The 72,089-nt window shown below is 42.8% G+C and overlaps 1 protein-coding gene across 1 annotated transcript; it reads left to right on the top strand.

Moving 5' to 3' along the window:
- The first annotated feature begins 13,208 nt into the window (after positions 1 to 13,208).
- On the top strand, positions 13,209 to 61,331 carry igsf10 (immunoglobulin superfamily, member 10). The gene is made up of 7 exons (XM_072572058.1): positions 13,209 to 13,495; positions 15,579 to 15,877; positions 16,117 to 16,246; positions 19,278 to 19,668; positions 29,769 to 34,169; positions 38,350 to 39,253; positions 58,022 to 61,331. Exons 2-7 carry the CDS (start codon positions 15,666 to 15,668, stop codon positions 59,928 to 59,930), a joined length of 7,947 nt encoding a protein of 2,648 aa, XP_072428159.1. The 5' UTR covers positions 13,209 to 13,495; positions 15,579 to 15,665; the 3' UTR covers positions 59,931 to 61,331.
- The last annotated feature ends 10,758 nt before the right edge of the window (positions 61,332 to 72,089 follow it).

The raw sequence follows: 72,089 nt of genomic DNA, 5'->3' as shown, positions 1-72,089 counted from the left end.
ATAAGTAGCCTTCATTGTTCTCTAAGGTACATAATTCCAGAACTAATAAATCTTTGAGAGAAGAAATTCATCCTAGATCTCTCATATGTCTGATTTCAAAGCTATTGTCCCTCCAATTTTAATTTCTCCCACGAAGGGAAAAATCTCTCATTGTCAACATTATCAAACCCTTCCCACCAACCCAGACATTCCCCTTCAATAATAATTTTCTCATTCCTGTAAACACAAATGAGTATAGACTAGATAATTAAAACTGAAACTGTTATGGACCAGGCCAGGCCCCCTCAAAACATTTCAAGAAAGTAGCCCAGACCCTAACTTTTCTAGTTGTTTTAAGCAGGTGTAGGTTGATATTCCAGGAGAGATGCAGCTGGTCAATCTACTTGGTTTTAAACAAAACAGAATTTATTTACAAGATCACCAAATGAAACAGAAACAAAAGAGGACAGAAAACAGAATAACTTATCCAAAAACCCAACAGATTATCCGAACTTAATGATGCTGTTCCAAATATTTGCAACAATCCCCTTAAACACCTTTTGGCACAAAAGGTAAACTCAAACACAGGGTCTTACAAGAGAGAGAGGGATGGAAGTATGGAACACCATCTCCCATGTAGCTGTGTCGTAGCTCAGCTGCCTCAAACTGCCTGACTGCTTTTAGTGAATAGCCAAACTGCCAAAAATATCAAATCAAACCAGAGAAAAACTGCACTGAGAGAACTGGCCACTCCCCTTTCGTTGTGCAAGTTTTTTTTTACACTTAAAAGCCTTTTGCCTAAGACAATATCTGTTAGCTATAATCAAATTAGCCCTAAAACCCATCCAAGCCAGACTTTTTGTAATCGGTGCTTTTACAACCTCTCTGAAAATAAAGTCAAGGACAACATAACCATGTTAAAGGAGCAGCATCGTCACATGGAGAAAATTCTGGAGACCATTCTTTGGAAGTGAAGTCATGAGGTTTGAAATGTCAGCTCTATTTTTCACTGCACAGATGGTGAGTTTCTCTGAGACTTTCTGTTTCTATTTCAGATTTCCAGTGTCTGTGTATTTTGCTTTCATTTGGGTAAGGAGTAAAATTGCTTAACTTTTCTCATAAGACAATCACTTCATTGCAAAATCAACTAAGTGAGCCTTGTCTGCAAACATATTCCTTCTTTAATACAGAAATAAAAATGGTACACAGTATCCAAATGTTCTTTCTCCAATCAATCCACTTGCAATAAAGACTAAGGTCCAATTTGATATTTGATATTCAATTGATAGTTATTTGCTGCATATATACAAGTCATTTTGCTATAATGTGCATTTCATTAACACAAATTCACTGCCATGTGATTGATGAGTTGGGGATGCTGTTTCTGAGATGTGATCTTTTCTATCAGGTGTTGGCTATAACATGATTACATCACCAACACTTTAAGCAATGTTTCTAAAGTGTGATTTTTCTATAATGCAGGTTGCACAAGAATGCAACTGTCACGTTGTAGAAGAACTACCTGCATACATTACTAACTTCTTGTCATTCTTGTACAAGAATGCCCAGACCCCTCTGCACTACTACATTTTGTAGTTGTCAATTTGATTTGATTTATTATTGCTACATGTACCCAGATACAGTTGTTTTGCTTGCTTTCCAGGCAAATCATACCTTATGTAAGTACATTAGGATAACCAAAGAGATTGCAGAATATAATGTTACAGCTACAGAGAAAGTGCAGAGAAAGATTAACTTTAATATATGAGAGGTCTGTTCATAAAGCTGAGAAGAGCAGGGAAGAAGCTGCTCTTAAATCTGTTGGTAAGTGTTTTTAAACTATTGCATCTTCTGCCTGATGGAAGAGGGTGAAAGAGATTATAACCAGGGTGAGAAGGGTCTTTGATTATGTTGGATACTGCCTGAACTGCTGTGCTCTTCCAGCACCACTAATCCAATATTTGGTTTTCAGCATCTGCAGTCATTGTTTTTACCTCTTTGATTATGTTGGCAGCTTTCCCGAGACAGAGGGAAGTATAGATGGAGTCAAGGGAAGGAAAGCTGGTTTTTGTGATGGACTGGCTTGCTTTCACAACTGTCTGTAATTTTGATATTCTATTCTTCCCACCACTACATTGTACTCAGCTGCCAGAATTGTGCTCACTTTTGTCATCTATCTGTATCCCTTTGTAGGCTCTTGGGCTCGTTTTAATACAAAGGAGAACACTTGATGAGTATCCACAGCAGAACCGACAAAGATGCCCAGCCAATTCTCTGACTGGTGGGCCAGACCCCATTGGATGAAATAAGCTGAAATAAGTGTCTTCACCAGGTTTAGTGAGAATAGACTCAACCTCTTCATCCAGATATTATTACAGACTGCAAGTAGTTGGGAGCCCAGCCATTGTCCTTCCAACATACTAATAATTACAGCTTGCCACCAGGAATATGACCCATACATCTCCTATTTCTGAGACAGTTCTTTATCCCTGCTAATAAATCACCTTCAACGCAGTGGGCTCTTACCTTGTGTGCAGTGTCCTTACATGGCACCTTAGCAAATGCCTTTTTGAAATCCAAATCCAATATTATCTACAGGTTCCTGTTATTCTGCCCTGCTTACATTCCTATCCATATACTCTCATTCTTCCCAGCTGTTAAACCCAAGTCACCATCTTTCCTATTCTTTTATTGCTTCCCGGTTCTAACCAAATGAATTCTTTTGTGTTCCATATTAATGATATCCTATAACCTCCTTATTTGCTTTACATATCACCAATTTGTAATCTAAGGATTGTTTTGCTGGCTTCTCCATTTCCGACATTTATTTTTTGATGTTTCTCCAGCTTTCTCACTGAGGTTAACAGCTTGGCCTTTTAAGAAGACATTCATAAGTTGGTGTTGGTATTGAGTTAATGTTTCAACGTATCGTATATAATCATGTGGTTCCTGGTATCATAAAAATAAATCTTTCACTAACTGCTTGTGTCATAGGATAAGATATATTTTAAAACTCTTGATATAATGTACTACCTTCCTTCATCATAATGCAAAATACTCTCATCAGTAACTTTTGAAGTACATAATCTAATGATATTTGCTCCTACAGTCAGACAGTTATACAACAGGGAAACAGACCCTTGCATCCAACTCGTTCATGCTGATCAGATATCCTAAATTATTCTAGTCCCATTTGCCAGCACTCTAAACCCTTCCTATTCATATACCCATCCAGATGACTTTTAAAATGTTGCAATTGTACCCATCCTCACAACTTCCTCTGGCAGCTCATTCCATACACGCACCACTCTCAATGTGAAAATGTTGCCCCTTAGGTCCCTTTTAAATCTTTCACCTCTTCACCTTAAACCTATGCCCTCTCGTTTTGGACTCCCCTGCTCTGGGGAAATGACCTTGGCTATTTACCCTATCCATGCCCCTAATGATTTTGTAAACCTCTATAAGGTCACCCCTCAATCTCCGACACTCCAGGGAAAACAGCCCCAGCCGATTCAACCTCTCCCTATAGCTCAAACCCTCCAACCCTGGCAACACCCTTGCAAAACTTTTCTGAACCCTTTCAAGTTTGACAACATCTTTCTCATAGGAGGGAAACCAGCATTGCATAATATTCCAAAAGTATCTGAATCAATGTCCTGTACACCACTGGCCTAGTGATATTATCAGGACAAAGTGAGGACTGCAGATGCTGGAGATCAGAGCTGAAAATGTGTTGCTGGAAAAGCGCAGCAGGTCAGGCAGCATCCAAGGAACAGAATTCCTGAAGAAGGGTTCATGCCCGAAATGTCGATTCTCCTGCTCCTTGGATGCTGCCTGACCTGCTGCACTTTTCCAGCAGCACATTTTCAGTAGTGATATTATCACTAGACTCTTAGTCCAGTTGACCCTGCAATGATCTGGGGACCTGGGCTTGACAAAGGTGGAATTTGAATTCAATAAGAGTCTGGAATTAAGATGCTTGATCATGAAACCATTGTCAGGAAAATCCCATTAATACCTTTCGGAAAGGAAACTGTTAGATTAGATGAGATTCCCAACTCCTATACTTGATGCACTGACCAATAAAGGAAAGCATACCAAATGCCTTTTCACCATCCTATCTACTTGCGACTCCACTTCCAAGGAACTATGAACCTGCACTCTCATTAAAGGAGTTATAAAATACATGGGAGCAAATGTCAGATATCAAAGTAAACTAGTTCTCTGATTAGGAGGAAAAGGATATCGGGCTGAAGCATCTTAAAAGGGGGAGAATTTCATCACAAACTGAAAAATGGCAATTTTTTACCGTGCACTTAAGTGGCATTTTTTAAAAATTCATTCACAGAATGTGGGCATCTCTAGCCAGGCCATCATTTATTGCCCATTCTTAATCAGTTAAGAGTCAATCCATTGCTGTGGATCTGGAGTCACATGTGGGCCAGACCAGGTAAGGATAACATGGGCAGCACGGTGGTTCAGTGGTTAGCACTGCTGCCTCACAGCACCAGGATCCCAGGTTTAATTCCAGCCTCAGGTGACTGCCTGTATTGAGTTTGTACATTCTCCCCGTGTCTGAGGGGATTTCCTCCGGGTGCTCTGGTTTCCTCCCATAATCCACAGATGTGCAGGTCAGATGAATTGGCCATGCTAAGTTGCCCATTGTGTTAGGTCAGAGGGAAACGGGTCTGGGTCAGTTACTCTTTGGAGGGTCGGTGTGGACTGGTTGGGCTGAAGGGCTTGTTTCCACACTGTAGGGAATCTAATCTAATCTAACAGTTTCCTTTCCGAAAGGTATTAATGGGATTTTCCTGACAATGGTTTCATGATCAAGCATCTTAATTCCAGACTCTTATTGAATTCAAATTCCACCTTTGCCAAGCCCAGGTCCCCAGATCATTGCAGGGTCAACTGGACTAAGAGTCTAGTGATAATATCACTAGGCCATTGCTACCTTTAGCACCACTGCAAGTTGTGTATCAGACACTTACACTGTCTGAATGACAAGGTATTTGCAGCAGAAAGACTAAGTCATACCTAAATCAAGATGCATGTATTAACACAAGCTGCGCAGTGCAGTTTCTTTATAAAATACATTTGAACAACTCTGAACTACATGAATAGATTTTCAACGTGCCACCCAGGGATAAAACCTGTACTTATGGACAACAACTCTCCATTCGAGATATGGGGCCAGTACGTAACACCAGTTTTACGGTAAGGCAGCAAATTGAAAATCTATCTCCATGTGTTCCAGTTTGCAATCCTGCATTATGCACTGTTTCAATTTATTAAATACACACATTCGGAATCATTACTATACAGTAGCAGGCTCAACAATTTCAAAGGAGTTTACAAGTCTACAACCACACATAAATGACTAAAGTTCCTAATATGAACCTCATTTGAAGATTCTAAAGCTTTGTACATCGCATAATGGATACCAGGCGTGTTCACTAAGTTCGAAGCTGGAAGGAGTTCAGGTGATTTCATATAAATCAATGGATACTCAGGATTGATGATATAAAGCATTCAACTCTCTCAGCAAAAAACCACAGGTCACGATCAGCAATAAGCGGCTCACAAACTAATGAAATTCTTCCAGATATTCCCTGCCAAAGCTTTTTGGAGGCTCATTAATTGGCAATATTTAGCAGTGGTAATAAGGCTTGCAACCTAATTAAAAACACTACAGGTAAGTGATTAAACACACCTGGAGAAACTGTCTGCTGTCTGTATGAACCACCTCCAACAAGGTTTGCTTTGAAGGCCTGCGTCTCTCTCCAAGAAGCCCAGAGATCAAATTTCAGAGAGTTCACAGAGAGCTATCAAATTTATGAGAACAATCAAAGTGACAGAAGGGAACTGTGCTGAAAACTTCAGATTTAATTGTGATTACTTACAAGATTGGCTATTCACAGAATGTGGCAGGCCCTTATGTTACAATATTGACATCAAGACCCAGCTTCACTGTCTGATTTTAAACTTGAGGCCTCAGGGACTGCAGTGATTTTTCAACAGGGTAAATATTGACCTGAATTGGCTGCTGTGATCACCTGGTCCCAGACTGAGGCAAAGCCGGTGAACCGAAATAGAATACAATGAGTGAGTTGCACTGAAAGTAACATATCATCCTAAAACAGTGAAACCAGACAACAAAGGCAAGATCAAGAAATTCACATCTATATTGGGCAATGAGCCTGCGAAGTATTCAGCTTGGAAAGATATTGGAGTTACACTCAGGAGTACACAAATTATTCTGAAGCAGCATGATTGGCACAGCAGAGTGAGAAAGCAAAATAGATTAATACCAATTTGGAAGATTTGCTTTCTCGCTCTTGCTCTCTCTCCTTACATCTTATCACCTTTCAAAAGAATCACTCGATGAAAGAGAAACTTATGAAAATAACTATTGTAGAAAACACAAGGAGCCTACAAATTTGACCACAGCTAAGGAACCAGAACAGCTAAATAGCCATGGACTCAGCTTCCATTCTCACAGCATCTCACAACTGAGAACTTTAAATTTTATACCTATCATTTACCCCTTATGCCCTCCCCCCATGCTCTCTTCTGCATATAAACCAGAATTTTCCTAGCTACCATTAGTTCTGAGGAAGGGTCACCGGACCCAAAACGTTAATTTTGATTTCTCTGCACAGATGCTGCCAGACGTGCTGAGCTTTCTCAGCAACATTTTCGGTTTTTGTTTCTGATTTACAACATCCACAGTTCTTACAGTTTTTACTTTAACTTGCATCTTCTGTTATCTTCGTGTTCCTTCCAAACACCCCTGCCCCCTCTTTTTACACCTATTACCTGTGTTTCAGTAAGTTTTGGAAGTAGTGGGGTTTATTTATCCCCCTGCGATGAGTAAATAATTTTTAAATTCTTTTTTACCTCAAGAAAATTTTTGATCTAGTTAACTAAGTTTTAACTGAAGTGAGAAAGCTACGTGCTAAGAATACATTTGTTGCAACTGACATAGAGGGGGTTAAAAAGTGAGGCAGTTCTCCCTCCACACCTGGTCATAATACCTGTCATTTTTAAACATTATGAACTCTTGTATAGTTAATATTGGAAAATATTGGAAATACAAAGCCAGAAAGTCAAGCTTTGAAGATCTGTTGAACAACACATCTCCATGTAAAATGAATATCTTTCGAGGTAATACCTGATTGTAAAAGTTATACTGGGCTTGTTTTCTTTAGGAAGAGACAGTTGAGAGAAGATTTGATATTGAAACTCCTGAGCAGTCCAAACAGGCCAAACAGTGAGAACCTATATTTTGCTTGTGGAACAATTAAGAGGCAGAGGGCATAGATTTAAGAGACTTGGCAAAAGAAGCCATGGTGACATAAGCATAAGCTCATTCATATAGCGAGTGGTTAGGATCAAAATACACTGCATAATAGTGGGGTGGGAAAGAATCAATTTAGGTTTTCAAAAGGGAAGCAGAACAAACAACAATCCGCTTTATTTTTACAATGTTAGAACAGTTATACAACCTGCAATATACAACTGATACTCGGATACCCAGAACTAGCCTGAGGCAAATATGGTTAACAGACACAAAAATTAATAGAGTATATTAATTAGCAAATGCAGTTAACACAGATCATATGGACTTCTCAGCAATGCACACCCCACCTCCACCCCCAGATGTCAATAGCACTGTTGGTCATCAAATACCATTAACACTTCACAAGGCATTACAATTCTTTACTTTTGATGATGTGGCCTTGAAACTCCTTCAATGGTCATATCATCATGGACTGCTCACATTCTGGTTGGTCACACTGCACTCCTGGGTCCATGCAGTACCTTGGATTCTGCAAACTGCACTCCAGCACTTATTCACAGTCACACTTCAGTTTCACACCAGCAGCTCAAATCACCAAGCTTATACTGCCCCTGGGTTTTTCCCTGAGCTCTAATCTTGCTCAGCTGCATTAAATAGCTCTTACAACTCCTTCCTGAGTTCTAATCATTTAAAACTACCCAACTATTCTTGAAACCTCTTCCTGAACCCCAAGACGTAGAACCAATATACTTTAGCTGCCTTTTCTGCAGTTTAGCCAAATAGGGCTGTTTACCATCTAACCTGAATCTCTCTATCTCTCTCACATAAGACATACTTCTTCATTCTCTATCAACCCTGTCACCCTTGAACTATTCTTCAGTGACCCCTAAACAGCTTTTAGTGAATAAAGAAAACCTCACAACAAGACCTGGGCAGCATGGTGGCTCAGTGGTTAGAACTACTTTCTCATTGTGCTAGGGACCTGAGTTTGATTCTAGCTTCGGGTGACTGTCTGTCTGGAGTTTGCACGTTCTCCCAGTGTCTGCATGGGTTTCCTTTGGGTGCTCTGGTTCCCTCCCACATCCAAAGATGTGCAGGTTTAGTGGATTGGCCATGAGAAATTGCCTGTAGAGCTCAGAGACATGCAGGCCAGGTGGATTTGACATGGGGAATACAGGATTTACAGGGATGGGGAAGGCCACTATGGACTTGATGGGCCGAATAGCCAGCTTCACCACTGTAGGAATTCTATGATCTAGTGGTAAAAAGAAATTTTGGGACCCAATAATCAAATATAATAAAAAGGACACCTTGGAAATCTTTGTTTCTGAAAGTCACCATTCACAGATTTCTGACTCCTGGACAGAACAAATAGATAGAACAAAAGAAAACTAATTCATTACAAAGGGTACTATATAAATGCAAATCTTTATTTTGAAAGTTACTATTTCACAATGCCCTAAGTGAGGGAATTCCAAGATTTTGACCCAGTTACAGTGAAGGAATAGCAATATATTTCCAAATCAGGATGACGAGAGGCATGGAGAGGAACTTATAGGTATTATAGGCTCTTTCAGGCATGGATATATTAACCAACATAGCAATGTTATATCTACACCTATCCTCAAATTCTGCCAGAATCATTGATTTCATTCACATTTTAAACCAAAAGCCCCAATGGACCACACATGTTTTATATTTGTTAAGTATTTTAAATGTTGATTGTGGTCTGCTCATTATTGAAATGACTATTGAAATCTATGTTTACAATATAAAACTGTTCTGCAGCACTCTTTCTACCAGACACTCACGTTAGTACAGTGACATTAAAGAACCATTGAGCCTTGCTATTAGCTCTGCCTCTTGAAGTAATCATTTCCAGATGTTTTATACGACCTCTGTGGTGCTGTCCTTGGCAGTGATGTTATAAGGAGCAAAACACATAATAAATTCAGTGTCACATCTTTACACGTTGCAATGTTGGAGAATTCCTCTCTACAATAGTGGGACTATAGTGCAGTCTGAACCATGCTAGTGGCATCAGTTTTCACTGAAAGATGGTCATTTGTTGAGACTGTGAATCATGAAACATGGGTAAAAATCCCATTAAATAGAAAAAGAGCAGCTTAGTCACAAAGTCACATTTGAAACTGAGATCACCCCTTGAAACCTAAGACCCAAAATGTGAAATCTGGTGCAAATGAAGATCACATACTTGGTCACGATAACTTGATTATAAGTGGGTATATATTTTTTAATTCATTCATGGGATATGGGCATCACTGGCTAGTTCAGCATTTATCTCCCGTCCCTAGTTACTCTTGAGAAGTGGGGGTGAGCTAACTTCTTGGACTGCTGCAGTCCATATGCTGTAGGTAGACTCACAATGCCCTAAGGGAGGGAATTCCAAGATTTTGACCCAGTTACAGTGAAGGAATAGCAATATATTTCCAAATCAGGATGACGAGAGGCAAGGAGAGGAACTTATAGGTATCCTATGCACCTGCCAACTTTTAGATGGAAGCAGTTGTGGGCTTGGAATGTGCTTTCCAAGGAGCCTTGGTGAATTTCTCTAGTACATCTTGTAGGTAGTATGCACTGCTGCTACTGAAAGTCAGTAGTGGAGGGAGTGCTTTCTTCTGGATGTAATACCTCTCAAGTAGGCTGTTTTGTTCAAGGATGATGTCAAGCTGTTTGAGTGTTCAAAGTTAAAAATCACACAACACCAGGTTATAGTCCAATAGGTTTATTTGGAAGCACCAGCTTTTGGAGCACTGCTCCTTCGTCACGTGGTTGTCAGGTGTTGAAGAAACAGCGCTTTGAAAGCTAGTGCTTCCAAATAAACTTATCAGACTATAATCTGGTGTTGCGTGATTTTTACCTTTATCCAGCCCAGCCAATACTGGCTCCTACAATTCTTGAGTGTTGTTGGAGTTGCCCTTTTTCAGGTAATGCCAATTAGGTGCAAATTTCCAAAATGCCAATTAAAACAAAATCTGCGCAACTAAACTGGTCTTTCACTTGTTTGGCGAAAGTGAGGACTGCATATGCTGGAGATTAGAGTTAAGAATGTGATGCTGGAAAAGCACAGCAGGTCAGGCAGCATCCGAGGAGCAGGAGAGTCGATGTTTCAGGCATAAGCCCTGGTCATAGTCAATTAGTAGCCATGTGGTTAGTGAATAGTAAGGGCAAATATAAACAGAGTATCATTGCCAGGGACTGGCATTTGGGGATAAAGGAGTGTAAAAGTGGGAAGAGAAAAATTGTTTTATTTCGATCAACAATGTGACAGTGAAATGTCAGCGTCTGTATCAGTGTGAGCGTGAAAGAGAAAGACTTGCATTTAGATAGCACCTACAGCAAACTCAGGATGTTACAAAGTGCTTTACAGACAATGAAATGTTTTAATGTGCAGTCATTTGTACTTGGTCTTAATCATTCGTGGAATGTGGGCATTGCTGGCTGAGTAATGTTGGCCCTGGGAATTGTGTTGGTGAGCCAACATGTTAAACTGCTGTAATCCATGGCACACAGGGGTGGTAGTTATGCACAAAATACTGTAACAAAACAGTGTTCACTTTGCCCACAAGCGATAAGACAATGACCAGATAATCTGTCTTCAGTGATCCTGTCTCTGGGACAAATAATGGTCAGGTTTTCAGGGATAACTCCCCCGCTGTCTATTGTACTAATTCCTTTGAGGTTAGCACATACAAAGATGAAGGGAAAACAGAAAAAGAGGGCTGACTCATGCAGTGTTGCAGCAATATGTAATGATACATGTTAACAACATCTATTCAAATTATTACATATTTAACATACTAAAAAATGCACAATTACAGCAATTTTCTTTATACAGTGCCATAGGATCTTTTGCACCTATCCAGTAGAGTAGACAGGGTCTTGGTTCAATATTTCATGCAACGGTTAGCAGTTCTGATAGTGCAGTACTCCTTCAGAGATGCTGTGGTCTCTCAGGATAGCCGCTTGAACCCAAATGTCCGTAGTGGGAATTGAACCCACAATCTTCTAACTGTGGTGGTAAGTGTGACATGGCATGGGGTTGAGACATTAAGTTGGAGTAATGTCATACGGATTCATTATCAGGGAGGCTAGACTGATTCTGTATGGGATATGGGCTCCGTTCACACTGGGGTAATTAGATTAAATGAATCAATTAGCAGTTGAAAGCTCATCTCAGTGACAGTGGTCATTAAACTATAACTGAAAGCAAACATCTGGCTCACCCACATCCTTTAGGGAAGGAAATGGGACCATAAGAAATAGGAACAGGAGTCTACCATTCAGCCCCTTAACCCTGCTCTGCCATTTAATCTGCTCTCCTTGGAGGAGAAAGTGAGGACTGCAGATGCTGGAGATCAGAGCTGAAAATGTGTTGCTGGAAAAGCGCAGCAGGTCAGGCAGCATCCAAGGAGCAGGAGAATCGACATTCCTGAAGAAGGGCTCATGCCCAAAACATCGATTCTCCTGCTCCTTGGATGCTGCCCGACCTGCTGTGCTTTTCCAGCAACACATTTTCAATCTGCTCTCCTTATTTGGTCTGGCCTACCAGAGGGAAAATACAATAATACTTGAAAATGAACATATTGGAACACCAGAAACAAAAGCAGAAAATGCTGGAAGAACTTGACAGGACTGATAGCACCAGTGCAGACAAAGTGGTATTATCTAATGTATAGTGGTATTACTGCAAGACTATTAATCTAGCGACCCAGGTAATGTTCTGGGGTCCTGGGTTCAGATACCGTCATGACAGATGGTGAAATTTCAATTAAATAAATATCTGGAATTAAGATTAGAATAGATTCACTACAGTGTGGAAACAGGCCCTTCGGCCCAACAAGTCCACACCAACCCTCCGAAGAACAACCCACCCAGACCCATTCACCCCTGGCTAATACACCTAACACTACGGGCAATTTAGCAAGGCCAATTCACCTAACCTGCACATCTTTGGACTGTGGGAGGAAACCCACGCAGACACAGGGAGAATGTGCAAACTCCATACACACAGTTGCCCGAGGCAGGAATTGAACCCAGATCCCTGACCCTGTGAGGCAGCAGTGCTAGCCACTGAGCCATTGTGTCACCCAGAATGTAATGATGATCATGAAACCATTGCTGATTGTCAGGGGGGAAAAAAAATCTGGTTCAGTAATATCCTTTAGGAAGGAAACTGCCATCCTTAACTGATCTGGTGTACATGTGACTCCAGACCCACAGCAATGTGGTTGACTTTTAACTGCCCTCTGGGCAATAAATGCTGGCCCAGCCAGTGACACCCTCACCTTGTGAATGAAAAGCAAAAAGCAAAGTTAGTGTTTCAGGTACAGGGTAAACCTTTTTCAGTAGTGGACCTGAAATGTTAATTCTGCTTTCTCTTTTTTTGATTTTACACTTTGAGGTGTAAAAAAATGACATAATTATGCATAATTTGCAAATGTTACTGCTTTTTTCCTGCTAGACCTTATATGACTCCATTTCTACAGACCCTCTGAAATGGCCTAAGCAAGAGCTATGGCACTTAGAGATGGGCAACAAATACTGATGACATTTTGTAGTGACCCTCAATGACTGAATAAAAGAAGGGAAAGGAAGTGTGTTTGTGTATGAGGGAAGGAGGGATTTCTCTGGAAAAAGCATGAATGAGCTCAGCGGCTAAAAGTAGGGATAAGTTACAGGTTGGCAATATCTCATCTGAGAAACTGGGCGGGAAGAAGTAATAACAGCGCTCTCTCTCTCTGAGACAATTACATTCTAACTTCAGACACTTGCAAGTTTCTGGGGGAAGTGAGCGCAATGAACCGGGCTGGTTCAGGGATAGGGCTAGAGAGAAAGGTTTGGTACTTATAAAGGCCATTGTTGGGCTGGAGTGCGGCGTCTGTGGAACATCCTGCCCTCTCTTTCTCCCATACTCTGTACATTCAGAGCTGGGTTAGGGGCGGGACCTGGCCGCTGTCTGTAAAACTGCGCAGCTCCAGACTTGTCTAAACAAACTTCAGGCTGAATCAAACCTCCTGACTGCATCCTTTCTTTTTTTGTTCACTACCAGAGGAAGGAGGATTGGGGCAACAGGTGAATCTCTGTAATCCGGGTTTGAATTGTTTCTGGACTGGACAACGTTAGAGCTACCTCATTGATTTGAATCCTAAGGTGGTCCAGCTGCAGTTAAACCTTCGTTGCTGCTGACCGGTGAGTGTTTTTTTTGTACTTTTCTTTGGAGGGGGGCTTTGTATTTTATCACGTTCTGTGGAACACAGTAACTGCAAGGTGACAGTGCTTATACCCCCACCCACCCACCCACCCATGTGTGAATGTATGCTCCCCGCGTAAATTCAGTTGTTGTCAAAACAAAAAGTCATATAAGCTGAATATCTGCATATCTTTACTGGGGTGGGTGGAGAGGTGATGCTAGATTTCAGATGGATCGACTAGATAGTTGAAAAGGAATCCCCTTACACTTGGGAGGGCCAGCACATACTCAATGGGCCGAACGTCCGGCTTTTGCACTGTAATTTTGTACTGCACTGTGATTGGACTGGGCTAGCAGGGGGAACGAGTCTGACCCAGTGTGTCCTTAATGCACACTTTCAATCTCCCAGCACTGTCTTAAACTGCCCTCCACAGCCACCTCGGAAAGACACAGTCCCCGTGCATTGATCTCTCTTTCTCTCTCTTTCGCTTTCTATATATAAAACTCTGCCCAATTTTCAACCCCTACCTAGTCCTGATTGTAAACGCGCAGCTCCTGATTCTCATTCCCTTCCTTATCAAACCATTAGACCGTTATTTTATACATGATCTGTTGGTCTGGAGTGGACAAGTTCAGAAGTCACACACCAGGTTATAGTGAAACAAGTCTATTTAAAATCACAAGCTTTCAGAGCTCTTTCAGATAAATCTGTTGGACTATGCTGAGATTTTCCAGCATTTTCTCTGTTGGACTATAACCTGGTGTCGTGTGACTTTTTTGTCCTTATTTTATACATGATTATAATTCTCGTTTTTGGGGAGGGGTGAGTTGGACACCATTTCTGAAAATTTTAAGAAACAGCTTCCTAAATGTGTGAGAACGAAGTGGGTGATGATGAAGCAACGGTTTTGGAAGGTTCACTGCGTTGGTGGTGGTGAGGGAGTTGGGGAGACGGAATTGGAATGAGCCGTTAATTGCAAGTTTCCATCCAGTTTTCTCATGAAACTGTGTTTGGGCTGAGTCTCAGACTTGAGCGTTGTGCGCCGAGTGTGCCAGTGTTGAGCTGGACTGGGAAGAGAGAGAGAGAGAGAGAGAGACGTGTGTGTGTGCTGGTCTGGAGGGATGGTGAACCCAGTCAGCAAAGCCAGGCGTGTGCTCGCCCTGCATTATCAGCGCGTTCCCAGTTACAATTCCACCCCGACTAAGACTAAAAGGGAGGAGTCACTGTCTGATCTGAAGGATCCGGACTCGTTTTTGAGCCTGCTCGGGGCTTCCCATCTCCCAGAGCATTAATTCTACGACTGAACCACAAACCATTTATATTTTCCGTGATATTTCACAGAATTGTTGTGGAACAGAAGGAAGCCATTCGGCCCATTGCGAGGCAAACGTTCTGTTATCAGTGCCAGTCTCCTGCCTTTCCCCCAGATCCTCGCACACCGTTTCTTTCCATATTATCATCCAATTGAATCTCCTACCACATTTCCAAGTGCATCCCACACCGAACCACTGGCTGAATGATTTCAAGGTAACCTATCACACAATGGAAACATAGAAAATCAGAACTAGAGTAGGCCATTCTGCCCTTCGGGAATGCTCTGCTATTCGACATGGTCGTGGCGGTTTGGACACAATTCCTGCAAATCTCAAGAAACCTCTTCATAGATGGACCAGCTCCCACCTCTGTGTGGGAATGAGGTGGGTGAATGATGGAGTTAGCAGTTATTGGAATTGTTCACTGCATTGGTGCTGGTGAGGGGGGATTGGAATGAGATGTTCATTGCAAGTTTCCATCCAGTTCTGTTGAAGCTGGGTCACAAACTCAGTCCCATATTCCTGCTTCCTCTCTCCATACCCTTTGACCTTTTAGTCTTAGGAACTATATCTAAATCCATCTTGAAAACATTCAGTGTTTCGTCCTCAACTGCTTTCTGTGACAGGGAGGTATGTTAACATAACATAAAATAGTGGTCTAGTAGTTTTACTCAGCTGTTATACTGCACTTACACAATTCTGCACATGCAGTAATTTAAATTGGATCTCGGTTTTGAAAACTAATGCTCACCTTTTTTTGACTTTCAGTCTCACTCAGGCTCTTTCCAGTCTCTGGTCCGTTTGCAGGGAGTTTGACCTTACGGTATGTAACTCATTGCTAAAGGGTCAAAGAGGATGAGTGCGGTCCGCCAAGGGAGCCTATCTCTCTTCTCTGGGCATTGTGGCCTGCTCATGACCTTGGCAGCTCTCGCCGGGTGCTTACACCTCTGCACCGCTTGCCCCAAGCAATGTGCCTGCTATGTGCCAACCGAAGTCCACTGCACTTTCAGATACCTCAGTGCCATCCCAGAGGACATCCAAACTCAGGTGGAGCGTGTAAATTTGGGGTGAGTTTCAGCCCAATCTTCCTTCTGTACTGCTTTGGACTGGTCCTCTTCCAATAAAGTTAAAAATCACATAACAACAAGTTAAAGTCCAACTTTGAAAGTACAAACTTTTGGAACTTGATAAAGGAGCAGCGCTTTCAACTAAACCTGTTGGACCATGACCTGGTGTTGTGTGATATTTAACTCCAGTCCAACATCGATACCTTGACATCAATACTAAATTTGTCATTTCCTTGCAGGTATAACAACCTGATGGAGCTAACGAGCACCAGTTTTACTGGGTTGAAAAGTCTCGAACTGTTGATGCTTCATAGTAACAAGATTCAAGAGATACCAGACAAAGTCTTTCAGGATCTGCAGTCGCTGCAGGTAAGGTCAATCAAAATAGTTGGAAATAAAACTTTTATTTCAGTTCATTCTCAGGATGTGGGCACAGGGCATTGAAGAAGGCTTTTGGCACACTGGCCTTCATCAGTCAGGCATTGAGTACAGAAGTTGGGAGATTATGTTGCAGTTGTACAGAACGTTGGTGAGGTCACACTTGGAGTATTGTGTTCAGGTTTGGTCACTTTGCCATAGGAAGGATGTTATTAAACTGGAAAGTGTGCAGAAGAAATTTACAAGGATGTTGCCAGGACTCAAGGGACTGAGTTACAGGTAGAGGTTGGACAAGCTGAGACTTTTTTTCTTTAGAGCATAGGAGACTGAGGGGTATCTTATAGAAGTGTATAACATTATGAGAGGCCTGGGTGGAGTGAGTGCACTCGGTCTTTTTCCCAGGGTTGAGGAATCAAGGACTAGAGGCATCAATTTAAGGTTAGAGAGGAAAGAATAAAAGGGAACCTGAGGGGCAATTCTTTTACACAGAGAATGGAACACATATGGAATGAGCTGCCAGTGGAAGTGGTTGAGCCGGGTAACATTAACAACATTTAAAAGGCACCTGGACAAATAGAACATCGAACATAGAACAATACACGCAGAACAGGCCCTTCAGTCCTCGATGTTGCACTGACCTGTAAACTAACCTAAGCCCATTCCCCTACACTATCCCATCATCATCCATGTGCTTATCCAAGGATTGTTTAAATCTCCCTAATGTGGCTGAGCTAACTACATTGACAGGCAGGGCATTCCACACCCTTACCACTCTCTGCGTAAAGAATCTACCTCTGACATCTGTCTTAAATCTCTCACCCCTCAATTTGTAGCTATGCCCCCTCATACAAGGTAACATCATCATCCTATGAAAAAGACTTTCACTGTCTACCCTATCTAATCCTCTGATCATCTTGTAAGTCGTTATCAAATTCCCCCCTTAGCCTTCTTCTTTCCAATGAGAACAGCCCCAAGTCTCTCAGCCTTTCCCCAAAAGAGCTTCCCTCCAGACCAGGCAACATCCTGGTAAATCTCCTCTGCACCTTTTCCAATGCTTCCACATCCTTCCTGTAATGGGGCGACCACAACTGTACACAATATTCCAAGTGTGGCCGCACTAGCGTTTCATATAGTTGCAGCATGACATTATGGCGTTGAAACTCAATCCTTCTACCAATAAAACCTAACACACCTTCTTAAGTAAACCTTCTTAACTGCACTATCAACCTGGGTGGCAGCTTTCATGGATACAATACATAGATAGGAAAGGATTATAAGACATGGGCCAAGTGGAGGGAAATGAGGTTAGTGTGGATGGACATTTTGGTTGGCATGGACTAGTTTGGGCCAAAAGGCCTGTCTCCGTGCTGTAGGATTCTATGAGCTGGCAAGTCTGGTATCCATTTGCTTGTCCCTTATTGTGCTGAACAGGAAGTGTCCGACCTGCATTCTGCAGTTAATTCGAAAGTTCAAAGTTTATGGCTTAGTGACCATGAAGAGAGAACAATATATGCCAGAGTCAGAATGATAGGTCACATGGACAATATAAGTGTCCCCATGCATTTGCCACCCTGTCCTTGAAGGTGTAGGCATCGTGGGTTTGGCCAATACTCGCAAAGCAGCATTGGTAAATTGCTGCAATGCATCATGGGCTCGAGCTGTTTATCATCAAACACTACTTGGCACAGTGGCACCTGACACATGGGAGTTGTCCTCAGTGTCAAAATGGGACCTAACCTCCACGTGGTTCCCTTTCCAGTGTTTGATGCAGGTGAGTCGTAGTAACTTCAGAGGGCAATTAGGAAACAGGCATATTGGACAGACTGACAGTCAGACTGGAATCATGGTGTTTTTCCTGCAGTAAAGAACGTTCATGTTTCCTCATTGCCCAACATGCTGTCATTTCAATATCTCACACTGTTTCTCCGATTGTTAGTTCAGGCCTCTGAGTTAGTACTCCGCCAACATAACTATTACACTCACAGGAAAGATCACAAATTTTGTTAGAAATTTCCAAACAGTAAATGGAGAAATCAATGTCAGTAGCAATTCAAGCAACATTTCTGGAAGGTTGACTATCTTAATAAATCAACTTTTTAAACTGCTATTCCTGAATAAGTCGGTTCAAGGCTACTTTGATTTAGTTCTCAGGGACAAGCCAGGATAAATTATGTCTTTTCTTAACAATCTTCAGAGCCATTTGTTTCATTTTATTTTCTCTGTGGAGATTTAGCACAGGGAGGATAAGAAATGTTTTTTATATAGGGAACTATGTGGCTGTAGAATGCATCACTGGAGTAGGTGAGTAGAGGTTAGAGTACTTCAACATTCAAGATTGTGTTAGCTAAGTGATTCAAGGTAAGCCGATGACAAGTCATGCAGAGAGGTTACACAAGATTATGATTACTGCTGGTATGGAAGATGAACGCTAAGTTAGTCCAGTAGCCAGTTTTTATTCTATTTAACTATGCTATTTAATGCTATTTAGAATTGGGCAATGTCCACGTCACCTTAAAACAGAAATGGATCTACATGTAGCAGTGAAATCAGCATCTGTTGTTCATGTGATTTTATCTCTCGTCAATCACAGGGCTAGTTATATCTTCCACACATTACTTCAATGTGTCAGGGCCCTCTGAGCAATGTACTTCTTCGCTCAGGTTGACAGAAAGTCCCCTTCGATTGCAGAGATTACCACAACAGAAACTAAAATGTAGTTGCGAGTGGATTCTGTCAAGCTGTAAAACTTTATTAGGTCCTCTGCCAATATATTCTGTACCTGTACACCTCCCTCCACTTCACCTGATGATGGAACAGCACTCCGAAAGCTTGTAATTTTTAGATGAGTCTGTTGGACTATAACCTGGTGTCGTGTGACTTTTGACTTTGTCCACCCCAGTCCAACACCACTATCTCCACATCATTTGATGGGTCCCTACAGTGTTGTGTGCATGGCCATTGCCCAGATGTTTGTAGATACCATAGAATGAGCTATAATCACCTCGTTTGTTGATTTTTAAAGGTTCTGAAGATGAGCTACAACAAGATTAAAGCACTGAATCGTGAGACTTTCCACGGTCTTCGGAGCATAGTGCGGTTGCACATGGACCACAACAGCATTGAATTCATTAACCCTGAAGCATTCTACGGGCTAACCTCATTGAAACTGCTCCACTTGGAAGGAAACATGCTTCAGGAACTACACAGAGATACATTTGTCACATTTCGCTTCAGCCAGATCTTCAAAATGTCTTCAATAAAGCACATTTATCTGTCAGATAATGCTCTAACATCCATTCCCAGTGATCTGATTTCTTATATCTCAGAACTTGAAAGCATCTATCTGCATGGAAACCAATGGTTTTGTGATTGTAACTTGAGGTGGTTAACTGAACTCAACGAAAGACTACCAGGTATGGTCAATCATTTATCTATCATGCCGTCATTTTCAATAATCGCAAGCAAATCACTACTATGTAGCACACTCATAGAAACCTCTTTCTGCACTGAAGGGTTTCTATGATTTTATGAAATGTAAGAACAGGAGTCGGCTATTCAGCCTCTCGAGCCTGTTCCACCATTCAAGGAGATCATGGCTGATCTGTCATCTAACCTGTCTTTGGCCCATATCCCATAATTCCTTTGCTTAACAAAAATGTATCTATTTTGTATTTAAAATCAAGAACAGATGTAGCAGTCATTGCCATTTGTGGAAGAGAGTTCCAAACCTCTACCCTGTGTGTGTAGAAGTGCTTCCTAACATCTCTCCGGAACACTCTGGCCCTAATTCTCAGGCTGATGCCCATAGTTTAGAATCTGCAACCAGTGGAAATTGTTTATTTTAATCTATCCTGTCTTTTCCTCTTCATTATCTTGAATACTTTGATCAGGTCACCCTTTAACTTTCTAAATTATAGAGAAAAAGGCATAACTTGTATAATCTCTCCTCATAACTTAAGCCCTGAAGTCCATGTATCTTTCTTATAAACCTATAATCGTTGTTCTTCTGAGGCCAATATTTTCTCAAATGGTATTTGTTGCTGAAGTCTATAATCCAGGCACAATGCTAGATTCAGTGGGGATGAAAATTCACCGTGACTTATTGTTCAAACCATTGTCTTGCACCTGGAACATTTATTTTAGAATTAGAATCCCTACAGTGTGGAAACAGACCATTTGGCCCAACAAGTCCACACTGACTCTCTGAAGAGTAACCCACCCAGACCCATACCCCAACACCAATTACTCTAGACTTGCCCTAACTAATGCACCTAGCCTACATATTCCTGAGCACTGTGGGCAATTTAGCATGGCCAACTCACCTAACCTGCACATCTTTGGATTGTGGGAGGAAACCGGAGCACCCGCAGGAAACCCACGCAGACATCGGAAGAATGTGTAAACTCCACACAGACTGAGGCTGGAATCAAACCCAGGTCCCTGGTCCTGTGAGGCAGCAGTGCGAACCACTGAGCCACCATGCCACCTTGAATTCATTTCCAATAACTATATAATGCAGAATATCAGTCCATGTGGTGCCATCTATTTATCATTACCATCAAGATGAGGTTTTACTCCAATATAGCTACTTTGTTAATGTACCATGCCATCTTATGGCTGTATAGTCTTAATTACATAAGGACTAACAGTTTAAAACTGATCAGAATTCATTTGCTTTTTGACAAGACGAGTACAAAAATTAGAAGACATTTATTTGTTCCAACTCCTGATTCAGAAAGTCAGCAGAAAGTGAGTGTGTTCCTCATTTGGATATACTTTGAAGTAAGATCTCTGAAGTGCTTTTTACAGTCTCAAATCCAAAACATTGCTCGATCTGTTGTGTCCTTAGCCAATTGGAAAATGTCTGGCCATTGTTAGTAAAGCAGGAGTTGGAAAGATATTAAACAAAGTTGATATTTAGAAGTTCTTAAGAACGGCACAGACTTTCATGAGTCTGAAAATGCTGTATGTCCATAAGGATGCTACCATATATATATATATATATGGCAGTCAACGGAGTTCTGTGCACAAACAGAGAAGTTAAAATTAAACCAGCTTTTTGAGACCAGGGAGGATTTAGAGTAACAGGTTACATTTTTGAATTGTTGATCAAGGGGACGATCCATTTGAAGGGAACAAAGGCATTTAGAATCATTAGAATCCCTACAGTGTGGAAACAGGCCATTTGGCCCAACAAGTCCACACTGACCCTCTGAAAAGTATTCCACCCAGACCCATTCCTCCACCCTACATTTACCCCTGACTAATGCACCTAACCTACATATCTCTGAACAGTGGGCAATTTAGCATGGCCAATTCACCTAACCTGCACAGCATTGGACTGTGAAGGACGACAATATAGGTTTACAAGAAAGACATCTGGACTTCAGGGCTTAAGTTATGAGGAGAGATTATACAAATGATGCCTGTCTTTTTCAAAAAAATCAAGTGAAGGGGTGATCTGATCAAAGTGTTCGAGATCGCGAGAACTCAGAGGAAACCATGCAGACACAGGGGAAATGTGCAAACTCCACAAAGATGGTTACCCAAGGCTGTATCTGAACCTGGATCCCTGGTGCTGTAAGGCAGTAGTGTGAACCACTGAGTCAATTATTGCTGCAGAATTCAACATTGCTGCAGTAACTAGAGAGAGAGAAAGCAGAGTTAATGTTTTGAGCCCAGTGAGCCTTTTTCAGTCTGATAGTAGCAAGGAAAAGGTTGGCATATATGCTGAAGACAGAAGGTGGGGAGGAAACAGAGTGAGCAGATAGGGGGAGATGCAGCCCAAAGAGAGACAGAACAACAGTTAGGGAGTCACATGGATGGATGATAGTACATTCAGCAGAAAGGAAAGCTGATAAAGGGGACCATAAGTGGGTGAAAATGGGATGGCTGTGCTGAAAGCAGGCCATGTCTTGGCAGGGCTTAGACTTTTGGGTTGGGGGAAGGACATGGAAAAAGGTGTCCAGGTTTGAAAATGATTGAACTCGATATTGAGTTCTGAAGGCTGCAGGGTCTCCAAGAGGAAGAGGAGATGCTGATCTTCCAGCTTCTGCTGAGTCTCACTGCACTGCAGCAAGCTCAAGACAGGAATGCTGACCAGGAAACATGGTGTAAGTATCCATTTCACAGTCACGGGTTTGTATATTGGGCCTCATCATATGAAACGATGGCCTTACGGAAGTAGAGGCAAAGGGATGTACTGATTGTAATAACATCAGCCACGTGGACCTCATAGAATATGAGTTCCCTGATTAGGGCTGTTAGATCTAAATGGAGCAAGAGAACCCATACGCTGGTAACCAGTTGGGTGCGGACCATGGAAAATCCTCCTATCTCTGGTTGGAACAGTTAAATTGCTTAGCAACATCTGAATCAGAACCAATCAAATAAACATCTGGTTAAATGGTCACCTGGTTCTAATGGAGGGTGACACAGCTCAGCCACTTCAGTGATCACAAAACCGGGCTTTAAAAAAATTCGATCTGGGCTCATAGAGTCATAGAGATGGACAGCACGTAAACAGACCCTTTGGTCCAAATCATCCACGCCAACCAGATATCCCAACCCAATCTAGTCCCACCTGCCAGCATCTGGCCCACGTCTTTCCAAATGCTTCCTATTCATATACCCATCCAGATGCCTTTTAAATGTTGCAATTGTACTAGCCTCCACCACTTCCTTTGGCAGCTCATTCCATACATGTACCACCCTCTGAGTGAAAAAGTTGCCCCTTAGGTTTCTTTTGTATCTTTCCCCTCTTACCCTAAACCTATGCCCTCAAGTTCTGAACTCCCCAACCCAAGGGAAAGACTTTGTCTATTTATCCTATCCATGCCCCTCATGATTTTATAAACCTCTATAAGGTCACCCCTCAGCCTCCGACGCTCCAGGGAAAGCAGCCCTAGCCTATTCAACCTCTCCCTATAGCTCAAATCCTCCAACCCTGGCAATGCCCTTGTAAATCTTTTCTGAATCCTTTCAAGCTTCACAACATCTTTCCGATAGGAAGGAGACCAGAATTGCATACAATATTCCAATTGTGGCCTAATCAATATCCTGTACAGCCGCAACATGACCTTCCAACTCCTGTACTCAATACTCTGACCAATAAAGGGAAGCAGACCAAATGCCTTCTTCAGTATCCTAGCTACCTGCGACTCCATTTTCAAGGACCTATGAACCCGCACTCAAGGTCTCTTTGTTCAGCAACATTCCCGAGGACCTTACATTAAGTGTATAAAGTCCTGCTAAGATTTGCTTTCCCAAAATGCAGCACCTCACATTTATATAAATTAAACTCCACCTGCCACTTCTGCAGTGTGGAGGAACATAGATCCCTTAAAATTGCCACCCAAGTGGGCTGTGTTTTTAAGAAAGCATATGATGTTTTGACTTTCATTAACAGGGGGATTGAGTTTAAGAGCCATGAGATCTTGTTGCAGCTGTATAAAACTTTGGTTAGACCGCACTTGGAATACTGTGTCCAGTTCTGGTGGATGCTTTGGAGAAGGTTCAGAGGAGGTTTACCAGGATGCTGCCTGAAATGGAGGGCTTACCTTATGAAGAGAGGTTGACTGAGCTCGGACTTTTATCATTGGAAAAAAAGAAGGAAGAGAGGGGACCTCATTGAGGTGTACAAGATAATGAGAGGCATAGATAGAGTTGATAGCCAGGGACTTTTTCCCAGGGCAGAAATTGTTAACACGAGGACTCATAGCTTTAAGCTGTTTGGCGGAAAGTATAGAGGGGATGTCAGAGGTGGGTTCTTTACGCAGAGAGTTGTGAGAGCATGGAATGCATTGCCAGCAGCAGTTGTGGAAGCGAGGTCATTGGGGATATTTAAGAGACTGCTGGACATGCATATGGTCACGGAAATTTGAGGGTTCGTACATTAGGTTTACCTTAAATGAGGATCGATGGTCGGCACAACATCATGGGCTGAAGGGCCTGTTTTGTGCTAGACTGTTCTATGTTCTAAAATGGCTGCCCCAGTTCTAATTAAATGCCCAGAAGTCTTTTAGGAAATTCTAGGGTCTATCAAAGCAGCCAAATCCACCTTCCATGTTGGCCAGTAAGCAATTCCACAATTTTGCAAGGCCCTCTTAGTGCAATTTGCCTTATGGACAAAAGTAGAGGCAGAAATCAGAAAGCGGGAAAGCGAAGGAATCATTAAACCACCCCAGTTTGTGGAACGGGCAGCACCGATCATACCATTTGTGAAGCCTGATGGGCTGGTTCACTTTTGTGAAGATTTTAATTAAATGGTAAACGACATCTTGCAGCTGGAAAAATACCCAATCCCTCACATCAAGTATTTATACACATAACTGGCAGAGGGGTTGTCCTTCATGAAGCTGGAGATGAGCCATGCATACTTACAGTTGTGGTTAGAAAAGGATTCCCAAAAGTATGCTACAATTTATACCCCTAAGGGTTTGTAGCAATACACAAGACTGACATTTGGGGTATCGTCAGCCTGTGCAATTTTTTGGCAGACAATGGAGAACATTTTTGCAAACTCTCCCTCGCGTCATCATTTATCTAGATGATGCGCTTATAACAGAGAAGACCAATAAGAAGCACTTTGAGAACTTGAACATAGTCCTTTGATGTTTCTCCCAGGTGGGTATACATCTTAGAAAGGAAATAATGGGTAGTCCAGGCATCCCAAGTGAACTACTTGGGCTACAGAGTCAACAGGGCCAGGCTACATCAGTTGGAAAATAAAGTGAGTGATCAAAGGTGGCCCGGTGCCAAGTCTATACTGGAACTTAGATCTTTCCTTGGGCTGGTGAATTATTATGGAAAGTTCATGCATAACCTAGCCTCCATCCTGGCATCTCTGCATCAACTCTTAAAAATGGGTCAGCCTTTAAAAATGGTCATATAGCCATGCCATAGCTTTCAGGGAAGTAAACTAGCAGCTGTTATCCTCTAAGGTGTTGGCACACTCTGATCCCAAGTGAGATCTGGTATTGGCATGTCATGCCTCCACACAAGGCATCAGGGTAGTATGAGCTGATTGGTGGCACTATGGAGAGGAACACCCAATGGCATATGCATCTGCAACTTTGGCTAATGCAGAGGGTGAATATACCCAGATAGAGAAGGAAGGTTTGGTGGTCATATTTAGTGTTAGGAAGTTCCACCCAATACCTTTATAGCCACAAATTTGAGATAATAATGGACCACAAACCCCTGCTCGGTCCACTTAAAGAGGACAAGATAGTGCCGCTCATAGCTTCTTGTTGAATTCAGCGTGGGCTGTAATACTAAGTGTGTATGTTTACAAGTTGGAGTACTGTCCAAGTAGCAAATGCAGATGGATTGAGCCACATCCCACTGGCAAACACACCAGCTGTGATACTGTCACTGGAAGAGTATGTAATGGTTGTACATTTTCTGGGCACACTTATGGTCACAGCTGACGATATCAGACATTGGACACAGAAAATCTGGTCCTGACAAAACTGCAACAGCTGCTGGTGACGGGCAAGTTAAAAGGTCATCATAACCAGAACTGAAACCTTTTTGGACCTGGAGAGACCAGATCACGGAAGAGGGTGGTATATTATTATAGGGAGCAAGAGTGATTGTCCTGAACAAAGGTTCCTGCCAGATACTGACTGAACTCCATGAGGGGCATCCAGGGGTCTCCAAACAAAGATGTTGTGGAGAAGTTATGTCTGGTGGCCAGGATTAGGTACAAACATAGTTGCATTGGTAGGGCAGTGCCCAGAGTGGACTCGGTTACAAATCAACTATGCAGGTCCAGTCGTGGGCTTGGGATTAGTCATTGTGGATCCCCACTTGAGATGGCATAGAGTTCATTCATCAAACATGGGGGCAAAGATAGCAAAACTGCACACATCGTTTGTAGTAATGGACCCAGGAAATGTTGGTCACAGATAACGAGCCATTGTTTACGAGCAGGGAATTTAAGTAATTCCTAAAGTCAAATGGGATTTGACATGAAAGTACTGCTCTACACCATCCATCATCCACTGGCTTGGTAGAAAGAGCAGTCCAAACAGGTTTGAAGAAACCGCCTACAGCTTTGCTCACTACCAAAACCTAAATGGTTATAGGACCATCCCTCATGCAACTACAGCGATAGCTCCAGCAGAGTTGCTGATGGGGAGAAGACTCTGCACCAAGTTAAACCTGATGACCCCAGACCTGGTGGAGGAGAGGGTATGATGGTGAAACGGCATCAGGAACTCCAATACCAGACACTCTCTGCTAAGCGAGAGAGACAGTTTACTTCAAGGGACGAAGTTTGGTGTTGGAACCATGGGAATGGCCCTGAATGGGTAAGAGTAGTGATTGTAATGAGGTCAACTTGATCAACGCGAGGTCAGGTCCAGTAACAGATAAAGGTAAGTATGTGTGATGGTCCTGAACAAGCACGTGGACCATATGAAAGCCGTGAACTCGCAAATGATACAGGACCAAAACATACTCGGCTCCTTGGAACAGTCGGAAAATCTGGTGGAACCTTATTTTCTCCCTCTGTCAATGGTTGAAAATAGCTCTGAATCTGAGATGGACACAGAGTCAGAGGAACCTTACCCGGTGCTAAAACACCGCAGAAGGAATACAAGAGAAAGAACCGGCCTATGTCCTTGGACTCAGAGGGAGAAGGATGTGGGGATTGTAATGAGGTCAGCCAGATGGACCTCATAGAATGTGAGTTCCCTGATTGGGGTTGATAACCTGGCCCAATCAGGGAGTGCTGGCTGACAGATATAAGCAGGTGTGTCAGACCTTCTGACATTCTGAGAGCTGGCTGTAATGGAGCTGGATCAGTGTCAAGGACTCTCCATGTGTAAACAAAGGATGACTTGGTGATGGATGGGATTCCGGCCTCTGTGGAGTTGTTTCATGATTATCTTGTGCAAAATACTGAACGACAAGGCGGAATCTCTTACTTGGTACAATGTGACCAATGGTGTCCCACCAGGCTGAATGATAGGGACTCAACAATTCCCTGCTTTCTTCAACAACTAAGATGATCTGATGAAAAGCCATAATCCTAATTCACTGGTGAGACAAAAGTGGTGGTAATGTACAGGCACAAGGACAAAGGTCAGGGGGCTCCATTGCTGTTCCTGGTTCGATCTTCAGCCTGTACATGGCTGACCTATTCAGGTGGACTCTGGACACTAGGTATTGAGTTACTGATGTATTCCCATCCCGTGCCATGGAGATGTAAATGGAAATATGAAGGTACAAACTGATTATTGGTAGGTTAAGTGACTAGCCGAAACTTATGGCTAATGGATTTCAATATCAGCAGACATGGCATCCACCTGGAACCTGTAAAAGGAGAGAAGAGGGTACATACTACATAATAAATGTCACATACAGGTCCAGAAAATATTCAAAAAGGCTGATGTTTATATTTAGATAGCTAGGATACGATTGGGAAAAGCCATATTCCAGCTGTCCAACAGCTTGTTTATAGCGTAGCTGGATACTGTGAGTAATTCTCAACACCACAAACTGAGAAGGATATGTTGACCTTAGAGAAATTGCAGGGAGGATTTGCCAGAGTGAGATTTTGGGGATAAATCAGGAGGAGAGGTCACACAAACTATATTCCTTGGAATTTAGAATGTTAATGCATTGTTTCATTGAAGTTTTCAAGATATTAAGGGGATCCAACAGAGTAGAGTAGGAGAAAGTAGAGAAGGAGTAAGGGGCATTGTTAAAACTGAAGCAAGAGCTTTCAGCGATGAAAATCAATTGTAGAATTGTTAGGATGCAAAAGGAGACCATTTGGCCCATTGCATCTGCATCAGCTTGCTAAACAATTTGGCTTAGAGTCAATCTCCTGGCCTTTTCCTTGTTTCTATTTAAATAACCATTGAATGCTCTCTGGGATGTCTCGATTGTACTGGACTCCACCACACCCCTAGCAAAGCATTCCAGGCATTAATTACTCACTGTGTGAAAAAAAAATTGTAACTCGCGTTTTCTTCTTATGCAAGAAATCTGTGCTATCTGGTTCTCAATCCTGCCACGCATAAAGTCAGAGGTCACACGGCACCAGTTTATTTGAAATCACAAGCTTTCGGGGTGTTCCTCCCAAAAGCTTGTGATTTCAAATAAACCTGCTGGACGATAACCTGATATCGTGTGACTTCTGACCTTGGCCAACTCAGTCCAACACTGGCTGCCATGCTCTCCTTATCTAGTTTATCCCAACCTCGCCTGGTTATGAAAACTTCTATCAAATCTCCTCTGAGCCTTCTCCTCTCCAAAAAATGCAGCCCCTCACTAGTAATTTGGGATCAGTTCTCCTAAAATCCGATTAGAGGTTTAGCATGCTCTTCCACAAGTAACAATTGACTTTTAAGCGATTGGTATCTTTAAAACTGAGATTAATAGATTTTTGTTAGTACAAGATTTGGGGCAAAATGTGTATTTGGAGCTGGGTCTTATAGTAACCATGATCTCACTGAATAATTAAATCAGCTGAAGGGGTGAAGTGGACTAGTCTGTTTCCTGTACCCTCTGGGACTAGGGACAGGATAACTGATGCAGCTTCTTTATTAGTCCAAGGGAGTGGGAGGCAGTAATGCCAGGGAGGAAAAAACTTTGCACAATCCTTCTTTGGAATAAAGGAGGTATAATCTTAATTATATGGTGTTAGATAAACTTCAGCAGGTTAAAGCACGAATCCAGGTATGACAGGTAGGCATGACATGACCTTTCCTTCAATGCATGGAAAAAAATGCTTAATATGTCATGTATAGATAGATAATGTTGAATTAAGTTCCAAGCCGTGTTTGTGAAGGTCAAGTGGCAAGATGTTTTAGTAAACTGTATTCTTTACCTGTTTGAACATCTGTATTTTTAGTGCGTCTTCATAACTGTGAAAAAGGAGCCCTTCTGTATGAGGAAATAAACTAATGTTCTGTCTTGTTGAGAGGAATCTCCCAGATAATCCCTCTTGATAATTGCTCTGCTTTAAATCTGAAAGAATTACATCATTTTGGATTGTCCAAACTCGACCGTGCATGTTTCTGAAAGATGTAGCTGTACTGTCAATTTCAGATTTAATGCTGAGTGGTTTGGGGAGTGCAGAGCTTCAGAAATTTCAGTGCAACTTTCAGTAACTGCAAGTTTTCCTAAAGATTCCTTCTCCTATTGCTTTGTTTGTTTGCAGAAACTAGAGAACACGAGTCTTAGATATGTGTTTTCTGGGAAGTTCCCAGTTAAACAACAGGTTAAATAAATGTCAACATGGTAACTTGGCAGGAAATCCTGTCAGTTAGACCAGAACTAGAAAAGATTAAAAGGAATCTGAAAGACCATTGAACTCGTTTTATTATTGCACATCTCAGTCCAACATTTTCCCATTTAATTAAACTTTGGTTTTGATAGATGTATGACAACATTGACTGCACAGATAATTAATTCCTTTTTCTTGGATTAATAATGCTTGCCAACTGAGGCATGAAAGAACCAGAAAAAATACTACTGATTTTTCTTTTTTCTACAGGAATAATCAAATGCAAGAGAGACCGGAATTACCCAAATGGTCAGATCTGCCCTTTGTGTGCGACTCCAGATGTCTCTCGAGGCAAAGATATTTTACAGCTACCTCCTTCAGTGTTTGCATGTGCACCACCAAGTATCCAATCCCCATTGAAAATCAGTAACAGCACTCTGCAAGAAGAGGGGGATTACGCAGCCATTAATGCCAAGGACTTCGTGGCCCCTTTAGGTCAGATGAGTTTGAACATGAGCGATCAATCCGGGAATGGCTGTGAAATAACCTGCAACATTCACAGACCCTCAGGAACACCACAGGTGAGCCTGGATCAAAAAGAAGGCTACGTGCTGCTAAACTCTTCCCTGTCAACCTTCCTGGTCTGCTATGTTGACTATGAACAGCTCCAGCGGCTTTGGGGCATCTTGGCAATGTACACTGATTCACCTCTACAACTTGAGAAGGACACACTGCTGAGCAAAACACCGCACATGAGTTATCTTTACAAACAGTCATCGGCCGCTGCCTTGCACCAGTTTACTGGCGTTGAGATGCAGATCAGGGCAGATCCCGCATGGCTGATGCAAGACAAGATAACCCTACAGATGGACAGGACTCAGACTACCTTGAATGTTTTGCAAATCAAATACCAGGTAGAGGTTCAAATTAACTTGCAAGACCTGGAAGCTAAGCCTGGGAAAAATAGTTGGGTGATGATAAAGAAAGCCAAAGGTGCAAAAACGGAACACTTTGTGGTGGTAGGTGGGACAGTGGAGTTAGAGTGCCAAGCTGTTGGTGACCCCAAACCCATCATTGCTTGGATACTTCCAGATGGCAGCAAAATGCGCGCTCCATACAGTAGTGATGATAGCCGGGTTTCGGTCAGTGCAGATGGTAAATTCATACTAAGAATAGCTGACCTCTACGACACTGGCATCTATCACTGTGTGGGAACCAATTACCAAGATGCAGATGTACTGAGCTTCAGAGTCATTGTTCTGGACCCTAATGTGGCAGAGAACTATATAAATGGCCCTTACATTACTAAATCTGGTGGAGACTCAATCCATCTTCCATGCCAAGCAACTGGCATCCCAAACGCATCCATTAGTTGGGTTCTTCCAGACCATAGAGTATTACATCAAACAACTGGGAATAAGGAGATAACCCCAAATGGAACTTTAAAGATAAAAAGGCTAACAACCAGGGACAGTGGCTTTTACAGGTGTTTGGCCGCGAACCGTTATGGGATTGATCTCTTGGCATTACAACTAACGGTTACTGGCTCCAGAATTTCTTCTGAGGAAGAAATCGCTGAAAGTAACGATGGAGCAGAGGGAAACTTTGGGTCCGGGGAGAGTGAAGAAGACATGCTGGAGCCTGAAGATTTGGAAGATGGTCAGTTCTCTTCTCAGAGTACCTCAGAGGATGAGACGTACTATACTACGACCAGCAGTTCACAGCCCACATCTCACCCAGAAACAAGCACAGCTGTCCCAGTTACCCCCAGGAGGAGAACTAAAGGCAGTGGCAGAAAAACGCATCAGTGGTCCAACCGTAGACGGTTGAAACAGCCTCGAAGGAGAGTAGACCCTCAGCACTGGGCAGAGTACCTGGCGAAGGTCAGAAAAAAAGTCTCCACAAAAACCGCAACACGTAAAATCACCATCAAACCTCATGCGACAGATTTGACGTTGGAGCCAACTACTGATGAGAAAGAAGCATCAGGGGTTGACTTGGGAAATGCAGAAGAGGAAGAATTAATAGTGGTAACAACCAAACTGCCTGTGGTTGTTTCAGGTATTCCATCATATCCTATCACTGAGAAGTCAACAGAAATTGGTCCACAGTCGAAATCAATTCTTCCGACTATAATGCAATTCCGCACAACAGAGCTAGATGCAAAAGCTGCAGTTCCTCCAATTCTAAAGGGGGCTACAGATTCCAGTTTGTTTCCAAAGGCAACAGAGACCATTACCAAAAAAGAACCTACCAGAGTGATATCCCAGGGACCAACCGCAACTCCCCATATACCTAAACCAACCGAAGCAAATGCAGAACTTCAGGTGACAGTTTCTCGTGACATTAAGCAAACCCATTACATGTCGAGTCCAACACCAACACCATTGACCACAGACAAACCAAAGGAACACACATCATCAATAGCTGACACAACAGGAAAGGTTGACCCTGCAAGGACACGTGACTATCACACTCACATTGCAACAGTAACTATGGCCAAAGAGGATGGGAATCGAATTCTGTTTAAAACCACTCAGAAAATCACATTTCCATTGACCACGTCCCTGTCCACCATCCTCACTCAGCAGCTTCACATCGTAAGGGAGGCCACGACTGGTGCTCCAGTTTCCAAATCTCAGCATTTTGGATGGCGACAGAAATTCCCCTATAGACGCCGTTTTGGTAAGTCCGGCAGACGGAGACACAGGTACAAGATTGTGAGACCCGAGCTGAGGAGGCCAGCATGGTCTGAAGAGAGAACAACACTGTCCACGTTGATGCATTCTGCAGCCTCCAGTCCAAATCATATGCCCTCTGTCACCCAGATCCCACCAGGACCTCCACTTCCACACCCAGCACCGACGCCAAATGGAGCAAGTACCATGTCTATGCAAGCACCCAGCCAGCAATCTGGAGATTCGAGTGCCAGTGAAACTACCACCAAATACACCAGAATTTATCCTAAGAAAGAAGTGCAAACAGTTAGTGATCCTGAGGTGGAACGGACCTGGTCACAATGGGTGCACAGGGCTGATACTGGAATACAAACTGCAGAATCTGAAACCACAACACCGCTCGCTGAGACTAGTTCAGTTGCCAGACCAACACATACCGATGGAACATTATCAGAAAGGTCACCTTACTTTGACCTTCTCTCCACAACGACTGTGACGACTGCTGAGCCTTCAACACAGTCCTCCAAGGTTGTTCGTGGGAAAATCCCTTGGAATCGGCTTTTCGGATTAAAAAATCAGAAGGATGCTTTGAGAAGACTTCGTAAACCCATCAAGAGTTCCCAGGCCAAAACTGCTGTTCCTAAAATGTCCATCATTTTAACGAAGCCTACTCCCCACAGTGTAAGCACATTGCAGGCAGTAGGAGGCTCACTGAGACCAAACTTCTCAACACCAAATCCTAATAACAACCAAACTAAGGCAACTACGAGGCTCTCTACTGTTTTCCTCCATACCCCCTCTACCACAAATCCGCCAACAACAGTTAAAATCGTTCCCTTCACCTCAGAGACTATGACCACCACTGCAGCCACTATCCAAACAACTCATGCAACTCGCAGAATGGGATTCCGTCGGCGGAGACCTGGCAAGTTTAACAGAACAAGAAAGCGTCTATCATCGTCATGGTCAAATGTGAGTCGTAACCGCTTGGTGGCATCAGCAGCTGAAAGTAGGAAGATGCGTCCAACAAAAACTAGGATTCCAATCCCTCCACGCACTCGAGTAGCCACTGAAGCATCTCATGATATTGCCATTACAGCTAGCGCCACCATTGAAGATGCACAATCACACAAGTCTCTTTTAACCTCAGCTGGAGTGACTCCTGCTACAATCACAAGGCAGTATAATTCTAAAGTTCTATATCTGCCTAGCAACGCCCTTACCAGTCAGTCAACTGTAAAGCCAATCACCACACCCAATACAATAATCCTAATCCCACCTACTTCCAAAACCACAACAAGGGGAATTCCAACTGTTACCCATCAATCATCCGGTTTCACAGAGGCAACTAGGTGGTCTACCATCAGAAAGAAAATTGATCCTACCAAAATAATGCTGTTGCCCCCAGCTACTGAAAGCACTAGTGCCTCCACAACCATTGTACCATCCACTGAGCCAAGTGTACTTGCTACAACTGTGGCTGCGAGCTCCAAACAGCCACCAACCACTGCCAGGTCTCCCCCCAGGACTCTGCCCAGATTCCGCATCACCTTACACAGGTTTACCACATCTGTGCCTCCGAAGCGGGACCAATCTCTGCTGCCACAATCCAGGATGGATACGTCACTTTGGCAAAACCTACAGACCAAAGCCATAAGCACTGTACAAACCAGTACTGAGACTAAATGGAAGTTACCACTGAGTTTTACAGAGGGGCCAACTAGATACAGGGTGGCACCACCCCCATTGAACAGTGATCTTGAAAACACTATAGGGAATGAAGGGGGCAAAGATGAGTTTTTCAACAAGTCCGATGCTTTGTCACCCAATGTCATTGCGGTGGATCCCATGAGTCAGAATCGTCCCTCCAAACCAAGACTGATCGGTGGAAACAAAGCCAGTTTCACCTTTGTGGCAGATTCTGATGCGTTTATACCATGTGAGGCAACTGGGAATCCTCTTCCCATCATCAGCTGGACAAAAATCTCAACAGGTAAGTGTGTGATGATATCAAGGCTTTAAGAAGTGTATTCGATTTTAGTTTTTAAGAAGAAAAGTCTGAAGACAGAGGTGTAAGGCTGTCTATTGAAATCCCATAAATAAATAGATTGAGGCCTTGGGTATTTTTTAAAGTTAGAACAATAGAAGCAGCCTGAGTGGGCAGGGTCAAGCTCCCACAGAACCAGGGTTTTGAGATTTAGCTTTTCAGGAGACTGGATGTGGACACTGTTTCTTGATCTCAGTTACAACTGAAAGCCTGGGGTTCTCTTCACGCCACTAGAATTGCATGCAAGACTATCTGTTTTACTGAATTTATCATTGCCAGTGGTGTTTTTATACAATGTTACTATATCAGAACTGTTACTGTTTATTAGTTAAATATTCTATTATTCTGGTTAAATTTTCCAACAGAGTTAAGTATTTCCAATTTCTTCCTTCTTTTGTTATATATAACCAATAGTGTATGAATAAAGCATGTTTTGCATAACATCGAGTAGTTTGACCAATCGCATTGCATCTGGATTGCAATACCTTTTACTTAGCTTTAAAATAAGATAAAGTTAGGGTCTAGGCTATCTTCTGAATATATTTTGAGGGGGTCCAAAACAAGTATTACCCAGTCATTTAATGATTTTAACTTAAAAGATGCACTGGATGTAAGTTTGCTCGCTGGACTGGAAGGTTCATTTTCAGACATTTCATCACCATACTAGGTAACATCATCAGTGAGCCTCCAGAGAAGCACTGATGGTATGGCCCACTTTTTATGTGTTTAGGTTTCCTTGGGTTGATTATGTCATTTCCTGCAGTTATGTCATTTCCTGTTATTTTTCTCAGGGGGTGGTAAATGAGATCCAAGTCAATGTGTTTTTTGATAGAGTTCCAGTTGGAGTGCCATGCTTCTAAGAATTCTTGCACATGTCTCTGTTTGGCTTGTCCTAAGATGGATGTGTTGTCTCAGTCAAAGTGGTGTCCTTCCTCATCTGTATGTAAAGATACTCGTGAGAGTAGGCCATGTCTTCTTGTGGCTAATTGATGTTCATGTATTCTGGTGGCTAGTTTTCTGCCTGTTTGTCCAATCTAGTATTTGTTACAGTTCTTGCAAGGTATTTTGTAAATGACATTAGTTTTGCTTGTTGTCTGTCTAAGGTCTTTCAAGTTCATTAGCTGCTGTCTTAGTGTTTTGGTTGGTTTGTGGGTTACCATGATGCCAAGAGGTCTGACTTGTCTGGCAGTCATTTCTGAGACGTCTTTGATGTAGAGGAGAGTGGCTAGGGTTTTTGGACACATTTTGTCTGCTTGTTTGGGTTTGTTGCTGAGAAATTAGTGCATTGTGTTCATTGGGTATCCATTCTTTTTGAATACACTGTATATGTGATTTTCCTCAGCTCTGTGTAGTTCCTCTGTGCTGCAGTGTGTGGTGGCTCATTGAAATAATGTTCTGATGTAGCTCCATTTGTGGGTGTTGTGATGATTGCTTCTGTAGTTCAGTATTTGGTCTGTATGAGTTATTTTCCTGTAGATGCTGGTTTGAAGTTCCCCATTGGCTGTTCACTCTACTGTGACATCTAGGAATGGCAGTTTGTTGTTGTTTTCCTCCTCTTTAGTGAATTTTATGCCAGTAAGGGTAATATTGATGGTCTTGAAGGCTTCCTCTAATTTGTTTTGTTTAGTGATGACAAAGGTGTCATCCACGTGGTGGATCCAAAGTTTGGGTTGGTCGATTGGCAGAGCTGTTTGTTCGAGTCTCTGCATTACTGCCTCTGCTAAGAACCCTGATATCAGAGATCCCATGGGTGTTCCATCGGTTTGTCTGTAGGTTTTGTTGTTGAAGGTGAGGTGTGTGTTAAGGCATAGGCCCACTAGCTTGACAATAATGTCCTTGCTGATGATGTTGGTGATGTTTGGTGTATGTGCCTTCGGTTCTTCTAATAGTGTAGTCAGTGTTTCCTTGTCCAGGTTAATGTTGATGGATGTGAATAGGGTTGTTGCATCAAAGGAGACCATTATTTCATCTTCTTCTATCTTGGTGTATTTGATGGTCTTCAGGAATTCTTGGGTGGAGTGGATGGAGTGGCGTGAGTCTTCTACTCAGTGTTTTAGTCTTTGGTGTAGCTCCTTGGTCAAACTGTAAGTTGGTGTTCCAGATAGCTAGACTATGGTTCAGGGGGGGTCTCCTGGTTTGTGAATTTTGGGTAATCCATAGAAGTACGGTGTCTTGGATCCATCTGGTTTCATTTTTTGGAAGTTAGTCTTATTTATTTCTCCAGATTCCTGAGGTTTGATTTGAGTAGGGCTGTGATTCGGTTCTGTAGTTGGGGTCGAGTCTATCGCCACTCATTAGTAATTGTTGGTATCTGCAAGCAATGCATTCGCTTTCTCAACATAATCTCTTTGATTTAAAATGACTGTCAAGCGTCCTTTGTCTGCAGGTAGGATAACAATATTTTTATCTTTTATACTCGCGCAAGGAAACCTAAACACATAAATAAAAAGCAGGCCATACCAGCAGTGCTTCACTGGAGGCTCGTTGATGATGTTACTTAGTATGGTGATGAAACAAATGAAAATGAACCTTCTAGCCTAGTGAGCAAACATACATCCAGAACCTCGTCCTGAGCACAAATCTTCTCCAAACTCATAAAAAGATGCGTCGTTGAATAACGCAGCTGACCCACTGTTCATCACTCCTTTGTTCATTCATCCAGTCACCCGTTTGTTCTCTTATTAAACCATCCATTCACTCTCATCCATTGTTTAAAACATTCATTGGTTCACCACTCACCCATTAATCCATTCACAGAATAACCTATTACATTGCTCACCCATTTACTCACTCATAAACATACTCACTCATTAATTCACTCACTTAATTATTCATGCAATGCGTTTTGCATCAGACATGTTAGCAATTAATAATGCCAAGCTTGGAAAGTATTTAAACGAAGCAGACACTAAAATGTCAGTGTAACTCCAGCCAGGAGTCATTCATAATCCATTGACTTGAGGACCCTTCGTGAAAGATCCTACGACATTCCTTAGGCCTTTGCTACATAATGTGTTGCTTTAATGATCCTCTAAACTGGGCTAAAAAGTACACAGTGGCTCTTTTGATTCCTATTGGTCCTGTACTGCTGAAACTTCACTTCCTTTAGCCTTTTAGGAAATTACACTTCTGTTAATTCTCTTTAAACACTTGCAATGCTAGGATCAGGTACAGACCTTGTAAAATTTATCAAAGCTTCTTTACGGTCATGAGAATAGCAAACTCCACAGGTGGGCACTGCCAGCTGTGAGACATTCTCCCCAGCTGTCAGTTTCATACCTGCTATGTGATGTAAAACAGCTTCAGTAAGCTGACAAGGGATATATTTGAATATGTGGCCATCTATCCACAATTCAGTGTGATAAGATACTTGTTAATGTTAAACCATAGTTATACACAATTGGAAACAGAGGAAGCTTTCCTCCCGTCAGCCATAGATTGTTTTAGTCTCCAGAAAGCCCAAGAAGGAAATGTTTCCTGCCCATCCTTGGTTGGTCTGAGGACTTTAACCATCAGTCCTCTAGTGTGGTATTGGAGTCACTTGTAGGGCTGATCGGGTAATGGAAAAGATCACTGAAGGGCAATCCTGAACTAATTGAAGCTTTAAGACAATGCTTTCTTGGTATTTGTCCACAGATTACCAACTCATTTGCCCTAATTTGCTTGGGTGAGGTTGTGAACTCAAACCATTTCAGATGTTTGTATGGTAACATAACCATAATTACATTGGTTGGACTTCTTTATCAAATAAGTATTAAGTACACAGCTGCTGCTGACTGTGAAATAAACTCTCTGACATGATTCTATGAATTCCATGATATCCTTTGACATTCTATGGTTTTTACATCACATAACTTTACATTTAAAATTATAAGTTTTAAGTTTTTAAAATATTCACTCATCTAACTTGCTTCTTGTTTATCACATATTTGGAGGAACCTAAAATAATTTCCAAAGAACCTGAAAGTTTTTAAAGTCAATGTATAATCTGCCACTAAGTTGAACTATTTTATATATCTTAATAGTGAAGTGTAGGTTATAGATTTTATGTGATGCAGCATTTAATCACTTTGACACTTCTTTTAATGCTGATTTGTTTGATATAATTCTGTGGTTCTTTTTGTAGGTGCAACAGTCACAGCTAAAGCTAAACGTGGCAACAAATTTGAGGTCTTTCCAAATGGCACACTGACCATTCAGAAAATCACAGTTCAGGACCGCGGACAGTACCTCTGCATAGCAGAAAACCAGTATGGTTCAGAACGACTTGTAGTCACTCTATCTGTCATAGCCTACCCTTCAAAGATATTAGAACCACGAATGAAAGACATTACAGTCCATGCTGGGTACCCAGTGGAGATGAAGTGCCGATCTCATGGAAGACCAGCTCCAACAATCTCATGGATCCTTTCCAACAGGACCCTGGTGAGGAACAGCAGCCCATTCAATGGGAGAGTCTCCGTGTTGGCTGATGGCACCCTCAAGATTAAAGCAGTAACTGTGTATGATCAAGGGAGTTACAGGTGTGTGGCTAGTAATCCAGCTGGGATTGATACAGTCACAGTTAGGATGCAAGTGGTCGCTCAGCCCCCAGCTATCCTAGAAGCGAGGCAAGAGAATGTCAAAGGTCAAGAAGGACAGAACATCAGACTGCCCTGCACTGCTGTGGGGACACCTGCACCTTCTGTCCATTGGCAGCTCTTTGATGGCACAGAAATCAAACCTTTGCAGTTTATCAACACAAAATTATTTGTCTTTACCAATGGGACACTTTACGTCAAATCCTTAACTCCGTCAGACAGTGGGAATTACGAATGTATAGCTACAAGTTCAACAGGCTCGGAAAGGAGAATTATAAGCTTAATGGTGGAACGCAAACAGGAGATCCCTAAAATTGTTTCTGCTTCTTCAAGTAATAAGAAAGTGAACCATGGAGATAAATTACAACTCCACTGCTCAGCCACAGGTGATCCAAAGCCCAAGATCATTTGGAGATTGCCATCCAAGTTAGTTGTGGATCAGTGGCACCGGTAAGATTCCACATTTACTTCCATCTCTTGGCTGACTTCTTGTTAGCAATATTTTTAGTAGACTCCTTGCAACAGTTTTAAACTCGCCCACGAGGCAGTGAACAAAAAGGATTGATGAAATGTTATACCTCTGGCAAGATTACCTTTGAAGGATATCTTTACCAAATGTTGTCAGTTTCCTAATGATGAGCAAGGTTAAATATGTTTTTCTGTTTGACTAACCTCACGTTTATTCACTCAGGTGTACATGAATACAATGGAAACTATTTTGACAATTCTTCATAGTTACTCACCTGTCTTAAGGATTTGAATATGCTTTTGCTAAGAAGCACTTAGAGAGCCAATGACACACTTTAGGGACAGTACAAAAAATAGCTGGTAGCTTAGGTATGACAGAGTCTAAGGTAATAAAAACATTAATCCAATTAGGAATACTGACCATTTTTAAAAAAACTAACCCTATCCATTGCTTTCAACTTTTTGTTCAAATTGCCTTCTCTGAAATTTATTTCCTGTGCCCTGCATCTCAGGGTTTCTTTAAATTCTACTCTTTTGATTAAGTTCATGGTTAAGCCACTGCAGATACTTCCTTTGTTTAAATGTCCTTTTTTTTTTCCGGTAGGGTTTCTGTGAAGCACCTTGGGAGATTTGTCAAAAGGAGAAGTATCATATTGATATACATTGTTGTGGCTTTGTTGCTGCCTGATATAAAAAATGCTTTATGTTTCTAGGAATGTAGGAAAGTAGGAGCGGGAGTAGGCCATTTAGCCCCTTGAGCCTGCTCTACCATTCTAGCCCATGGTTGATCATCCACCTCAGCATCGTTTCCAGCACTGTTAGCAGCTTTCAGTGAGTTATGTACAGAGACACTCGGGTCCTTTTGTAAATCAACATTTTCCCAATCTCGACACTGAAGAAACATTCTGTATTTGAGTTCCTCCCACCAAAGTATATAGCTTCACGCTTATTCATATTGTGTTCCATCTGCCACGATTGTCTCAACTTGATCCTCCAGATCCCCTTGAAACCTCTTTGCAGCATCACACAACACACATTTTTATCTCATTTCATAGCATCTGCAAGCTTGAAAATGTTACATTTGGTCCTCATGTCCAAAACATTGATGTAGATTGTGAACAATTTGGTTCCAAGCACTGATCCTTGTGATACCGCACTCGTCACAGACCGCCAACCTAAAAATGGCCCATTCTTTCAATGCTCTGAATTCTTTCCATTAACTAATCCTCAAGCAATGCTAATATATTACCCTGTATCATATGTGCTCTATGTTTGCTTATTATATTCCTGTGGGACTTTGTCAAAAGTCTTCCATAAATCCAAATACATTACATCTATTGGTTCTCTCCCCACCCCCTTCTTAATAATGTTCTCACTAAATGAACTGGAATCTCCCAGCTCCTCCTTCTGTTCACCTGTGAAATATTCTTCAATATTCAGTTTGCAGCCTTGGCCCTAGTTAGCCATAATTTCAGTTCGATCATAACCATTTATAAAGTAAACAACTCCCTTGTTAGAAATATTTTGAGTATTGAGTTAGAGTGCCTTCATTTCTGCCTTTTTAGCATTCTTTGGAATGTAACTTTATTTTATGTTAATATTTATTTCTTGTACTTTGCCTCCCCGAAAATGGAAATGGAATGGCCTAGTGGTATTCTTAACCTGACTGTCAATCCAGAGACCCAGGTAATATTCTGGGAACCTGGGTTCAAGTCTCACAAAGGCAGATGTTAGAATTTGAATTTAATTTTAAACAATCTGGAATTAAGAGTCTAACAATGACCATGAATCGATTGTCAGTTCCGTTGGTTCACAAATATCCTTTAGGGATGGAAACTATCATCCTTACCTGGTCTGGCCTGCACATGACTCCATACCCACAGCAATGTGGTTGACTCTTAACTACCCTCTGGGCAATTAGGGATGGGCAATTAATGCTGGCCTAGCCAGCGATGCTTTCATTCCATGAATGAATAAAAAATGTGTTCTGTTTGCAATATTCCTATATCCCATTAGAACATAAGAACTAGGAGCAGGAGTAGGCCATTCAGCCCTTCAAACCTGCTCTGCCACTGAAGAAGATCATGACCAATCTTTGCATGGACGCAGCTCCACTTATCCACGTTTTCACCATATCACTTAATTCCTTGATTTTTCAAAAACGTATCCACCCTAGCTTTAAAAGCGATTACTGAAATAGCGTCAACTATTTATCTGAGCAAGGAATTCCATAGATTAACAACCTTCTGGGTGAAGAAGTTCTTTCTCAGTTCAGATCTAAACCTGCTTCCTCTAATCTTGAGGCCATACCCTCTTGTCCTAGTCTCACCCAGCCAGTGGACGCATCCTATCTATTTCTATTTTATCGATTCCCTTCATAATTTTGTGTATTTCTATAAGATCCCCCTCATTCTTCTGAATTCCAGCGAATATAATCCCAGTCTACTCAGCCTCTCCTCATAGGCCAACCCCCTCAACTCCAGAATCAACCTAGTGAACCTCCTCTGCACCCCCCTCCAGTGCCAGTACATCCTTTCTCAAGTAAGGAGACCAAAACTGCACACAGTACCCCAGGTGTGGCCTCACCAGCACCTTGTACAGCTGTAACAGCACCTTGTCTAGGTCTCTGCTTTTAAATTCAACCCCTTTAGTAATGAAGGATAAAATTCCATTTGCCTTCCTCATTACTTGTTAAACTGGCAAACCAACCTTCTGCAATTCATGGACAAGGGCACCCAGGTCCCTCTGCAAATCAGTATGCTGCAACTCTTTATCATTCAAGTAATAATCTATTTTGCTGTTACTCCTACCAAAATGTGTGACTTCACATTTACTAACATTGTAATCCATCTGCCAGACCTTTGCCTACTCACTCAATGTATCTGTGTTCCTCTGCAAAGTTTCACAGTCCTCTGCACACTTTGCTCTGCCACTCATCTTAGTGTCATCAGCAAATTTTGACACCCTACACCCGTGGTCCCAACTCCAAATCATCGACATAAATTGTAAATAATTGTGGTCCCAACACTGATTCCTGAGGCACACCACTAGTCACTGATTGCCGAGCAGAATAGCACTCATTTATCCCAACTCTTTGTTTCCTGTCAGTTAACCAATCCTCTCTCCATGCTAATGCTCTACCCCAACGCCATACATCCTTATCTTATGCAGCAGCCTCATGTGCGGCACCTTGCCAAAGGCATTTTAAAAATCTAGGTACACCACATCCCCACCGGGTCCCCATTGTCCACTTTGCTTGAAATGTCTTCATGGAATTCCAAAAGATTTGTTAAACATGACCTGCCCTTCATGAACCTATGGTGCATCTGCCCAATGGGACAATTTCTATTGAGTTGCCTTGCTATTTCTTCCTTGATAATAGACTCAAGCAGCTTTCCCACTACAGCGGTTAAGCTCACTGGTCTATAATTCCCCATTTTTTGTATACTTCCCTTTTGAAACAGTGGTGTCACATTTGCTATTTTCCAATCTGCTGGGACTGCCCCAGAGTTCAGCAAATTTCAGAAAATTACCGCCAGTCCACCTGCAGTTTCTCCTGCCACCTCTGGGATGTACCCTGGGATGTTTTCCATCAGGCCCGGGAGACTTATCTACCCTTTGCTCCATTAGCTTGCCCAACACTAACTCGTCCATAATAATAATTGTTTCCAGGTCCTCACCTACCAGGCTTGTTTGTTTCCTTTGCTCTAATTCATTCATGGGATGTGGGTGTCACTAACAATCCCTAATTATCCAGTGACAGTTCAGAGTCCACAACACTGCTATGGATTCAGACCCACAGGTAAGGATGGTAGATTCCCTTCACTATATGACTTTAGTGAACCAGATTTTTTTTTCCCCAACAATGGTTTCACGGTCATCTGCAGATTCTTAGTTCCAAATTTTTATTTTATTTAAATTCCACCATTTGCTGTGAGGGGATTCAACCCAGGTCCCCAGAACATTACCTGGGTCCCTGGATTAATAACCCAGCAATAATATTGCTGGGCTATCACCTCCCTGCCTTCCCTAATTCCATCTCAAGTTCCCATCCCCCAAGAAGCTAATTTAAACAAAAACTGAAAGAACTGCGGATTCTGGAAATCAAAAACGAAAGCAGCAATTGCTGGAAAAGCTCAGCTGGTCTGGCAGCAGCTGTGGAGAGAAATCAGAGTTAACATTTCAGTACTAGTTCTGGACCCAAAACATTAACTGCGCTTTCTCTTTACAGCCGCTTCCCAACCTGCTAAGCTTTTCAAGTTAATTTAAACCTTCCCTAGGAGCACTAGCCAATGTCCCTGTGAGGCCATCAGTCACATTCCTGCTAAGGTTTAACCTGTCTTCCTTGTATAGATCTCATCTGTCCCAGAAATCTGAAGCGCTCTCTCTTACATCTATTGAATTACTCAACCTTATTATTCTATACATTGATTTTTCACTCTTCCTTCCTTACAATTATTAATAAATTGAAGGAGTTTTGGGAGAAAAAAAACAAGCGAAACATTCCCTAATCAATCACAATCTTTGGAAAGATGTGAAAACAGCTGGGTTGTTGTGGTGGGTGACTTTAACTTCCCCTGTATTGACTGCACCTCACTTCATGCTCAGGGCTTGGATGGAACAGAATTTGTAAAGACAATTCTGGGAGGTTTCTTGACATAGTATGTAAACTGTGTCATTCCTGATGAAGGGTCTTTGCCCAAAACATCGACTCTCCTCCTTGGATGCTGCCTGACCTGCTGTGTTTTTCCAGAACATACTCTCAACAATATGTAAACAGTCCAACCAGGGAAGGGTTTATGCTGGACCTGGTTTTAGGAAATGAGCCCAGGTGAGTGACGTTTCCAAGGGGGAGCATTTCGGGATCAGTCACATAATACCATGAATTTTAAGATAATTATTGAAAGGGATAACAACAGTCCTCAGGCGAAGGTGTTAAACTGGGGGAAGGCAAACAACTACAATATTAGGCAGGAACTGGACAATGTTATTTGGATGCAACTGTTTGAAGGTAAATCCACATTGGACATGTGGGAATATTTCCAACAGCAGTTGATAACGAGTTCAGGTGCGGCATGTTCCTGCATTAATGAAGGGTAGATATGGCAATTTTACATAAACCTTGGATGGCCAGGGATGGTATGATCTTGGTCAAAAAGAAAAATGAAGCATACATGAGACTTTGGAGGATGAAGTCCTTGACATATATAAGGAAAGTAGGAAAGAACATAAACAAGGAATTAAAAGGGTTATTCATATATAAAAAGCAAATGGATAGCCAGGGAAAGGGTTGGCCCACTCAAGGACAAAGGAGGGAATGTTTGTGTGCAGCCATAAGAGGTGGCTGAGGTCCTAAACAAATAATTTGTGTCAGTCTTCACCAAAGAGAAGGAATTGCTAGAGGATGATGTCAGGGAAGAGATTATTGAATTTCTAAGCCAAGTTGCAATTAAAAAGAAAGTGGTATTGTGCATCTTAATAAGTATTAGGGTAGATACATTCCCAGGTCCTGATGGGATCTATCCCAGAATATTTAAGGTGACAAGAGAACAAATTGCTCTCGCATTGACAGACATCTTTGTATCCACTTTGCCAGTGGACTGGAGAATAGCCAGTGTTGTTCCATTGTTTAAGAAGGATAACAGGGATAATCTAGAAAATTACAGGCCTGTGAGCGTCAGGTTGGTGTTGGGAAGTTATTTTCAATGATTCTCAGGGGCAAGATCTATACACAATTAGAAGCAAATGGGCGTATTAGTGATAGACAGCATGGTTTTGTGTGGGGGAGATCATGCCTCACAAACTTGATTGAGCTTTTTTAAGGAGGTGATGAAGATGATTGATGATGGAAAAGTGGTTGATGTTGGCTACATGGACTTCAGTAAAGCCTTTGACAAGGCTCCTCATGGCAGACTGGTACAAAGGGTGAAGTCACATGGTATCACAAGTGAACCAGCAAAATAGGTACAGAACTGATTTAGAGTGTGGTGCTTGTTGGAAAAGCACATGAGGTCAGGCAGCATCCGAGGAGCAAGAAAATCAATGTTTCGGGCATAAGCCCTTCATCAGGAATGACGCTTGTGGGCCAAGGGGTTGAGAGATAAAAGAGAGGGGGTGGGGTTGGGGGAGGGAGGATAGCTGAGAAAGTGATAGGCATCTGGGGCATGCAGAGTTGACTCACTAGGATCCTTGTAGAGAGAGGAGGAGAACTTCTTCAATGTAGGCACCTTGTAGAGAGAAGAGACAGAGGGAAGCAGTGGAAGGATGCTTTTCAGAATGGAGGGTTCGTGGTCTACAAAAAAGATTTGGAGGAAAATGTAATTTGTTTAATTAAGTTTGCAGATGATATAAAGGTTGGTGGTATTCCAGATAGCGAGGAGGATTGTATGAGGATGCAGAGGGATATAGATCAGTTGGAGGCATGGGCAGAAAAATAGCAGATGGAATTTAGCCTGGACAAATGTGAGGTGATGCATTTTGGAAGGTCAGGTACAGGTAGAAATTATACAGTGAATGGCAGAACCCCTTAGGAGTACTGATATGCAGAGGGATCTGGGTGTGCAGGTCCACAGATCACTGAAGGTAGTAAAAAAGGCTCATGGCATGCTTGCCTTTATTGGAAGGGGCATTGAGTATAAGAATGGACAAGTTGTGGTGCAGCTTTATAGAACATTAGTTAGGCCACACTTGGAATATTGTGTACAGTTCTGGTCACCACACTACCAGGAGGATGTAGATGCTTTGCACAGCGTACAGAAAAAGTTTACCAGGATGTTGCCTGGTCTCGGAGATTTTAACTATGAAGGAAGGTTGGATACACAGGGTTTGTTTTCATTGCAATGCAGGAGGTTGAGGGGCAACTTGAAAGAAGTTTATAAGATTTTGAATGGCATGGATAGAGTGGAAAGTATGAGGCTTTTTCCCAGGGTGCAGGGGTCAATTACTAAGGGACACAGGTTCAAGGTGCAGGAGGTGGGAAGTTTAAAAGAGATTTGTGAGGCAAGTTTTTCACAGAAAGGGTGCTGTCAGAGGAGGTGGTGGAAGCAAACACATTAGCAGCATTCAAGAAGCACCTGGATGAATATGTGAATAGGAAGGGAAACACGGAACCTGTAAGTGAAGACAGTTTTAGTATGGAAGGGCAGAATATGTTGGCATCGGTGCAGGCTTGGAGTGCCATAGGGCCTATTCCAGTGCTGTAATGTCTTTGTTCTTTCTTCTTTGTACATATTTGTGGTGTCAAATAGCAGTCGAGATTGAATAATGGATATTTCTGGGAGAAAGTGAGGACTGCAGATGCTGGAGAAGGGCTGATGCCTGAAACGTCGATTCTCCTGTTCCTTGGATGCTGCCTGACCTGCTGCGTTTTTCCAACAACACACTTTCAGTCAGTAATGGATATTCCTCTCTACTTCTTAAACTTTTTGAAGCCGCTGAGGTTTTGATGCTCTCACCAGCGACTCAGTTGGTGCTTATTACTAATTAATCTTTGTGGTTTTTTATCTGCCAGTGACATAGGCTGCACCTCCTCCCTCATTCCCCTGCTCATCCAAATTCACACTCAGTACCTCAGTGACATGCCTCTGTCTTTGGTATTACCTTAATCTGTGTGGTCAATTGTGCAGTCAATCTAAATCTTGATGCAAAACTTGCATTAGGAATATTATGAACAAGTTCTAGGCTCTGTATCTGTGGAAGGACGTGCTGGCATTGGATGGCACCAAGAGCAATTCCGGAGATGACAGAAGTGGTTGAGGACTCTGGATCTGTTCTCAGTGAGGTTTAGAAGCATGAGGGAGGATCTAATTGAAACCTACAGAACACAAAGACGTCAGGATAGAGTGGACTAAGACATCTCCACTAGTAGGGGAGTCTAGGACCCAAGGGGATAGCCTCAGAGCGAAGGGACGACCCTTTAGAACTGAGATGAGGAGGAACTTCTTCAGCCAGAAGGTGGTGAATCTGTGGAACCCATTGACGCAGAGGACTGTGGAGGCCAAGTCATTGAATGTATTTCAGACAGAGATGTTCTTGATTAGTAAGGGGATCAAGGGTTACAGGGAGAAGGCAGCAGAATGGGGTTAATAAGCACATCAGCCGTGATTGAATAGTGGTAGACAAGCAGGCGTTTGGAAGAGCACAGCAAGCCAAGGAGCATCAGGAGGTGGAGAGGTCAATGTTTTGGGTATAACCCTTTTGCAGCACAGGGAGTGAGGGTGAGGGGAGCTGCAGATAAAAGGGATGGTGGGGGAGGGTTGTGGGTGGGGACAGGGCAGAGAGTTGAGGTAGAGATAGGTGAGCACAGGTAGGCAGGACAACCTGATTGGTCGATGGGAGGAATGAATCTGGTTGGTAGCTGGAAGGAAGGGTCGCTCCAAGGAATGGAAGGGAGGAGGAGAGGCTTGGAAGGGAGTTGGGGGATGGGAAAGGAGATTATTTGAAATTAGAGAACTCAATGTTGAGTCTTCCGTGCTGTAGGCTGCCCAGGGGGAAGATGAGGTGTTGTCCAATTTGCGGTCTGATTCACTGTGGCGATGGAGGAGGCCAAGGATGGTCATGTCAGAGAGGGAGTGGGAAGAGGAATTAAAATGGGTGGTAAGTGGTAGATCAGGCTGGCACTTGCGGGCCCAGCAGGGATGCTCGACGAAACATGACCTTTGGTTATGTTTGGTCTCCCCGATGTAGAGAAGACCACGTAAGGAGCACCAGATACAGTAAACCAGATTGGTGGAGAGACAGGTGAACCTCTGTCTCATGTGAAAGGACTCTTTGGGGCCTTGGTTGGAGGTGATGGGGTGGGGTGGTTCTTCCAGCCTCCTGCTTGTCTACTTTAGATTCCAGCATCTGCAGTTTTTTTGCCTCGAGTGATAGAACAGTGGAGCAGACTCGATGGGCCGATTGGTTTAATTCGGCTCCGATATCACATGGTCTTTCTTGGCACTGCTCTACTTGGTATTCAGAAAGATGAATAAAAAACACACTTTGGCAAAGAATGACTTGTATTTATATAACATCACTAAAATTCTCAGGATTTGCCAAAGCATTTAGAATGAACTACATGTGAACTGTAGTCATTGCTGTAGTGGAGCGAATCATGGAACCAATTTGTGAACAGCAAGTTCCCACACACAGCAATGTGACTAGTCAATCTGTGTTAGTGATATTGATTGAGGAATAAATATTGATCAGGATACCAGGGAGAAATCTGCACCCATTTTTCAAATCATCCCATGAGGCATTTTTTACATCCACCTGAGAAAGCAAATAAGATCACAGTTTAATATCTCTCTTGAAAGATGACACCTCCAATAGTGCAGCAGTGCCTGGGGATCAGACTGAATGTTGTGATCAAGTCCCTGGAGTGGGAATTGGACATTCAGTTTCTGCTCCTGAGTGCCACATCTGGGGCACAGTTAAATAGCACCCATCACATTGTACCTGAAAGAGAAATAAACGTCAATATGCAACCTGTCCATCATATGTCTAAGTGCCATCGGGTAAACAAAACCGAGTTTGTTTCTTTTATAACAAACATTGTTTCTAAAAACTTTGAAAAGCAACACACTACCATTGTGGTGATATCACCAGGATGTGAAATGATCATTTAGTAAACCTTCACGCCATGAGTATTTGTCTGTCACATATGTTTAAACGCTTACAAATAAATACCATCAGTGTTCTCTCTCAAGCTGTAGTCTGACCTAACAATGGCAAGGGTCTTGGCCTGTCACTGTCTATGTTTAGCAAAGGATGGAGGGAAGAACTCTTATTCATAGAATCCCTACAGTTTGGAAGCAGGCCATTCAGCCCATCGAGACCATACTGACCTTTTAAAGAGCATTCCATCCAAACTCCTCCCCCCACCCCCCCCCAGCCAACTCCATAACCCTGTATTTTCCATGCACATTCCTGGATACTATGAGTAATTTAGATAGCCACTCCACCTAACCTACACATCTTTGGACTGTGGAAGGAAAACACATCACCCAGAGGAAACCCACACGGGGAGAATGTGCAAACTCCACAAAGACAGTTGCCTGAAGGTGGAATCAAACCCGGGTCCCTGGTGCTGTGAAGCAGCAGTGCTAACCACTGAGCCACTATGCTGCCCCATGTTAGTATGGGGAATTTCAGAAAATGGCTTGTGAACCTGTAGGCAAGCACATGAAAAATGCTGGATATTAAATTTGACTTGAGTAATCATTTGTAACTAGAGGGATGTTATAGCTTTATGTGAACAGGTGATAGTTTTCAAGCAGCAGGGTCTGGCTTGTAATTCAGAAAATTATCATTAGCAGCTGAGTAGGTGAATACTTAGCATATACATATATCAACTCTTGTCTGGCAGCTGAATATTATCTTTTTTGTACAGGTTAAAGTCACCAGTAAAATAAGACCGAGCAGAGCCCCATGCAAACATGTTGAGTGTCTGCCTGTTAACAAAGTCCAGAGGCATTTCAAGCTTCTGATGTAAATACGTTGTCCACTTGGCAACAGTTGCAGCAATAGCTAGCAACTCGATCGCGATCCTTTCAAAGGTACTGCTTCGGAGTTCTAGCTTGGATTGCTAGATGGAAGCACATACATACGAATGGTTCCATTAGACAGAGCAGCACACTGGTTCACCCAGATCATGGCTCAAGGAGTGGGACAAGTCTTCAGGTTGATTGTTGTGGCTTCATTGGAAGTAGATTCTTGATCAGCTGAATTTTTCCCAGTAAGGGAGGAAAAAACGAGAGAGAGCAGAAAACACAAAATCAAATGGTAAGATGGCTGGAACGACTTTGCACATCTACAGCTGATTCATGAATGACTGCCCACTGAAAGCTCTGAATAACTTGCCATCACTGTCTTCCACCTTCGTGCTTTCAGTGTATGTGGCTGAGAATCAGAGGAGGAGTAGCATTATCTCTTAAGGTGGAAGAAAACCTCTCCTGTTTAATAATCTTGTGGGTATAATGTGATGAGTGGAGTTTGCTTTTGCTGACATCTTGCGCGCTTCCAAGTTGATAACATGTTACGTTTGGGAGCTGACATCAAAATCTGCTCATACCTCCTTTGTGCAGCTTCAAGATTCATGCAGCTCCTTAGACCCTCGTTGCCCATGATGCTTGCAGCAACCAGCAAAATGTTTTATATCGATGAATTCATAAAATGCTGGTGACAGTGTAGACTTTGAGGCAATTAATCAGCAACAACAGTCAAGGTAGCTTTCTTGTTGTGTGGATCCGTTAGGGTCTTGGCATAATATATGCAGAAGTATAAAGTCGTCTGTGTCGGCTATGGGCCAGAGGAAAATTATAATGGTGACTCATTTCCAGCATTAGAATTGCCAGGGTTTACAAGAAGGAGTGCATTCAATAAGACATATTTGCCTTAGTCGGACTCTCGATCCCCAGAGGACAATAATCACCTTGGGAAAGCTCTGAAAGACATTTTGAAACACAACTTAAGGATGTCCCGAGTGGTCGTAAAATTCAACAGTGCCCCAAGGATTTGGAGCAGTGGGATAATGAGACTTTGTTTGGTCTCTTGCATTTTGGACAGACTAGGATGGCTGACCCAATTCTTTTTTATATATGTGAAAGCATCAGATAGTCCAACTCTTCATTTCAATATGTCTTGAGATCCACCGCATTACAGAAGCTATTTAATCCCAGTAATGGCAGTAGAAAATACTTTGGACGAATGAATGTGGAGAGGTGATAGAATTTCAATAGTAGAGCAGTGAGAACTGACTGTGTGCGCGCCGATCTTTGAAGTTGCCAGGGCAAGTTTAAAGACATTTAAAATGTATGAGATACCTGGCTTTGTAAATTGGGGGCATGAGGTATCAAAATCACTTTCTAAACCTCTGTTTAAGCCTCAACTTGAGCCTGGATACAATTTCACCTGCACATTCAAGAAGAAAGCATCACCTTAAGGTGGTGGAATCGGATTTTATGGGAACTTTCCAAAAGACAATTGGATATATACTTGAGTGCTTTGAGGTATGGAATTCAATTGGATAGCTCTTCAAAGAGTTGCCACATGCTGGATGGGCTGAATGGCTTCCTTGCTGGGATGAGGGGATTGCCCTATGGAGAAGAATGAGGTAGATGAGGCTTATGTTCCCTCGAGTTCAGAAGCATGAGAGATAATGGGTGGCATGGTGGCTCAGTGGTTAGCACTGCTGTCTCACAGCCCCAGGGACTTGGGTTCAATCCCAGCTTGCATCACTGTCTGCATAGAGTTTGCATATTCTTCCTGTGTCTGCATGGGTTTCCGACAGGTTCTCTGGTTTCTTCCCACAGTCCAAAGTTGTGCAGGTCAGGTGAATTGACCATGCTAAATTGCCCATAGTGTTAGGTGCATTAGTCAGATGGAAATGGGTCTGGATGGGATACTCTTCAGAGGGTCGATGTGGACTTGTTGGGCAGACTGTACTGTAATCTAATAATCACTTTGAAACAAATGCCATTCTTAAGGGGCTTGTCAAATGAAATCTGGAATATGGAGTCAAGTGTTGCAGTAAGAGATTGGCTCTGACAGAGATAAGCAAAGTTCAGCCAAAGGGTTGTGAATCTTTGGGACAAAGTTAAATAGTTTGGGATGTTTGGAATTTTCTGCTCCACATGACTCTCAACGTTCTGCCATTGAGTCAAAACATAGTTTTACAGATTTTTGGATTTTTTTTTTTTTTTTTTTTTTTATTTAGATGCAGGAGTAGGCCATTCTGCCCTTCGAGCCTGCACCGCCATTCAATATGATCATGGCTGATCATTCCTAATTAGTATCCTGTTCCAGCCTTATCTCCGTACCCCTTGACTCCACTATCTTTAAGAGCTCTATCCAATTCTTTCTTAAAAGAATCCAGAGACTGGGCCTCCACTGCCCTCTGGGGCAGAGCATTCCACACAGCCACCACTCTCTGGGTGAAGTAGTTTCTCCTCATCTCTGTCCTAAATGGTCTACCCCGTATTTTTAAGTTGTGTCCTCTGGTTCGGCACTCCCCCATCAACGGAAATATGTTCCCTCCTGCCAGAGTGTCCAATCCTTTCATAAGCCTATACGTTTCAATCAGATCCCCTCTCAGTCTTCTAAACTCAAGGGTATACAAGCCCAGTCGCTTCAGTCTTTCCGTGTAAGGCAATCCTGCCATTCCAGGAATTGACCTCGTGAACCTACGCTGCACTCCCTCAATAGCCAGAATGTCTTTCCTCAAATTTGGAGACCAGAACTGTACACAGTACTCCAGGTGTGGTCTCACCAGGGCCCTGTACAGCTGCAGAAGCACCTCTTTGCTTCTATACTCAATCCCTCTTGTTATGAAGGCCAGCATGCTATTAGCCTTCTTCACGACCTGCTGTACCTGCATGCTTGCCTTCATTGACTGGTGGACAAGAACACCCAGATCTCTCTGAACAGCCCCTTTACCTATCTTCCCATCTTCTAAGGGAATCAAGGGATTCTGTAGGAAGAGCCAGTTGATGTAGAAGATGTGCTATGATCTTATTGAAGGATGAACTCGACTGGAAGGGTCAAGTGGCCCACTATTTGCCAGTGTCTAGATAGAGATAGAGGTAGAGAGAGGGGGAGAAGGAGGCATGTGCAGAGAAACAAGTGGAGTAGATTGTTCAGTGTGAGGTGGTAGAGTGTATGGAGTAGTCTTTCAGTAAGATAACAGTCAGATTAAAGCCTGATAACTCTGGGAGTATCATTGTATTGCCAGTCCAATCTTCAGAAATGATAAATAATATTACAATCTCAAGCCAGAAGACAGTTATTGACCTTGCTTTCTCCTCAAACAGTCTGTCTTAAACCCAAACTCATGATTATAGGTGTAAAACTACATGACAAAAGATATACTTTGTATATGTACCTATATTCTTACAATCACCCACGCTAAAAATAAGTAACTATGGTGAATAGATGCTGAGGAAACAAATTAGCATGATGACACTTTTAATGTTGGCAGTGAGATATCAGTTCATTCTTATAAGTCAGAAGAAATATCCTTCCCTATCCACATAGACATACATCCATTTTGGAAAGAGTTTTTTAGTGCGAGTATGTAACTAACATGTCTCAACTGAGCACTTTCAGGCTCAGTTTGGATTGTCCAGGTACAACATCAAAGATCTCTCTCACTTTCCACCACGCATCAATTTTTGACTTCGATTTTGGAAGATTGGTTATTAGTCTATAGTTTTCTCATGCACTTCAATGCAACTTTTTCACACTAAACTACTCAAAATTGAGTGCAAATTGCTTCTTTGGCTTGCTGTGGAAATTTATTAAGGCCAGATTGTTGAGGGTGGTGAAATAACTAGACAGAGGCCAGTATCCTGTCATCAAGTCACATCTTATTTACGTGTAATGGTGCTAGACACTGACCCAGCTCCCTCAATGCCAGCTCTCAGTGTAGGCAGAACCTCTGACACTCCTGTCCTAATCAGGGAACCCATAATCTATGAGTTCGGCCAGGCTGGCCTCATTCCAATCACTACAGGTAGGTGCTGGGGCAAGCCAACACTCAAGTGTTCTGCCGAGTGTGGGGAGGGTGTGGAGGAGTTGTAGGAGAGTACTTGCTGAAACAGACAAGGGCAGTCCACATCAGCATTCCATCCAATTTTCTTACCAGCTTCACAGCCACCAAGGCACGTTTGCAACAGTGACTTCTGGAACTTGAAGTCAATACCGCGATTGGTGTGCTGACACCTATCACCATGCATGAGATATTGAAGCAACTGCAAGCAAACACACGCACAGACACACACACATGCAAACACACACGCACAGACACACACACAAACACACACACACACACACAAACACACACGCGCAAACACATGCACAGACACACACGCAGACACGCACACAAACATACAAACACGCACGCACAGACGCACACAAACACACATGCAGACACGCACACACAGACACACACAAACACGCACAGACACACATACAAACACACATGCACAGACACACACACAGACACATGCATAGACACACACAAATACATAAACATACACGCACAACACACAAACATAAACATACACACAGACACACAAACACACGCACAGACATACGCATGTACATACAAACATGGGAGAAGATTTGTAGCTTGGGTGCTCGTTGTTGTGGTTCTGTTCGCCGAGCTGGGAATTTGTGTTGCAGATGTTTCGTCCCCTATCTAGGTGACATCCTCAGTGTTTGGGAGCCTCCTGTGAAGCGCTTCTGTGATGTTTCCTCCGGCATTTATAGTGATTTGTATCTGCCGCTTCCCATTGTCAGTTCCAGCTGTTCCGCTGCAGTGGCCTGTATATTGGGTCCAGGTCAATGTGCTTGTTGATTGAATCAGTGGATGAGTGCCATGCCTCTAGGAATTCCCTGGCTGTTCACTGTTTGGCTTGTCCTCTAATAGTAGTGTTGTCCCAGTCGAACTCATGTTGCTTATCATCTGAGTGTGTGGCACTAAGGATAGCACTTATCCACTTTTCAATCAACAAGCACATCAACCTGGACCCAATATACCGACCACTGCAACGGACAGCTGGAACTGACAATGGGAAGCGGCAGATACAAATCACTATAAATGCTGGAGGAAAGATCACAGAAGCGCTTCACAGGAGGCTCCCAAGCACTGAGGATGTCACCTAGACAGGGGACGAAACATCTGCAACACAAATTCCCAGCTCGGCGAACAGAACCACAACATACAAACGTGCACACACAGACACACACACACACAAACATGCACGCACAAATACACACGCACAGACACACACAAACACACGCACAGACACACACACAAACGCATAAACATACACGCACAACACACAAACACATAAACATACACGCACAACACACACACAAATATAAACATACATGCACAGACACACAAACACACACACACGCACACACACACAGACACACGCCCACATGCACAGAAATACACACAAACACACACATGCACAGACACACACACACACATACACACACCCTTTTTGGATGAAACATTGATTCTCATTCACGCATGCCCTACATTAACTGTACTGGGCTGGATTTAACACACATTCTTTATATGTTAAAGTTAAACACAGCAGACACTGGAAATCTGAAATATGTACAGATGTGTACAGATCATGTTGAGGATTTCTTGTTTAGAATCACATCCTGTTCCTTTGGTCTGACCTTTATTTATCATTCACAGGATATTGGCTTTGATGGCAGTATTTTTTGCTTGTCCTTAATTGCCCTCAAGAAAGGCAATTAACTGCCTTCTTGAACCATTATGGTCCTTGGGAATGTAGACATCTACAGTGCTGTTAGGGTGGGTGTTCCACAACAGTGAAGGAACAACAAAATAGGTTCAAATCAGGTTGATGTGTGACTTGCAAGTGGTGGTACAAAGCCATGCGAAGAGCCATAAAGGTAGTTTAGTGGTTAGCACTGCTGCCTCACAGCAAGAGGGTCCCAGGTTCAATTCCAGCCTCAGGTGACTGTCTGTGTGGAGTTTGCACATTCTCCTTGTGTCTGTGTGGGTTTGCTCTGGTTTCTTTCCACAGTCCTAAGATGTGCAGGTTAGGGGAATTGGCCATGCTAAATTGCCCATAGTGTTAGGTGCATTAGTCAGAGGGAAATGGGTCTGGGCGGGTTACTATTCGGAGGGTCAGTGTGGACTGGTTGGGCCGAAGAGCCTGTTTCCACACTATAGGGAATCTAATCTAAACTCCACCAAAAACGTAGAATCTGTGTTTGGATAGGGAGCAAGCATTTTCTTCTCTGAGGAATATAATAAATAACAGTTGGATAATTCTACAACTTTTGTAATCCATAGTTAGTCGAATGTTTTTATCATTTAGAACTGCAAGATCTCTTAAGCAATTGAAACCATTAAAAAAAAATATATATATATACTTAATAGGCTGGAATTTTAATCTATTCAATGAGAAAAACATGAATTATGTGGGTATCTTCAAAGTCCAATTTTTTTTATTCTTTCCATCCTGCCCCTGTAATGTTCTCTATTTTACATCCATCCAAAATTTCCAAGTTTGGCCTTACATGTCCCTTACCCTAAAATTACGCCCAAAACTTTTGCTCTTCCCTCCTTTTGGATAGTCCCTAAGACTGAATTACTTCTGAAGACATCCATCCAAACCATTCTAAGCACCTTCGCATTAAATGTTACCTGGTAGTACGCCTCCATACGTGCCTTGAGATGGTTTACTGCTTGCATTTTCATAGAAGGATATCATTGAATCCGTGCAGTGTGAAAACAGGCCATTTTACCCATTGCGTTCACATCAATCCTTCAAAGAGCATTCCACCCAGACCGATTCCCCTATTCCTGTAACCCTACATTTCCCATGGCCAATCCACCTAGCCTGCACCTTCCTGGACACTATGGGCAATTTAGCATGGCCAGTTCACCTAACCTGCACATCTCTGGACTGGTGAAGGAAACTGGAGTAACCTGGAGAAAACCCATGTAGACATGGGAGAATATGCAAACTTCACACGACAGTCAGCCAAGACTGGAATTGAATCCAGATCCCTGGCACTGTGAGGCAGCAGTGCTAACCACTGTGCCACCCCATCATGTTAGTGGGACCCAATCTTTGCAAGTTTCTGTTAGTGCCCAGGCCTTTTATTTAGTATTTATTTACACATTGTCCTTTTGAAATTTGACCCCTCCCCTGGGCAGAACTTTTCATGTCCCCACTGCCAGGTTTGCAAATGGGAGAGTAGTTTTTTTATTAATTCCAACCATCATGATGGGAACTTGCAGTTTCCCAACAAAATCAAACAATTTTTCATTCATAACCATGATCACTTCAAAGCTTTTGTTAGATGTAACTGAATACACCAGGATTTATCCATTAATGTCTATGGAGTACGTCTGAGGGAAAATACTCATCCTGTCTACCTAAATCCAGAAGCTGCAGGGGCTAATCTTATCCATTCAGTGTGATTAGTTTAGTAAATGTGTTTTCTAACATGGGGCTGCATGAGTCCACAAACTGCTCTTCAGCAAAGTGAATGTTCAATAAGGATGTCCGCACTGATCTGGGGGAAATGGGTAAAACTCCCACCCTGGCTTTCCCATGGCTCTTCCAAACTCTCTACAATTTTCAAGTCGGATGGGCACAGTTTGGGTTTCCCACCTTTTCCCAAATTGAAGCCCTTCACTGGGCAGTCAACGCTCACTTCAGGGTCATGTACTACCCAGTCCAGATTAAATACAGGCGGGGAAGGTTCCAGGGGGGTACGTTGGATATAGTAATCCTTTGAACAGCCTCCTTTCCACATGGATACCTTCTCCCTCCCTTCCATCCTCCTTTTACCCCCTCTCCAAAATCTCCCACAAGCTCTGCACCCCGATCATGCACTATCTCCTTCCCAGTCCTAGCATCTCCAGCAAGACTCCATACCTCACTGCCCTTTTCCATGCTATGGCACTATCAACACCTTCCAGGTCATGGGAATCCCCGCCAAGTGAGAGAGGAATTCCCTTCTCCAGCCGTTTGGCCCAATTTGAAGACTTAGCTGAACGTGAAGCAGCAAGTGACGGGAGGTGGGGGTGGGGGGGAGCAGATGATAGCACTGGGTCAGGTGGTGGGGTAGAGAAGGCCCCCATCAGAAATATCCTGTTCCTTGTTCCATTCCCCTCTGTCCTCTCACATCCTCTCATTGGATGATCTTCCTTGCCCTTGTTGCCATCTCTGTGAGTAACAAGATGATTATCTGTCTCCCTTTCAGATCGGCAAGCCGTGTCCTGGTGTGGCCCAATGGGACCCTGTCAATTGAATCAATCACAGAGCGAGACGCCGGGATGTACCTTTGCATCGCCCGAAACAGGGTGGGCGATGACATGGTGTCGCTGAAAATCGACGTGTCCATGAGGCCGGCGCTGATCGAGCACAAACAGTCCGTTCACAAGCACGTCTCATACGGGGCCGACCTGCAAGTGGACTGCAAGGCCTCTGGCTCCCCCAAGCCCGAGATCTCCTGGAGCTTGCCCGATGGGACAATGGTCAACAACGTGTTGCAGGCAGATGACAGTGGCAGTAGGACGCGCAGGTACATAGTCTTCGGCAACGGGACGCTCTACTACAATAAGGTGGGGATGGCTGAAGAAGGCGATTACACATGCTATGCGCAAAACACTCTGGGCAAGGACGAGATGAAAGTCCATGTGACCGTGGTGACAATGGCACCGTATATAAAGAAACCACACAAGGGATCCCTGAAGGTAACAAGTGGAGGCATTGCAATGTTTGATTGCCAGGCTGCGGGAAAGCCACTGCCAAGGATTCTATGGATGCTCCCCACAAATGAGATCATATCATTTTCCAAGAATCGGTATCACTTGTATTCCAATGGTTCACTGCTAATCAGGAATACCCGTCTCTCTGATGCCGGGAAGTACATGTGCATTGCTCGCAACCCTGGAGGTGATGATACATACCTTTTCCATTTGGATGTGGCCTCAAAGCCACCGCTAATAAACGGTTTGGCCGGGAATAAGACGGTTATCAAGGACTACGCGGTAAGGCACAGCAGGAAACAGATCGACTGCAAGGTGGCGGGAGTTCCCAAGCCCTACATCACCTGGATTATGCCGGATAATATCATGTTAAATGCTCCGTACTACGGGAGCAGGATCGTGGTCCATCTGAACGGCACCTTGGAAATCCGCAATGTTAGGGCTACGGACAACGCCGAGTTTGTCTGCGTGGCCCGGAACGACGCCGGGGAAGCCACGCTGGTAGTCAACCTGGAGGTGACCCGGAGGTTACAGAGGCCCGTCTTCAAGAACCCATTCAACAAGAAGGTCGTGGCGAGCGGCGAGGGTCCCACCATCCTGAACTGCTCGGCGGATGGCTATCCGCCTCCAGAGATCATCTGGATCCTTCCCAATGGAACACGGTTCACTGGCGCACACAAGACAGCCCGCTACCAAATAAACAGCAATGGCACCTTTCTGATTCACAGCCCCACTGTCGAGGATACTGGCAAGTACCGGTGTGCAGCCAAAAATACAATTGGATATATCGAGAAACTGATTATCTTGGAGGTCGGTCAGAAACCTGTGATCCGCACCCGGCCTCTGGGATTAATACGCAGCATGAGTGGGGATGCTTTATACCTTCACTGTTCTGCCAATGGTAGGCCAATGCCAAACATTGTGTGGACCTTGCCCAGTGGCTACATCCTCAACAGACCACAGATAAATCCTAGGTATATCCTGTTTGAAAACGGGACTTTGGTCGTCAGGGAAGTGAGTGTACGTGACAGGGGCAACTACATTTGCAAAGCGTACAACAACGCAGGTGACGACTCCATCATAACGTCAGTGATTGTCATCGCCTACCCACCTCGCATCACCAACGGACCACCCAAGTCGCTTCAGGTCTTAGCCGGCTCAGCTGTCCAACTCAACTGCATGGCGATTGGCATCCCGAGGCCAGAGATCGTGTGGGAGCTGCCGAACCACACAGTGCTTTCCACATTAAGCAAGGGCCAGATGACTGACAGTGGGCTCCTGCACCCACAGGGAACACTGGCGATCCAAAAGCTAACAGCAAAGAATTCTGGGACATACAAGTGCACAGCCAAGAGCCAACTAGGCAGTGACTCACGAGTGACATATATTCAGGTCATATGAAGTGACTGCTCTTCATAAATACATCTCTATATTCTTATATTCATTTTTGAATATATATATATCTATATATTTTTTACAGAGATTAATATTATACTTTGATGTTGACAATTAAGTCTATGGACTGATTCAGTTGAGAAGGAAATATTTTATTTCCCTGATCAAAGAGATTGGATTGGGGTGGGGGAGAATGAAAATTTAAAATAATGTGTTTCACAGGAAACTGCTGAGATTGAAAGACACTCTGCTTTTATAGCTGCCCAACCTTACTGTCCACTCAGATCAGCTGAGAGCAATATTGGTGTAAAGTCAATGATCCAGCTAATCTAATTGGATTGCCATCAGGATGTTGGCAAAACATTGGCCCTTATTTCAAGGGGGTTGGAGTATAAGAGTAGGGAAGTTTTACTACAACTATACAAGGTGCTGGTGAGACCACAACTGGAGCACTGAGAGCAGTTTTGATCCCCTTATTTCAGGAAAGTTGTCATTGTTTTGGAGGCAGTTCAGAGAAGGTTCACTAGGATAATCCCTGGTATGGAAGGATTGTCTTATGAACAAAGGCACAACAGGTTAGGACCCTACTGATTGGAATTTAGAAGAATGAGAGGTGCTCTCATTGAAAATACAGGAGTCCTAAGGAGCTTGACAGGGTAAATTCAGAGAGGATGTTTTCCCTCATAGGAGACTCAAGGACCAGAGGGTACAGTCTCAGAATAAAGATGAACCAGTTTAAGACTTAGATGAGGAGGAATCTCTTCTTTCAGACAGTTCTAAGTCTTTGGAACTTCTTGCCACAGTGAGCTATGGGGTCAGAGTCCTTGTGTATGTTTAAGGCTGAGATAGGTTCTTTATCAGGAGGGGAATCAAGGGTTATGCAGAGAAGGTAGCAAAGAGAATGTGAGGAATAGCCATGATCCTATTGAATCACAGAGCGGGCACAAGAGCCAAATGGCCTACTCCTGTTCCTATCTCTTATGGTCTTTGGTGAGTTATATTAAAATTTCCCTCTCCCTCTAAAATTGAATAAGGAAAACCCTCCTCAGATCGTTCAATGTAACAACATCTTTTCAAAGTTAACCCAAGTTGGTGTCAGTGAGTGCATTAATTTCTCAACACGTTTATTACTCTATCTGAAAAATACCCAAGTTTTAGAGAGTGGTGCTATCATATGGACTGAAATATTTCATACAATAATTTATTCTGTGCTGCTTTGACACTTGACACTGAATTCTTGACCTGCAAAACATAGTGCAGAGTTCAACATCAGTGAACCATTAACACTCTTCTCATATCTCACACAGGAAGAAAGAATTCTGTCAATGACCTGCTGTCGCAGTATAGTTAATTTGCTTTTTCCCATCATTTATCACATAACATTATAAATCAAAGACTACCAAAGGTGAGGTGTAATATAATGTTTTTTTTTAATTTTCAAAAAAAGATAATAAAAGTTTTTGTAAAGAAAAATACAGATGGTATATTGTCTGGTGTTGTGATTAACTGTTGGACACATCTTGCATTGATATTGGATTAATGCTACAAGTGTTACTCTCTCCCTCTCTGGATTCTCTCCAAATGTGCACAACCTCAAAAGGCTTCTACAAAGTGAATCCTTTAGCAGACAAATTTGCCGTCAAGTGATTATGTTTTTAATGCTTAGGTAGCTTCTAGCTGCCTATGCAAGGCAGGTTTGATAAAGGAGCTCCGTGTCTCAGGTCACATCACAGTGTGATAAATTACAGCAAAGCATAAAATATATCATTGTCTTGCTGTTTTCAAAATGACTGCCGCTCAAAATGGTGGAGGATTCATGGATGGCTGTTGAAACGAACGATGTCTAAAATGATTAATGTATGCCTTGTCCCACGCAGTATTTTCAAATATCGAAATACTAAACAAACAAAAACTGATGATGTAGGGAGTGCCAGGTAGAAGTAATTATGTCCTATTAATGACAATAAATCAGATGACTATTTCCCTTGCATTTTCCTGCCAACTTTCATACTCAGTGGTGGAACTAAGTAAAGTCTCCATTGAAACAAATAGCCTCATTAGGGAGAGACAGGGGGTGATGCTTTAAACTAAAAGTTACCACGCCTCAGGTAAGGGGGAGGAGTTGAGAAAATGGAACCTTAATATTAACATCAGCTGGTACGGGAATTGAACCCACACTTTCGGCATTGCTCTGTATCGCCAAGTAGGCTGAAGACTGTATAAACCTAAGTATTGTTTGGAATTTCCATCCAGTAATCTGTCAATTCATGGATGGAACCTGGAGACGAGGAGAAAAATGAAGAAGTCCTCTGTAACATTTTGTTTGTTTAATGTGCACTGGATTTCCAATGGATTTAGAATTTCCATTGCAGTGAATAAATTAGCTCCTGACTCCCCCAAAGCCTGTCCACCAGGTACAAGTTACAAGTCAGGAGTGTGATGGAATATTCCTGACTTGCCTGGATGAGTGCAGCTCCAATAACATTCAAGAGGCTTGATACCATCCAGACTAAAGCAGTCCACTTGATTGGCATCACATCAACAAATAGCCACTTCCTCCACCATTGATGCTCAGTAACAGCAGTGTGTACCACCTGCAGATGCACTGCAGAAACTCTTCAGGCAGCAGCTTCCCAACCCATGAAGGACAAGAGTAGCAGATATAGGGGAACATCATCATCTGCAAGTTTCCCTCCAAACCACTCACCACCTTGTCTTGGAAATATATCACCCATTCCTTCACTGTCATTGGGTCAAAATCCTGGAATCTCGTCCTGAAGTGTTTTATGAGTGTACCTACAGCAAATGGCCTGAAGTGGTTCAAGAAGTAGACAGGCAGGAGGCTGGAAGAACATGGCAGGCCAGGCAGCATCAGGAGGTGGAGAAGTCAACGTTTCGGGTGTAACGCTTCTTCAGTTCAAGAAAGCAGCTCATCAACACCTTCTCAAGAGAAACTAGAGGCAGACAATGAATGACAGCCCTGCCAGTGACACACACACACACCATGATGACCTTTTTTAGAAAATAGACTTCCAGCACACGCATTTGAAATGTATTGAAAATACATAATTCAACCTGCATCCACTGCAATGCTAACAAGAGTGGTACCTGTTCATCTCTGGTATTGAATACCAATTAATAGAATGTTACCACTTAGAAGACAACCATTTGGCCCATTGAATCAAAACTGGCGCTTTGAAAGATCAGTTGCTTCATTGCAAACCCAGCTTTTCATCCATAACTTTTCAACTTTTTTGATTTCAGGTTGCTATCCAATCCCCTTTCAAGTTATTTTTGAATCATGGGCAAGAACTGATTGAGCAGAATGGCTTGTTGCTCTGCGGGGTATTACTTACATACGAGTGCCTTCTACCACATTTTCAAACAGAGCATTTCCTACCTCAGCAATTCCCTGAGAGATAAACCTTCTCACCATCTCCTTCTATTTCTAAGTCAATGATTTTATGTCTACGACGTCCTGTTATTTGTAGTCACTGACTGTCACCAACTTTTAGCTACACAGGCATAGATTCTCACCAACTACAGTGTGAGAAATTCAAACTTTTTCATTGAAGAGAATTTATGTGCAGAGATAATCAGTTGCGTAGACCATTTTATCAAGATCTTGAAGGCTTATCAATTTATTAGGATAATCTCTGAGAGGAGATTCAGTCCAAGCTATTTTGAATAGAAATTAGAATAATTCTGTCGGGTTTTTAACCTTAGTTTATTGTGTACAAAGGACATTCAACATATTTGCTCTTCATATACTACTTAATCACTGCTGATCCAATTGCTTCTGTATTCCAATTCATTGCAATCACTTTGTTTCTGATTTTAGATCACTGTAATGTGTGATATAGTATTTGTACAATCAGGTATGTCCATAATTTATTCATAAACTTACAGAATGGAATTCACTCTGGGGTTGATCCAAACATGTACAGAGCTGCAAAGCAATGCTGCAATCTGTCTGGATAGTTCCATAGAATTAGTTGTGACAGAGCATAGAAAGAAGTCTATCATATGCATGTGGGATTTTTGAAAGAGCTATCTAAGCATTCTCACTCCCCCATCTTTTCTCTCTGGCTCTACATAGATTCTTTTCATAGAATCCCTACAGTGTGGAAACAGGCCCTTTGGCCTAACAGGTCCACACTGACCCTCTGAAGAGTATCCCACCAAACCCATTCCCCTACACTTACCCCTCACCTACACATCCCTGAAGACCATGGGCAATCCAGGATGGTCAATTCCTCCAACTTGCACATCTTCGGACTGTGGGAGGAAACTGGAGCACCAAGAGGAAACCCACACAGACACACGGAGAATGTGCAAACCCCACACAGACAGTCGCCTGAGGCTGGAATCGAAGCCAGGTCCCTGACGTTGTGAGGCAGCAGTGCTAACTATTGAGACACCGTACACATTTTTACCTAATTCCCTTTGAAACTTTTTATGGAATCTAATTCCAGTATTCCTACATGCAGTGTCTTTCAGGTCTTAATAAATTGGTATGTAATTGGTTTGCCTCTCATTTGCCTCCAATTCCTCCTGGTTTTGAACACCTTTTGTCAAATCTATCCTTCTGCTCAAAGGAGAACAATCCCAGCTTCTATTGTCTCTACACATAATTGAAGTGCCACACCATTAGTACCATTCGAGTATATATTTATATTCTCTCCCAAACCTTAAAGTCTTTCTGAAATGTGATGCCCAGAATTAGCGCACTCTTAAAGTTTTGCTCTATGTACTGATTTATAAAAGTTCAGTTTTTGTGCTTTTCTCTTATCCTTGTCTGTTCTTCTCATCCTATGTTTATCACAGAACCACTGAAGTGTTATGGTACAGAAGGAGGCCATTTGGCCTATCGTGTCTGTACCAGTTCCTCAAATAAGCATCATTATCTAGTGCCAATCTCCTGTTTTCTCCCCAGATCCTTGCACATTATTTCTCTTCATATAATTATCCAATACCCTTGTGAATGCTTCGATTGAGCTCACCTCCACTGCAAATCCAGGCAGTGCATTCCAACCCCAACTAGTCATCGAGTGCCAAAGATCCCAGATTAGTTCTGAAGCCGTTTTGAACTAGCTTCCTACCTTCAAAGATCTTCTAAAGATATTTAACAAGCCCAGGAACAGGCCCTTCAGCCCTCCAAGCCTGTGCCAATCCAAACCCACTGTCTAAACCTATCGCCCAATTCCTAAGCATTTGTATCCCTCTGCTCCCCACCTACTCATGCATCTGTCCAGATACATCTTAAATGAATCTACCATGCCTGCCTCTACCACCTCTGCTGGCAACGCGTTCCAGGCACTTACCATCCTCCGTGTAAAGTACTTTCCATGTGTATTCCCCTTAAACTTTTCTCCTCTCACCTTGAACACATGACTTCTTGTTATTGAATCCCTGACCCTGAGAAAAAGCTTACCTCTATCCACCCTGTCTATACCCTTCATGATTTTGTAGAACTCAATCAGGTCCCCCCTCAATCTCCTTTTTCCTAATGAAAACAATCCTAACCTACTCAACCTTTCTTCATAGCTAGCACCTTTCATACCAGGCAGCATCCTTGTAAACCTTCTCTGCACCCTCTCCAAAGCGTCCACATTCTTTTGGTAATGTGGTGACCAGAACTGTACACAGTATTCTAAATGCAGCCGAACCAAAGTCTTGTACAATTTTAACATCACCTGCCAGCTGTCATACTTAATACCCTGTCCGATGAAGGCAAGCATTCTGTATACCTTCTTGACCACTCTATCCAACTGTGCAGCCACCTTCAGGGTACAATGGACCTGAACTCCCAGATCTCTCCGATCATCAACTTTTCCCAAGGCTCTTCCATTTACAGTATGGTTCACTCTAGAATTAGACCTTCTAAAATGCATCACCTCACATTTGCCTGCATTGAACTCCAACTACCACTTCTCTGCCCAACTCTCCAATCTATCTATATTCTCCTGTATTCTTTGACAGTCCCATATGCTTTCTGCTACTCCACCAATCTTCATGTCATCTGCAAACTTACTGATCATGAGTTTGACCGAAAATATCATGTGAATTTTACAGCATCCTCCAAAACTTTGCTCTGGTGGAATAATAATTTAATTCACTCTAGATAAATTCATGAGACCCTAAGTACAGGTTATGAATCATCGGCAAGTAACTGTATTAGTTAAAACTCTATTCCCCTTATCAACTCTCCTTCTAAACACAGACAAACTCAGACAAATACAAAATGCATGGATAGAAGGGTGGAGAGAATATTGGGATGACAGTTCAGTGCTCCATATCTACAGGGATTACTGAGATGTTGCTTTTGCTGATCAGAATGTTGTTCCTCAGTCTTTCAAGATCTTTTCACTTATTTGTAGGATGCACAGGGGATAAAGTTCTTTGACTTGTCAATTAAAAGTCAACAATCGGAAAAGGGAACTAAACTGCCTATTTTCAGGCTTGAGGTGCTTTTTACTGCAAAGGCTCCTCCAATGGCCCAATGGTTTCTTCCAAATATTCTCACCCCAAGCTGTTCAGCTACCTGGCACCCAGTCACAAAGTTGCTGGCAGGCAGACCGCCATTGTCCTCAATGATTGGTCATTGGCCCATACACCGATCAGATACTTGTTACCAGCCAAACATGCATCTTCATCTCCAGCTGGTCTGCAAACCATTGCCTGCAAAAGCAGCTGTGTAAATAGTGCTTACAATGGATGCCAGGCCACCACTTCTAAGACATGCCACAATCCTTCAACAATGCTTGTTTTATTTTAAACTTCTTTTTCCATTTCAGTCTTCAAACAGAAGTGCAGAAGAATAAAAAGATATGAGCTTCTGTGTTTTGAGGAATGATTTGATCATTGCCCCATGTCAGATTCCGAAATCAAAGGAGCAACAAGTAAACTTCCCTCTGAGTGGAAGGTAGAATGGTTGCGGTATTAAACTTTTCTGCAATCAGTCCCTCTAAACCAGCAGATGGTTCCTTCGGATTTCTTCTGTATTTTAACACCCAGCAGGGCTGTACAATAGCAGTATCAAAGTATCAAAACTCATTTAGATTACTTACGTACGGTGTGAAACAGGCCCTTTGGCCCAACAAGTCCACACCGACCCGCCAAAGAGTAACCCATCCAGACCCATTCCCCTACATTTACCACTTCACCTTATACTACGGGCAATTTAGCACGGCCAATTCACCTAACCTGCGCATTTTTGGACTGAGGGAGGAAAACAGAACAAACCCACACAGACACAGGGAGAATGCGCAATCTCCACACAGACAGTTGCCTGAGATGGGAATTGAACCCAGGTCTCTGGCGCTGTAAGGCAGTAGTGCTAACCACTGAGCTACCATGCCGCCCACAGAACCACTGTGCCACCCACTCCCTTCTCTCAAGGTTAAGCAGGGCACCCATAAAACACCATTATATAATTGTTAAATAGTGACAACAGAAAGGGGGGACCATTCAACTCATTGTGTCTGGGCAGCCATCTACAAAAGAGTATCTCAGATAGTCCCAATTCCCAGCTCTTCACCCCTTAGTCTTACAAAACTTTCCAATTGGGCTGTTTATTGTTTTTGAAAGCAGTTGTGGAATTAGCCAGCACACACTTCCAGGCAGTAGTTTCCATTTCATATCCACTTGCTGTGACAAAAAATCTTTTCCTCATGTTCCCATTGTGTCTTCTGCCAATTACATTAAATCAGTGCCCTCTGGCTCTTACCCCCTCTGCCACGGGAATATTTAGGATTTCAATGAGGAAGTAATTTCACTGGAAGCTGGCTAGTGTGTTAAGTAATAAATGTACTACAGGTTCACCACTGCAGCAGATCAGAAACAACTGGAAAACATTGATTAGAGTCTGATCGCTGTGGCTAAACAATATAGTTAATCTGATTTCATCTACAGAATATTACCACAAAATCCCCACAGTGTGGAAGCAGGTCATTTGGCCCATTGAGTCCACACCAACCCTCTGAAGAACATCCCACCCTGTAACACTGCATTTCACTTAACCTGCACATCTTTACACCGTAGGAGGCAACAGCAGCACCCAGAAGAAACCCATACAGACACGGGGAGAATGTGCACACTCCACACAGACAGTCACCTGAGGCTGGAATCGTACCCAGGACTCTGGTGCTGTGAGGCAGCAATGCTAACCACTGAGCCATAGTACTGCCTGACAAACGGATATTTAAAATCTTGACTTTATTACCTAATTCCCTTTGAAAGTTTTTAAGGAGTCTAATTCCAGTATGCCTACATGCAGTGCCCTTCAAGCCTTAACAAATTTCTATGTAATTTTGTTGCATCTCATGTTGCCTCAGATTCCTCCTGGCTTTGAACACCTTTTGTCAAATCTATCCTTAGCCTCTTCTGCTCAAAGGCGAGCAACCACAGGCTGGAATTGAACCTGGATCCCTGGGGCTGTGAGGCAGCAGTGCTAACCACTGAGCTACCATGGTGCCCTGTAATACCCACTATAACGGTGGTTAGCACTGCTGCCTCACAGCGCCAGAGACCCGGGTTCAATTCCCGCCTCAGGCGTCTGACTGTGGAATTTGCACGTTCTCCCCGTGTCTGCGTGGGTTTCCTCCGGGTGCTCCGGTTTCCTCCCACAGTCCAAAGATGTGCAGGTCAGGTGAATTGGCCATGCTAAATTGCCCGTAGTGTTAGGTAAGGGGTAGATGTAGATGTAGGGGTATGGGTGGGTTGCGCTTCGGCGGGGCGGTGTGGACTTGTTGGGCCGAAGGGCCTGTTTCCACACTGTAAGTAATCTAATCTAAAAAAAAATTACTTAAAGAGGAATGCAGGCTATTTAAAAAATCAGAACTTCACAATGTCTGATAGCATTCCTGGACTTATGCTCAAAACGTCGATTCTCCTGCTCCTCGGATGCTGCCTGACCTGCTGTGCTTTTCCAGCGCCACACTTTTCGACTGCTCTATCTGATAGCAGCTCACCTAATTCAACATAATCTGAAGGCTTGAAGGGATTAGAGAAAACGCTGGTTCACCCAGAGGATGGTGAGGGTCTGAATTGCACTGCTTGGGAACGTAGCTACAGCAGTGACCCCACAACCTTCGAAAAATAGTTGGATGAACACTTGCAGTGTCATGATTAGAATGGTGCAGGAAAAGTACAGCAGGTCAAGCAGCATCCGGGGAGCAGGAAAATCAACGTTTTGGGCAAAAGGGCTTTTGCCCAAAACGTCAATTTTCCTACTCTTTGGATGCTGCCTGACCTGCTGTGCTTTTCCAGCACCACTCTAACCTAGACTCTGATCTCCAGCATCTGCAGTCCTCACTTTTGCCTAGTTGCAATGTCATACCACCTCAGGCTATGGGTCTAGTGCTGGGCAATGGGGGGACAAGTGTAGATTGAATATATTTTTGGTGATACAGACTTGATGACCCGAGGGTATGGTATTGTTATTACTGAAGGGGATTATTGAACTATTTCACATTGCAATTCGCATTAACAACCCATTACAGGGTACATCCCATTTTCAGTTGCAGTTCATGGAAACTACAACCTAAATGGTAATGATTTTTATTGAAGCAATTTCTTTTCCCAGTTAGATGTATGTAATACTGACAGATACAACCCCAGCCCAAGATCTTCAATCTCACATGAAGAGAAAAAAACATGCTTGACATTCTCAGTGATGTGGCAAGAAACCAAAGAGAGCAGGTTTTGATTTCACTGATGGCTCTGAACTAAAGCTACAAAACCATCTCCAAGAAGCAGATGGAATACTTTTGCGATTCCCTCAATTTCCCTTGTACTCACTCACGCTAATTTATTTCACCTTTAAAACGAGCAGCCTTGTCATCTGCAGACTCCTAGCACTCTTCCAGAAGAATATGCTTTTGAATGTTGTCAGGAGGAATAGGTTTCAACTTGTGGGTTCTAAAGTATGGGTCAACGGCCCTTTCACTGATTCATCCAGGTCGTAGCCATGTGCACCATTACAAGAAAATCCTCACATCTGACTCCCAAATACTTTACATTAGGGTAGGTAGTAGTTGAAACAAATTAGTGGACTGTAGGTTTTTAATTGCTTAAATAACACAAACTACTGTACTCAAGACAATGTACAATAGGGTACAGCTGTATTCGTGACAAAAATAGAAATTGCAAGCAATGCTCGGCAGGACTGGCGAGAAATCAGAGTTAACATTTCGAGTCCAGTGACCCTTCCTGAGAACTCAAGAAGGTGATTAGATTAGATTCCCTACAGTGCGGAAACAGGCCCTTCAGCCCAACAAGTCCACACCGCCCCACCGAAGAGTAACCCACCCAGTCCCATTCACCTACTCCCTACTAATGCACCTATCACTATGGGCTATTTAGCAGGGCCAATTCACCTGGCCCGCACATCTTTGGATTGTGGGAGGAAACCCACACATACATGGGGAGAATGTGCTAACTCCACACAGGCAGTTGTCAGAGGCTGGAATCGAATCTAGGTCCCTGGTGCTGCAAGGTGAGCCACTGGGCAAGGTTCTGAGGAAGGGCCACTGGACCTGAAACGTTAACTCTGATTTCTCTCCACCGATGCTGCCAGCCCTGCTGAGATTTTCCCACAATTCCTGTCTTGTCTTTGATTTACAGCATCTGTTCTGTTGGTTTTTGTATGGCTACATTTGTATAGTGCCTTTTATGGAGGAGTAAATGTAAGAAAGGAGGAGGTAATTTCGAATAAGGACAGTTTATGAGTTTACCAAAGGGTATCAGAAAGGCTGGCTGAAAGTTGATCATAGACATAGATCAATAGCTAGGATCATCAGAAAGCATCAAAGGATGATGAAGAAGGGAGGGCAGAAATTGTGAAGCATCCAGCCATAATCTCCTGGTCCTGGTGAGAGACGCAGGGTAGGTGTCAGATAACTAGAGAATTGGAAATCTTGCAGCTTTGTTCAAAATTAGTCTAAAGATAAACACAGCAACTGCAAGCGAGTCAGTTAAACCTCAAGAATGAAAGGGTCACAGTCTGTGAATATAAGGTAGGCCACTTAGAACTGAGATGAGGAGTAATTTGTTTTGCCCAGAAAGTGGGGAATCTGTGGAATTCATGCCGCAGAAAATAATTGAGGTCAGAATATTGAATGCTTTCAAGAAGGAGTTAAACACAGTTCTAATGGCTAAAGGGATGAAAGGGTATGCCCTCAGGAGGAGGACACTGAGTGGGATATGAATGGTGCTGGAAAAGCACAGCAGGTCAGGCAGCATCCGAGAAGCAGGAAAATCGACGTTTTGGGCAAAAGCCCTTCATCATTCCTGATGAAGGGCTTTTGCCCGAAACGTCGATTTTCCTGCTCCTCAGATGCTGCCTGACCTGCTGTGCTTTTCCAGCGCCACTCTAATCTTGACTCTAATCTTCAGTATCTGCAGTCCTCACTTTCACCTGCTGAGTGGGATATATATCATGATGACCCTGAGTGGCCGGGCTTGCTTCTTTTTTCGGTGATTCCATTGTAGCAAGTTTTTAGAAAGATAATTTAAGGGCCTGGTCCAGGGTGCATTAATTAAAGAAAAGTCAGTGACTTGTCTACTTTTAGTCCTATTGGTTGGCCAAATACTTTGTTCCTTTCAATCAAAATTGTTTTAAGACCTTTCATTCCATTAGCATCTTGCTTATCCGATAACTTTGGGTTGTTTATGTGGGATATAGGTAAATTAATGTTACTTCTGCAATTCTGCAATTCCATTTTACAAAGTAAAATGGGCTCACGCCAGTGTGTAATTGTTTTAGCCAAGAGCTGAGTCAACAAGAATGGAAACGATGTGGAGGAAATATATAATTGTTTTTGTATTAGCTAAAATTGTATGTCAGAATGAGACGTGACAGCAAAACAATGGTAGATATTACGGGCAAATAGATAAGATGTTGTGAGGGGATGAAGTTAAGCTAGATACGCCTGTACAAACAGTAGGTATAAACATCTGTTTCCCACTTTTACAGAGACAGAGGAACAAACCCCAATTAAAAGGGTCATAGGGATCAGAACGGCCTCGGGAAAGGCACAGATGGAGGGGGTAGATAAGGATGAAGAAAGAATATTCCTAACAATGATCTACAGCAGGATGAGGTCAAACAGGCTTGTGAGGCCAGGAATAAGCATTTTAGAACATAGAACATAGAACATAGAA

Source organism: Chiloscyllium punctatum, chromosome 6 (assembly GCF_047496795.1).
Source record: "Chiloscyllium punctatum isolate Juve2018m chromosome 6, sChiPun1.3, whole genome shotgun sequence".
Lineage (NCBI taxonomy): Eukaryota > Metazoa > Chordata > Chondrichthyes > Orectolobiformes > Hemiscylliidae > Chiloscyllium > Chiloscyllium punctatum.
This window is presented reverse-complemented; position numbering and strand designations above follow the sequence as displayed.

What these genes read in the sequence shown, in the direction of transcription:
- igsf10 (XM_072572058.1), top strand. Translation starts at nt 15,666, where the DNA reads ATGAGTGCGGTCCGCCAAGGGAGCCTATCTCTCTTCTCTGGGCATTGT. An exon ending in GTGGAGCGTGTAAATTTGGG is followed by an intron (nt 15,878 to 16,116) that starts GTGAGTTTCAGC and finishes ATTTCCTTGCAG; the next exon opens with GTATAACAACCTGATGGAGC. An exon ending in CTGGACAAAAATCTCAACAG is followed by an intron (nt 34,170 to 38,349) that starts GTAAGTGTGTGA and finishes TTCTTTTTGTAG; the next exon opens with GTGCAACAGTCACAGCTAAA.